The sequence below is a fragment of the Mauremys reevesii genome, linkage group 13, assembly GCF_016161935.1.
Source record: "Mauremys reevesii isolate NIE-2019 linkage group 13, ASM1616193v1, whole genome shotgun sequence".
Taxonomy (NCBI): domain Eukaryota; kingdom Metazoa; phylum Chordata; order Testudines; family Geoemydidae; genus Mauremys; species Mauremys reevesii.
The window spans coordinates 16886959-16957074 of record NC_052635.1 but is presented as its reverse complement, the minus strand read 5'-3'; the positions used below and the strand labels follow the sequence as shown (position 1 = coordinate 16957074).

At 53.6% G+C, this 70116-nt stretch overlaps 2 protein-coding genes across 2 annotated transcripts; both read left to right on the top strand.

Moving 5' to 3' along the window:
* The first annotated feature begins 9689 nt into the window (after positions 1–9689).
* LOC120379699 (von Willebrand factor A domain-containing protein 5A-like) lies at positions 9690–31177 on the top strand. The gene is made up of 10 exons (XM_039497177.1): positions 9690–9735; positions 12268–12329; positions 12440–12642; positions 26239–26461; positions 26912–27084; positions 27572–27686; positions 28346–28518; positions 28620–28708; positions 29807–29951; positions 31094–31177. Exons 2-10 carry the CDS (start codon positions 12290–12292, stop codon positions 31175–31177), a joined length of 1245 nt encoding a protein of 414 aa, XP_039353111.1. The 5' UTR covers positions 9690–9735; positions 12268–12289.
* Positions 31178–34043: 2866 nt separating this feature from the next.
* Positions 34044–37346, top strand: LOC120379700 (von Willebrand factor A domain-containing protein 5A-like). The gene is made up of 4 exons (XM_039497178.1): positions 34044–34385; positions 35120–35256; positions 35866–35992; positions 36496–37346. Exons 1-4 carry the CDS (start codon positions 34148–34150, stop codon positions 36573–36575), a joined length of 582 nt encoding a protein of 193 aa, XP_039353112.1. The 5' UTR covers positions 34044–34147; the 3' UTR covers positions 36576–37346.
* Positions 37347–70116: the final 32770 nt, after the last annotated feature.

Here is a 70116-nt window from a genome sequence, read left to right as displayed (position 1 = left end):
TTGTTTGGTTTTCAAGTAAAAAATTGTGTTATTTATGCTCAAATATATTTTATTTTATAAAACAAAGCAAAAATAAAAATGTAAAATAACTTGAACTAACAATTTCTAACTGGAAAGCATGTATAAAGTAGTACAAAAATCAAGTGCGAGAGTCTTTCAGGGAAAACCTACTCACATCATGTGGAACATCAGTGTTCTGCGGAATACAGTTTGGGAAATGCTGGTCTAACCAAAGGACCCCAGCCCAGTAATGTACACCAGTGTTTATGTCTTTGCGGAGACCTTCCATGCCACCCACAGGTGAACTCGACTGTAAGCACCAGACCCAGGGGATTTCGATATCCTTATGCCCTCTGCCAGCTGGCATCGAGTGGACCTGGGGCACAGGGCTCTGAGGCCTGCTCTGGGGAGCTGACTTCTAGTCACTTCCCAGCTGGTGCCGTCTGGAGATAGTCACAGCTGTGTGGGGCTCGGGCAGGTTGTGTTTCCTACCCGGTTCCCCGCTCGCTGGGGTTGCCGGGAGCCCCATAATCCCTGGGCTGGGACTCGTGCCTGGCACACCACGCAGAAGCCTGACACCATGGGAGGCCCTGGGCAGAGATGTCCCCAGAGAACCGACAGCCCTGGGCCTGAGCCCCCACCGGACGCTGGGAGGCGCTGAGGTAGTGAATGTTCTGGCAGTTCGGAGCAGGCTGGCTGGCTCAGGAGAGAAAGGCTGGAGCAGCCACTTTTCCCTCTAGGTCCCTGGGGCCAAACCCAGCCCCAGGGAGCAGCGGCCCAGTGGTGCCCCTTCTCACCTCTGTCCTGGGGCACACAATGACAGCACCTGCCGAATGCCCCCTCCACCCAGATCCCCTCAGCAAGACTAAGGGCTGGCCAGCTGCGCTCATCAGGAAAGTGCCCCCCCCCAGGCTTCCCCGCACAGGTCGTGCCAGCCTGGGGAGGGGTGGGGAGCCAGAGACTGAGCCCTGGCCCAAGCTGTCTGCATAGCTATGGGGCTGGCCCAAGCCCTGCTGGCACAAGTCTGTGGCCCCAGGCCGGGAGCTGCGCTGCCGGCTGCAGTGTGCAGAATAGAGACAGAAAGCTTCGGGGCACACAGAATGGCTCGCACACCTGTTCTCTCCACAGGCCGGGCCTAGGACTCAGCAGTTCCTGGGCTCCAGCCTGCAGCTCTCCCCACTAGGAACTGCTGTCACTCAACCTTGGGGAACATGCAGAAAGCTCCTGGAGGAGAGATGTTAACTTCTGCCTCTGCGCCTCTGTGCAGGGCTCCGGGGACCAAGCTGCTGAGAGCCCTTGGAGAACAGAGCCGGATAAACCCTTTCCCACAGAGCCAGGAGTGACTGTGAAGGAACTCATCTGCGCAGAGCGATGGGTCGGAGTCTGTTTCTGTCTGGGCCGGAGGAGTGTGAGATGCAGAGGAGCTCTCAAGTTGTTCTGTTTTTGGCCTTGAACTGCTAATATAATGCCAGTGTTCAAGAGAGAGAGAGAGCTGTCTACACAAGACATGCCGGCGGCACAGCTGCAGTGTAGATGCCACTCCGGTGCCTGGCACTGCCAGAAACCCGGATCTCGGTGGCCACAGCGAGGTTAACAGGAGAGTTCATCCCTTGCCCTAGCGGGGCAGAGCTCAGCTTCCTCACAGGGCATGAAGAGCTCCCAGCTTGGCAATGCATACCAGCCTGAGACCGGAGTGAATCTGTGAGAAAGCTCCAGACGGGACCAGGAGCGCTCTGAGGGAGGGGGAAGCCTCATGTAAGCTGCAGGAAGTCACACGTCCCAGCACAGAGAGGTAGCGGGCCAGGGGAGAGAAGGCCAATCCTCTGACGCCAGGAGATCAGTTCCCTCACGAATTTATAAGTGTCATCAAAGCTGCCCAGACATTGGACTTTCCACAGAACAGCAAGCCAAATGCAAAATCCGACGGAATGGCTGAGTGTGTCCTCTACTGCTCCACCATGTCCACACGGGTGTTTGCTGGAGACAGCCAGACAAGTGACCTAAGAACAGACACGTGCACACACTGGGCACTGGGCATGGAGGTAAACGCGAGCTCCCATTCTCACTTTGTAAACGCCCCGTATCTTCTCTGCTCTGTGTTGTGCCTTTGACTCCTCTTTCTCCGATTGCTCTCTATGTCCTTCCCTCAGCACTGGGCAGCCAAGGCAACAAATACCCAACCTAACCACCCTGACCAAATTCCTTCTCCTGGGATTCTCCGACCTCTGGGAGCTGCAGATTCTGCACTTTATGGTGTTTCTAGTCATTTACCCGGCCACCCTGGTGCAGAATCATCTCTGTCCCACAGCTGCAGAAGATTTCTTGCACTGAGACGTGGCCTAATGAAGTTTTGATGCTCACTGTTGGGTCGGTAGTAGACGTGTTCTGCTTTGTTTTTATATTTATTACCTACTTTCATATCTTTGTGGCTGTGCTGAGACTCCCCTCCATGCAGGGAAGGTGTAAAGCCTTCTCCACCTGCCTGCTGCACCTGGTTGTGTTTTCTTCATTTACCTGCACCACCACGTTCTCTTACATGCATCCACGGTCCATGTCTTCCCCGCAGCTTGTATTGTATTCCGTGCTGTCGCCAGTCATTAACACCATCATCTACGGCCTGCAAAACAAGGAGCTAAAGCAGGCTCTGTGGAGAATTGCAAGCAAGACGCTCTTTGCCAAGAGCCTGGATTCCTCACCCTGAGTTTCTGTGTGAAAGAGTTGCACAGGTTTATCTCAAATCGGTTTGTAAATTCATCTAATTGAGCTGATGCAAACCCACGTGGTCACCTTTATTTTGGGTTAAGGATGCCTCATTTCAATTTAGCTTAAACCTCTTCCCAAATGACTTAAGCTCAACCAATACAAGCTGTTCTTAAACCAAATTTAGAGCATCCAGTTGGTTTGTATAAGTGTAACCCAGGAGTCGGGAACCTATGGCATGCGTGCCAAAGGTGCAACGCAAGCTGATTTTCAGTGGCACTCATACTGCCCGGGTCCTAGCCACCGGTCTGGGGGACTCTGCATTTTAATTTAATTTTAAATGAAGCTTCTTAAACATTTTAAAACCCTTATTTACTTTATATGCAACAATAGTTTAATTATATATTATAGACTTATAGAAAGAGACCTTCTAAAAACGTTAAAATGTATGACTGGCACGTGGATCCTTAAATTCGAGTGAATAAATGAAGACTCGGCACAGCACTTCCGAAAGGTTGCTGACCCCTGGTGTAACCAAATCAGTTTGAATTGACACCGTAACTCATATAGCAGGAAGGTCATTGTGTAGACAGATCCTTGGTGCTGGGGGTAGGGGCCATCTCTGTGAGTTTCTTACTGCAGTGTAGTAGTGTGACACTCTACACCCGGGGAAGTGCCCTGTAACCCTCATATTCATCATTTGTATATAGTTGTTATATTGCATATAAAGTAGGCCACGTAAGGTGTGTTGGGAAAGGTTATGATCTGCTGAAACCCACTGTTCCATCTAAATATGTATATTTGTATGAAGTTATGAGAATTGTGTTGCATGGTTGTGACATTCCCCTGGTGTTATCGGGACTGGTGATCTGCTAGGTCACTCCATCCTTGACTCTGGGAGCCAGTCTTAACCTGCTCTGCTGGGAGAATCCCCAGTCCTGGGCTGTTCACGCCTCTGGCATGTAAGCTGCTCCTTGGATTGTGTGACCGAATGACACTAGCCAATATCTCCAGTCCCAGACACAACCCTAGGAGCCTCCGTCTTGCAGTGTCCCGTTATGCCTGCTGGACACTGCAAGCTTATGAGTTCATCGATTTAACAAAGAAATTGATATGTACCAGGCTTGTTATCCCAAGAGGAGTCTCTGACACACTTCAAACCAAACGCACTGCTTCAGGTAGATTAAACTAACAGATGTATTAACTATGAAAGCTAGATTTTAAGTAATTATAAGTCAAAGCACAATGAGTCAGATTTGGCCAAATGAAATAAAAGCAAAACACATTCTAAGCTGATCTTAACACTTTCAGTGCCCTTACAAACTTAGGTGCTTCTCACCACAGCCTGGCTGGCTGCTCTTCCGCCAGGCTGTCCCCTTTGATCAGCACTTCATTCACTTAGTGGTGACGTCTGTAGCTGAAGGTGGAAGAGAGAGAGGAAGAGCATGGCAAATGTCTTTCCCTTTTATGTCATGTTGCACTTCATAACGTTCTATGGAAATATGCTTAAGAGTATGCTTATGAGTGTGACTATAATGTAACTGGAATATGCTTCATACAAAATGTCTCTTGTAAGGTATCATTACAAAGCTTATGATGTACTGAGTATATTCATCCTATTTGTTTGCATGTATTATTTCTATGTCTGGAGTTAGAAGAATAAGATATAAACTTTTATTACTGATGTAAACATATTAAGAGGAAGCCATTAAAGGTGCTTCAGAATCAATAAACTGTGAATGGGTTTGTTTACCGGAAAGCCTTCCTGTATACTGTGTCAGACAGCTCCTAGGTAATGAAGAACGAGGTCTTACAGTGACATGTGATCATGTCACCTGGTACTGGAATCCATCTTAAACCTGGTGCTTTTCCATTTAGAAGGAGGGGTGGGGACTCAGAGAGACAAAAGATTCCCACCTTGGGCCAAACCCATAAAAGAGGGTGGAACAGAACAAAGGGAGTCCCAGTCATGAGAAAGCTCCAGCTCAGGTGGTAACTAGGGGCTAACAGGAACTGTATAGGGGAAAGGATTGGGCCCAGACTAGGAAGGAGTCTAGTCTGTGAAAGAAGTTATTGGAACATCTCTGAGGGTGAGATTTACCTGCATTCAGTTTCTTAAATGTATTAGGCTTAGACTTGCATGTTTTGTTTTATTTTGCTTGGTAACTTACTTTGTTCTGTCTGTTATTACTTGAAAACACTTAAATCCTCCTTTTTATTCTTAAAAAAATCACTTTTGTTTATTATTGAACCCAGAGTAAGTGATTAATACCTGGGGGAGCAAACAGCTGTGCATATCTCTCTATCAGTGTTATAGAGGTTGAACAATTTATGAGTTTACCCTGTCTAAGCTTTATACAGAGTAAAACGGATTTATTTGGGGTTTGGATCCCATTGGGAGCTGGGTACCTGGGTGCTGGAGGCAGGAGTACCTGCTGTGTGGTTTTCAGTTAAAGCCTACAGCTTTGGGGATGTGGTTCAGACTCTGGGTCTGTGTTGCAGCAGGCTAGCGTGTCTGGCTCAACAAGGCAGAGTTCTGGAGTCCCAAGCTGGCAGGGGAAACTGGCTCAGAGGTAATTCCAGCACGTCAGGTGACAGTCCCAAGGGGGTCTCTGTGACCGAACCCATCACAGTTATGTCTGTAGATGGAGGTGGAAGAGAGAGGAAGAGCATGGCAAATGTCTCTCCCTTTTATCATGTTCTTTCTTGCCTCTTGGCTTTACACCCCTCTTCAGAGTCAGGTGAGCATTACCTCATCGTAGTCCCAAACTGACCAAAGGAAGGAGGTTGACTCAGTCGAGAGTCCAACAGATCCTTTGTTCCTGTGAGGCTCAGCTGGGTTTGTCCCATATATGCCCTGATGAGGTGTGAACTGCCCTTCTGCTCTTGGAGAGTTTTGCCTGGGCCTATTTTAAGCCATGAGGACACATTTTCAGCCTCATAACTATATACATGAAATTACAACCTATAACATTACTATAACATCAGTATTACAACAATGCTCGGTGCATCATAAGCCTTCCGAAGACACCCGACATGACAAATTTTGCATTGGATACCACACAATCATATTATAAGGATGATTGTGAGGGTGTAGGGTGTTCCTACGAGGTACAGAATGTCACAATGGTTGTCACTAAAACATGCAGTGGTTTTGGGAAGCGCTCAGATACTAGCTCCCCAAAGACAATAACCAGGGGGATAATCAACACCTGGGCGGGCAGGTATAAAACAACCATCAACAGCCATTGTCCAGCAAGGGAGCTACAATACAATGACTCACTTGCACAAGGCCACACCAGGGGAATTGCTCAACCTTGCCTGGAGACTCAGCAATTCCCACCAGACATGCCTGGACTTGTGCTCTCCAAGCACATGGACTAAGGGTATAACACAGAACATAGTGGTCCCGTGCTTTGTCCTTTCTCTTCTCCTCCACCTACACTTACGGCATCGAGAATGCTGGAGCTGAAGAGACTGGTTCCCAGACTACCAAGGAAAAGCCTGTGCATAAAATACTGTAACCAACCTGAAATATCCAGTGGGGTGAGAAAAACTGCTTACTCTAGATGTTGCCCAATCTAATAGGGTTGAGAGTTTAGACTGGGCACTTATATTTTATTTTATTTTGGTAACTACTCTAACTTTTTGCCTATCACTTATGATCACTTAAAATCCATCTTTTGTAATCAATAAACTTATTCTAATGTTTGTCCTTACCAGGGAGTTGGCCTGAAGTGGTTAGTAAATCTGCTCTGGTTACAAAGGCTGGTGTATGTCCACTTTCCATTGATGAAGTGGTGAACCAATTAATAAATTTGCATTGCTCAAGAAAGGGTCTTGAGAAGTGCAAGATGGTATATTCCTGAGGTACAAGGCTGGGAGTTGAGGGAATCTGGCTGGTGCCTTTCTCTCTGTGATTTGTGAGTGGCTCTGGGGGCATTCATGCAATCTAGCTGGGTGTGGAGCTTCACATGCCATTGTGCTGAGTGATGATAGCACCTGGAGGGGTTGCTGCTTGTCAACAGTAAAGCATTGTGAGGGACAACCCAGATTAGTGAGTGAAGGGAGCACAGAGGTCCCACAGTCCCAGGGTGCACTCTGGGGATCCGGTCACAAGTGATTTCCCTAAGTTTGTCTCAGTGGCTTGTCTGTCTGCCTGGCTCTGGCTGGGGTCCCGGGGCTCCGCGCTCTCCATGGCTGCCCAGGGCACTGGGTTCCCAGCAGGGTCAGGGACCACCAGCCCTGAGCGGGTGGATTAGCGCTCCCAGCTCCGGCTTTCTGGTGGGGCAGAGCAGCTGGACCCAGACGCTGAGGCGGCTGGCTGGGGCCAGGAGGAGCTCCAGAGAGAAGGGAGCATGTGTGGGGCAGGTGGCAGATGCAGGGCAAGGTTTAGCAGGACGTTTTAGATGTAGATTTGTGAGGATCCCTGACAACCCTTCAGTGGTCTCTGCTCCACCAGGAGAATGAGCAGCCAGGCCCAGAAAATCTGCCCCTGCTCACCTGAGGGGCAGCGCAGTGTAACTTGATGCTTGGAAAATCATCTCTGGCTGAGATCTCCAAAGCACCTTCGCCATGTGGACGTATGATTCCCATTCAGATACCTGGGAACTGGGTGTCAGCCCCCTTGAAGCTTGGGAACCTCCAGCCTTCCTGGAACGAGGACACAGCAGTATTGTAATGGGACAGAGAAGCGGCATCTAGGGGCGGGCCAAACCCCCACCTCTGAGCCCAGGAGCTGGGTGGGGGCAGGCAGAATCCAGGCTCTTTGTAGGTCGCCAGGCAGAAAGCTCCATGAGGGTGAAGTTCAAGGTGAGGGAAGGTGCCTATCCCTGCGGGGTAAGAAATATCCCATGGCTGGTGCCGGGATCCCCACAACACGTCTTGAGACTCCCTGTCACTGTGACACTGAAAAGAAATGCAAACCCATTCGGCCAGGAAACGAAGAGCATCCCCCCAAATGCCTTTAACTCTGCCTGGGGCCGGCACAGGATCTTACCATTCAGACAGAGGTGCCCAACTCCCACTTCCAACTCTGATGTCCCATGTTCAGGCTCCCCCGGCATTACCCAAACCCCACTCAGCTGCAGCCGAGCCCTGTGATCTCCCTGTCAGGGTCCCTACAGCACCTCCATTTCTGCCCCAGGCCCTGCACCTCCGGTGGGTGCCCAGGCTCTCAGCCCCACGTCCAGCCCGAGGGGGAGGCTCCAAGCTGCTATTGCGATGCCGGATCCAGTGGCTGCGCTCTGAGCTCCAGCTGTCTCTTTATGGCTTGTACCCCAAGGGTTTGAGCACTCGCCCCGGTTCAGCTCCCTGCCCTGCTGCCTGGGGAGAGAGGCCGGGAGCGTGGGCCTCTCACCTGGCTGCAAAACCCGAACCCAGAGCTCTGGGCTAACCCAGGGAGGCTCCAACCGGAGCTGTTTCACTCTGGATCAATAACTCACTAGTCAGGGGACAGGTTACTGCTCTCCCGTCCCCAGGGAGCTCTGAGGCACCAGGCTCCAGTGTCACTTGCTCACTCTCTGCTGAATGGCTCCTCTTAGCCATTCCCTATGGCAGCTTCCAGGGCGACACCCGCAGCTCAGCGGTTGGCACACTCTCCTGCACTGCAGCTCCCGGGGGACACCCGCAGCTCATTCCCCCACTGTTTCCCCCAGGGCCTTTCTGGCTCCCCACTCTGGATTTGCCAGCTCAGACTCCCTCCTCCCAGGCAGGTAGTAACCACAGACTCCACTCCATAGCCCCAAACATGCCTCCCTTGGCCCCGGCAGTGACTGCAGAACACGTTCCTGCAGCCTCTGTCTGCTTGCAGCTCCTGGGCTTTCCACAGGCCCCTGCTGCTCCCAGCCAGCTGAGCTGTGAGAGCAGAGAGTTGCCCCGAGTGTGATCAACGCTGCCTGAGTTTGCAGAAAGCCTGAGCCCATTGCTTCAGGAGTTGGGTCATGAGTCCCAAAGGGATGGTGAGTCTTACTGGGGGTCGGAAGGGGGGAGGAAAGGGAGCATGTGCCAAAGAGTCTGAAATGAAATGTGTCAGAAATAGCAACAAATAAATAAATAAAAAATACAAATCCATTTTACCCTCCAGAGTTTTGTTTCACCTTGTGTCTGACAAATGACAGCTGAGGGGTAATGAGGCCAGGGTGGCCTGGGGATCAACACTGTGATTTTTAGTGTCATCAAACAGATTTGCTGCCCACCCAGGGCCGGGCTTTGGGTGCACATGAAGGGGGTCGTGCGTGTCTGGCAGGTCGGATCCTCCTTGGGGAAGGCAGCACAGCTGGGATGCACAGCAGGCCTGCCAGTGGAATGGCTCCCAGAGGGCAGCAAGGGTCAGGAAGGAGCGAGGGGCAGTTTGGAGTCACCCCCTAGCCTCAATTCAGTGTGTGTGTGTGTGTGTGTGGGGTGGGCAGTTTGAGACATGCCCTAGCACAGCGATTCTCAACCAGGGGTACATCTACCATGGGGGATACACAGAGATCTTCCAGGGGTTACCTCAATTCATCTAGAGATTTGCCTAATTTTATACAACAGGCGACATAAAAAGCACCAGTGAAGTCAGTACAAACAAACATTTCATACAGCCAGTGCCTTGTTTGTTCTGCTCCATACACTGTACACTGAAATGTCAGTACGAGATTTATATTCCAACTGATTTATTTTCTAATTGTCTGGTAGAAAGGAGCAGGTCAGCCACAGTGTGCTGGGGCACGTTTGCATTTTTATGTCTCATTCTGCAAGCAAGTGGTTTTAAGTGAGGTGAAATTTGCGGGTGCGCCAGACACACCAGACTCCCGAAAGGGGGTACAGCCGTCTGGAAAGGCTGAGTGGCACTGTACCGGCACATGGCGGGCTTTGTGGAGCGAAGGGTTTGCAGACGGTCCCTGGCTCCCAGTGGGTGGGTGGAACTTTGCAGACGGCCCCTGGTTTGCAGTAGCTGAGGGTGGGGAGTTTGCAGATGTTCCCTGGCGGGAGGCAGAGCTGACTTAAGGCTTCCAGCTGACTCAAGGCTTCGCTGCACGGGGATCGAGAGGGAAGGTACCAGGGGTGCAGATTGGGCCCGTGGGATCGGGCCCCCCAGAGCACCATCTCCTGGGGTCCATGGGTGGCCTGTCCTGGTCCTGTCCCCTGGGTCCATGGTCCCCTCCATCCTCTCTGGGTCCATGGGTCTCCCCTTCTCTGGGTCCATGGTCACCTCCATCCTCTCTGGGTCCACGGGTCCCCCCTTCTCTGGGTCCACAGGTCTCCCCTTCTCTGGGTCTAGGGGCCCCTTCCAGCCTCTCTGGGTCCTGTCCTCCTCCCGTGTCTTGGGATCCCCCTTACCCCCAGCCCCCGATGTGGGCCCATCCCCCTGACTTGGGGCTTTGCCCCCACAGAGTCTCCCCTCCCTGGATGTGGGGGCCCTGTGTGCAGGGGCAGGGTTTTTTGGCGGGGCAGGGGTTGGAAGGACGTGACTCCTAAACCTTCCTGTTTCCAACGCACCCTCCCACCTTTCTGTTCCTTTTTGTACTTCTCCCTGCATGGATCTCCTGCTGCCCATCCCCGTGGCACCCGGCTGACTCTGTCCTGCTCCCCACGGGCTCTGGGGGCTGCTAGGGGCCTGTTCCCCGCTCAGACCACACCTCTCAGCACAGTGACTCAGCCTCGGGCACTCTGCCAGAAGCAACTGCAGCAGCGAGAGCTGCAGCCAGTGAATTGCTGTAGCTTTCACGCCGACTCCCTTTCTCTAGCCTGGGAACTAGGCATCAGGGTTAAATCCCAGGGACAAAGAACCAGCTTCCCTTCCCCACCAGAGCCTTTCCTGGGGCCTCTGCCATTTCCTGGTCTGTGGCACTTACCCTGGAGCAGGCGAAGAGGTGCCTGGCCCCCGGCTGTGAATACCTGCTCTGTTGGGATGCGGCAGGTAGCAGTCCCTGCTCTGGCACTGACCTGGGGCTAGGGGTGGCAAGCAGATGAGGTTGCACTGGAAGGAAGGCGCATGTTTCTGCATGTGGGTAACTAGCCATTAGCACAGCTCCCCCGGGGCTGTGGTGGATCCTCCTTGGCAGCCAGCATTTGATGCGGGATGGAGGGGGTTGGGCTTCAGTTTCCCCAAGAGTTCATTCCAGGCCCTCCCGGGCATGTGGGTTACCCGGGTGATCCCAACGTTTCCGTCCGACCTTGGAGCTGGGAATTCTCCAGCTGGCCCAGCGGCGGCGAGGTGACATGAGGCTCCGAGACTGGGGTCTGGAGCAATGTTCCCTCTAATTTTTTACCTGCATGTGTGGAATGAATTTTGTTATGTGCAGCAATATGGAGGTGATGTGTGGTGGGGGTGGGGCCCAGGGGTTCAGAGTGTGGGAGGGGGCCCAGGGCTGGGGCAGAGGGTTGGGGTGTGGGCTCTGGCTGGGGGTGCAGGCTCTGGGGTGGGGCCGGGGATCAGGAGTTGGAGGGAGGGGGCTCAGGGCTGGGGCAGAGGGTTGAGGTGCAGGATGAGATGTGGGCTCTGGCTGGAGGTGCAGGATCTGGGGTGGGGCCTGGGATGAGGGGTTTTGGGTGCAGACTGCTCTGGGAGAAAGGTCTCCCCGCAGCCCTCTCTCCCTGCAGCAGCTTGGGAGTGAGCCAAGGGAGAGGCACCTCTCCGTGGCAGCTCCTGTGCGGCCCTTGGTAGCCAGCTGCATGGCTATGCAGCTTAAGGGAACTTCGGTCTCTGGAGCCCTCTTGGTCATGGCAGCCCTGGTGTGCCTCACCCCCCCGCACCCTGCTGCTGGAGAACCCAGCCTGCTGCCGGCCTTTCACTCCCACCAGGCCCAGGCCAGCCGGCTCTGGGACAGGGAGCAGGAGCCCCCAGCTGTGGCCAGGGCTGGACTTCGCAGCCTCAGCCCGGGGGTTCATGGCAGCCCCAGGTGAAGGTAAATAGCAGCGCCCCCCACTTGGAACGGCCGCTCTGGAAACCTCTTCTGTTCTCTGCAGGGTGATACCCGAGCTGGGTGAACAACCCTCCAGTGACCCACCTGGGTTCCCTGCAGCTTGGCACTGCTCCAGGGGCCCCCACCCAGGGGCTGGGGATAGAACCCAGGAGTCCTGGCTCCATGCCCCCCCGGCTTAACCCACTAGTCCCCACTCCCCACCCAGAGACAGGGATAAAACCCAGGAGTCCTGGCTCCCAGCCTCCCCCCACTCTAACCACTAGCCCCTCCCCTGTGCTCTGACTGAACCCCCACCCTTCCGTCTGTTCGTCCATCCTCAGTCCCCCACGTGCTCTGTCCATCCCCACTTCCCTCCTTCCATCTGTCCGCCCATCCATACATCCCCATACACCACCCTCTACATTTCTCCACCCACCCCCCATCGCTGGCTGGCACCGTGTGCGGGGAGGGGGGCACCGTGTGCGGGGAGGGGGGCCCTGATAGGCGCCATCACTGTGATCTCTGAGCTAGGCCCCATACGTCTGTGGGACTCCCTGCCACAGGACTTGGCTGAGCAGGGGGGTGGGGCTGGGGTCTCGGAGCCATTGCTGGGGGGGGGGGGCACCCTGTGCCTGTCAGTTTTCATAGGAATCCTGTATCTCACCCCGCTTCCCCTGCACAGATCCCCCGACCCCAGAGTTGAAATGACGCAGTGCGGCCTCCTGACTGGCTCCAACAAGCCAGGTGAGTCAGGGCTGGGGTCGGGGTTGGGGCTGCGAGGGGCCCGGTGCCCTTGAGTGACACCCCCCCAGCACCCATGGGGGCCCCCTGGCTGATGACCCGGTTCCCTGCAGTGCCCCTGCGCAGCGTCTCGGTGACGGTGCTGATCCGAGGCTTCGTGGCGGACGTGGGCTGTGAGCTGCTCTACAGGAATGAGGAGCCGGGGCCCGTGGAGGCCGTGTTCGTGTTCCCCGTGGACGCCGAGGCGGCCATCTACGCCTTCCAGGCCCGCCTGGGGGGCGCCTGCATCGAGGCCCAGCTCCACGAGAAGAAACAGGTACCGGGGGGGCAAAGGTCCTGGGGGAGAGGGGTTGTGGGTGGGACTGGGGATCTTGGGGTGACCCATCTCTCCAGCAGGCACAGGAGCTGTATGGGGATGTGCTGGCCAGGAGGCAGGGGGCTGTCGGGGGGGTCGGAGGGATGTTGGGGTGACCCTATCTCTCCCTGCAGGAGCTGTACGGGGGCCAGGGCAGGGGATGTCAAGGGGCAGGGGATGTCGGTATGACCCCATAACTCCCTGAAGGAGCTGTATGGGGGCAGGGCAGGGAGATGTCAGGGGGCAGGGGGATGTCAGGGTGACCCCATATCTCCCCACAGGAGCTGTATGGGGGGCAGGGGAGGGGGATGTCGGGGTGACCCCATATCTCCCCACAGGAGCTGTATGGGGGGCAGGGGAGGGGGATGTCGGGGTGACCCCGTGTCTCCCTGCAGGAGCTGTACAGGGGGCAGGGCAGTGGGATGTCAGGGTGACCCCTTCTCTCCCCACAGGAGCTGTACGGGGGGCAGGGGAGGGGATGTCGGGTGACCCCATATCTCCCCACAGGAGCTGTATGGGGGCAGGGGAGGGGATGTCGGGTGACCCCGTGTCTCCCTGCAGGAGCTGTACGGGGGGCAGGGCAGTGGGATGTCAGGGTGACCCCTTCTCTCCCCACAGGAGCTGTATGGGGGGCAGGGGAGGGGGATGTCGGGGTGACCCCATATCTCCCCACAGGAGCGGTAGGGGGGGCCGGGGAGGGGGATGTCAGGGTGACCCCGTGTCTCCCTGCAGGAGCTGTATGGGGGCAGGGCAGTGGGATGTTGGGGTGACCCCTTCTCTCCCCACAGGAGCTGTACGGGGGGCAGGGGAGGGGGATGTTGGGGTGATCCCTTCTCTCCCCACAGGAGCTGTACGGGGGGCAGGGGAGGGGGATGTCGGGGTGACCCCTTCTCTCCCTGCAGGAGCTGTACGGGGGGCAGGGGAGGGGGATGTCGGGGTGACCCCTTCTCTCCGCACAGGAGCTGTACGGGGGGCAGGGGAGGGGGATGTCAGGGTGACCCCTTCTCTCCCTGCAGGAGCTGTACGGGGGGCAGGGCAGTAGGATGTTGGGGTGTCCCGCTGTCTGGAGCAGCTCACAGCTGAGAGTGCCAGTCTCAGGGCCGAGTATCAGAAAACAGAGCAGATGCCCCTACCTGCTGAACGTCTCTATCCTGGGGTTTCATCTGGCCAGCGCCCGACGTGAGCTCCTGGTTCGCACTGTCAGTCTCCCCACGGAGCCCCGGCTAGCCCCCTCACCAGCCCCTCCATCTCTAGGCCAGGCTGGACGTTGGGGCAGGAGGGTAGTAAAACGCCAGCTCACCTCCCGTCAGGTTTCTTCCAAACCCAAAGGGTGGGTCGCTCTGCCCCGGTATCTGTGGGTGCTCAGGCTCTCCCCAAAGACAGCACTGCAGCCAGGTTCTCTAGTGAACGATGAAAGGTTTGTTAGCCAAGAGGAAGAAATGAGCTGTGGAGAGGTTCAAGCAGGTAAAATACGGGCCAGGTGAGTCGCAGTTTGCAGAGCAAGGGAGAGCAGAGGCGGAGGGATTTGCCAGTGGTCCCTAAGGCTCGCCGGGTTCCTTAGATGGACTCTAAGGAGCTCTGTCCCGTCACTCGGGATTCCCCTGGCAGAAGCCATCCGTGCAGAGATACAGGATTGCTCCCCGGATCCCGGCTTAGGGCTCATTGCCCGCAGGGACGTCCAGCAAGTGTGCCCAGCACAGCCTGGCTCTGGAGGTTTTCCATGGCTGACTCATGCTGAGACGTGAGCGTGTTTCTTTGTGTGCAGTGCCCAGGCTGCAGGCACAGGATGGGTTTAGTTCCTTTGATTCCGTGCAGTTTGCACATCAGACATCTCCTCTTCTTGGCACCCAGACAGTCTTTAGATCTGAGGCTGAGAACAGGGAGGGAAGTCCCAGGAACCACACAGGTAAAACAAAACCACTGGGTTGCTGGGAACTGGTCTCCTGTATGAGTGAGCCAGTACCTTCCTTCTCTGACATTCACACCCAAGCAAATGCTACAGAGACTGTAAAAGCAGCAAAGAATCCTGTGGCACCTTATAGACTAACAGACGTTTTGCAGCATGAGCTTTCGTGGGTGAATACCCACTTCGTCGGATGCAAGTAGTGGAAATTTCCAGGGGCAGGTATATATAAGCAAGCAAGAAGCAAGCTAGAGATAACGAGGTTAGATCAATCAGGGAGGATGAGGCCCTGTTCTAGCAGTTGAGGTGTGAAAACCAAGGGAAGAGAAACTGGTTCTGTAGTTGGCAAGCCATTCACAGTCTTTGTTTAACCTGGTGTCAAATTTGCAGATGAACTGAAGTGTGGGAATAGAATGTGAAATGCTGAGATTGTTTAGGCTTCTGGGACGAGCCGATTACGCTGGGAACTGTGTGTAAGGGCTGGCCTTGGGCCCGTTCTCATCGGCCAGCTAACTGTAAATAGGATGATAAGTCAAACAGGTGTGTAGGATGATAATTACCCTATGGGGTTACAGCTGCGGCTGTGTAAATTTAATTAACCAATTAGCAACTGTCTGATTGCTTGCCATAATTGTATATAAGAGCATGCTGGAAATGAATAAAGAACTCTCTGCTTATGATCACATGGGTTGTCAGACTCTGTCCATGCTCTCCTGCGATGCAACAAATGGTGACCCCGACGTGATGCGAAATTGAATGAGGATAGTGTCGGTGGCCTGACCCGGCAGGAAGAAAAGGAGACGCACCTGAGCTCAGTGTCGAGCGGCTAGGAGCCGCAGGGCGTCCGAAAAGAAGGGCGCACCTGAGCTCAGTGTCGAGCGGCGGCCGCAGGGCGTCCGAAAAGAAGGGCGCACCTGAGTTCAGTGTCGAGCGGCTAGGAGCCGCAGGGTGTCCGAAAAGAAGGGCGCACCTGAGCTCAGTGTCGAGCGGCCAGCCGCAGGGCGTCTGAAAAGGGAGGTGCACCCGAGCCCAGAGGTGAGCAGCTAACATGGGAACCGCTGCATCAGCAGAAGAAAGAACGGTGCATGAATATCTGATACGCATCGCGGAGCGGCAGGGAGAAAAGCTCCCCTCTGATATGTTATCCCGTCTGCTGCGGTGGGGACAGAGAAGGGGACTTTTCGTTAAACCAAATACAATATTTGATAAAACTGTTTGGGAGCGGTTAGGCTCCGAGCTTTGGAAGTCGGTGGCTCAGGGCGATAAGGAGGCCTTCTCCCTGAGTCCGGTATGGAATAAGACGAAGGAGATAGTAGAAACTCTCGCGGCCGAGGCAGGAGTGCAGGCGGCCCTTTCTGAGCTCTGCCGCCCAACGCCCGGAATGCCTTCTGTGTTGCCGGTTGGAGCCAGAGAGTTTTTCGGTGGTGAGGACACGGTGATACCTTTGGCTTCCGACCCCTTCTCCATGGATGATGTTGCCCCTGCTGCGGTTCCACTGCCCTCCAATGTGGCCCTTGGCCCTGACATGATTGATCCTGTTACGGTCCCGTTACCCCCCGATACGCCCGAGCCTATGGAGACAGCCTTGCCGTATGCACCCCCTCCAAAGCCATGCCATGTCCACGGGACCTGGGGGTGTCACGAATGCGGGGAAGCAGAGAAGGCTCGGGTGGAACATGTGCCATCTAAGCCATATCCCGATTTGACTACGTTTACTCAGTTTACTCAGTCTGATGCCTTCTATAAGGAGATGGAGCGCCAGGGTCGACAGCTGCAGCATATGTGTGACAAGTTGGACCAGTTGCACGGTTTTCCACCTGGATCATCGCGGTCGCATCTTCACGAGCGCTTTTATCCGACTCGCCCTTTCGCCCCGTCTGGCCCCGGGGACCCTCCAATTGGGGACCCTCCGGACCCTGTACAGCGCTGGCATGGGGTCATAAGGGAAGCCATCCTTGAAGGTTTGACACCTGAGGCCTTTCCGGTAATTACGCCAGACCCTCAACATCCTAACCATAGGCGGTGGGCTCCTTTGGACTGGAAGTTGATCCGTGAGGCGCAGAAATCGATTATGGCTTATGGACTAGATAATCCGTATGTACAGTCTATCATTGAACAGGTGTTTGCTGGACAAGCAATGTGTCCATACGATGCGATTAAGCTAGCTGATATGCTTCTTACACCTACACAGAAACTGTTGTGGAAAGATGATTGGGCTAAGAGGGTCGACTTGGCTCTTGTCCGCAATTTGGATTTGTCGGACGATGATCCTCGGCGCGTGGCCACTACTGATATGCTTTTGGGAGCCGGCCGCTTTGTTGACCCGCATTTGCAAGCCCGCCTCGATCCCCGGATCCTGCAGCAGTCGCAGGAACTGGCTTTGGCTGCCTTTAAAGCGGTGCCCCAGATGGGAAAGCCGGTCCCTCCCTACGCTAAAATTATGCAAGGCCCGTCGGAACCTTATTCCACCTTCTTGGATCGCCTTCGCGAGGCTATTGATAGATCTCCTAATCTGATGTCAGAGGCCAGAACTGCAGTTGGACTTGATCTTGCCACCCAGAATGCAAATCCCACTTGCCGCCGTATATTAGCCACCTTGCCCAAGACCGCGACCTTGATGGAGATGATTGAGGCATGTGGTAGGGCCGCTATGTTTGAGGAGACGGATAAGGCAACAATCCATGCTGAGGCCCCCATGCAGAATGATGTAGGAGATGCGCCATCTAACCTAGTATCAGAATGCCCAGGGGCAGTTGTAAATGGGGCCCCTCTACAGAGCGACATGTGTCCTCAGGAACTGCCTGTGTGTGGAAAGGGAGACGAAGAGGAGCCTATGGAAGCAAAACAAACATTTCTACTGACTGCGACAAGTTCAAATGACAATCAGCGAGAGGAAACCAAGTTTGAGCTAAGGACGGAAGTGGAAAAGGATTTGTTTGAATCTGGAAAATTGGAACTTGCAAGCGGTGATAAATTTTATTCAACTACAGTGCAGCAAGAGAGTTTAGCTGTGCAGCTGGCAGATACTGGCTCACCCATTTTTAGTATTGAAAGCTTTGGGGCTCAAAAAACATTTGTGCCTGTTACAGCTGCAGCAATTGAAGAACAAATCATTGCAGAAACTGTAACGCCTATGGAAACCTCGGCTGAAATTTTAAAGCCTTTAGAAGCAGTGCCTGAAATATTATTTCCTGAACTAGTCCACGATATTACCGCTGCTCATTCGGGATTTGAGGCTGCAAGCAGTAGGAGTGAAGCAATTGCAACTGTGTCAGTATCAGAGATGTCTGCTGCAATGGTGGATGGAATGTCTGAAAGAGCCACAAGATGTACACAACCTGGGCCCCTGGAGGATAGTTGCTTGTTTGCTATGCCAGGATTCTTTTTGTTTGATCCTCCCTGAATGATTTATTAATTGAGATAAATTTTTGCTTTGCCTGAATGTATAGGGTATTGGTGTGTTTTAAGTAATGATTGATTGCCCCCCCATTACTTGCCCCGGCTCTCTGGAGCTTGGTTACCTTTGTTTTTGAAGTTTGAGAACACTCAGCCAAAAGGCTTATTGAGTATTCTCAAAGGGGGGAGTTGTAGGTTATTAGATATAAATTTAGGTAATTTGGAAGTATGGTTTTGGGTTGTTAGCCTTATTAGATTTTTGTATGTTTTGTGTTATGTGTAGTTGTAGGATTGTTTGATATTAGTTGTAGCCTATATTAAAATAGATAGATGGAAAGTAAATGTTGTTATTAAAGTTATATGCATGAGAATGTGGCCCCCACGGTGGGAAAGTATAGATAATTGTTCACAGAAGACTAGAGAAGGGTGGGGGCTAGTTAAAAGGTACACCCTCCTAGCTAATTGATCGTGGAATAAGTTAGTGTCCATGAAAGGATCGGGCCCAGGCAGGCAGGCAACAGACAGAGAATTTGGAAAGGAAGTAAGGATCGGGCCCAAGCGGACAGGCAACAGATAAGGCTTGGAAAGCGGGCTGGACACTCTTGAGGGTGTAGTAGATAGCCAAGGTAATTAAGCATAAATTTGGGAGTTTCAAATATTCGGGAGAATATTTGATATGGTGATTTGCCAAGATATTAGTTTGTAATTGTTTGATTATGCATAATTTTATTGTATTAGCAATTGATTCTATTGATACATGTTTGATTTATAGAGGTATTTGTATGTTTTTAGTAATTATTGATTGCCCAGTAGCGGTAGACATGTTTTTTGTTTTTTAGATAATTGAGGAATATGGATGTTAGCTGCTTAGTACTTGATATACCATGCATTTATTTACAGAGTTAAATTTATGTTATGTGTTTTATGTTTTGTTTTGTGTTGTTTGTTTGTTTGTTTTCTGGCCAGAATTGTTTTTTGCGTTTTATGTGGTTTATGTTGTGTTTTTTCTAGGACCCCCCCCCCCTCAGTGTCAGTTTGATCACCTGACATCTGAGGGATGATTTGGTAATAGAAGTTTGCCACAGGTTGGTGTGGTATAGAGAAGGGGGGAATCCTGTAGAATTTACACCATTTATTTGTTGTGCTTTGTTTTTGTTTGTTGTTGTTGGGGTTATGTTAAGAATTGCATGGTTATATAGGTTGGCTTTATAAAGTTTTAATTTTGGCTTGTGATAGATTGTGGTGTTATGTTGTTATAAGTTGGAAATGTTTTGCTAATGTTTTTATCCCTTTTTTCTTTCCCTTCTTTTTTGATTTTGAGTAGAGCGGGGAGGTGTGGGAATAGAATGTGAAATGCTGAGATTGTTTAGGCTTCTGGGACGAGCCGATTACGCTGGGAACTGTGTGTAAGGGCTGGCCTTGGGCCCGTTCTCATCGGCCAGCTAACTGTAAATAGGATGATAAGTCAAACAGGTGTGTAGGATGATAATTACCCTATGGGGTTACAGCTGCGGCTGTGTAAATTTAATTAACCAATTAGCAACTGTCTGATTGCTTGCCATAATTGTATATAAGAGCATGCTGGAAATGAATAAAGAACTCTCTGCTTATGATCACATGGGTTGTCAGACTCTGTCCATGCTCTCCTGCGATGCAACACTGAAGCTCAGCAGTTTCTCTTTGAAGTCTGGTCCTGAAGTTTTTTTGCTGCAGGATGGCCACCTTAAGATCTGCTATTGTGTGGCCAGGGAGGTTGAAGTGTTCTCCTACAGGTTTTTGTATATTGCCATTCCTAATGTCTGATTTGTGTCCATTTATCCTTTTCCTTAGAGACTGTCCAGTTTGGCCGATGTACATAGCAGAGGGGCATTGCTGGCATATAATGGCATATATTACATTGGTGGACATGCAGGTAAATGAACTGGTGATGGTGTGGCTGATCTGGTTAGGTCCTGTGATGCTGTTGCTGGTGTAGATATGTAGGCAGAGTTGGCATCGAGGTTTGTTGCATGGATTGGTTCCTGAGCTAGAGTTACTATGGTGCGGTGTGCAGTTACTGGTGAGAATATGCTTCAGGTTGGCAGGTTGTCTGTGGGCGAGGACTGGCCTGCCACCCAAGGCCCGTGAAAGTGTGGGATCATTGTTCAGGATGGGTTGTAGATCCCTGATGATGCGTTGGAGGGGTTTTAGCTGGGGGCTGTATGTGATGGCCAGTGGAGTCCTGTTGGTTTCTTTCTTGGGTTTGTCTTGCAGTAGGAGGCTTCTGGGTACACGTCTGGCTCTGTTGATCTGTTTCCTTATTTCCTCGTGCGGGTACTGTAGTCTTGAGAATGCTTGGTGGAGATTTTCTAGGTGTTGGTCTCTGTCTGCGGGGTTAGAGCAGATACGGTTTACCTCAGTGCTTGGCTGTAGACAATGGATCTTGTGGTGTGTCCGGGATGGAAGCTGGAGGCATGAAGGTAGGCATAGCGGTCGGTTGGTTTAGGACCAGACTTCAAAGAGAAACTGCTGAGCTTCAGTTCATCTGCAAATTTGACACCACCAGCTCAGGATTAAACAAAGACTGTGAATGGCTTGCCAACTACAGAGCCAGTTTCTCTTCCCTTGGTTTTCACACCTCAACTGCTAGAACAGGGCCTCATCCTCCCTGATTGATCTAACCTTGTTATCTCTAGCCTGCTTCTTGCTTGCTTATATATACCTGCCCCTGGAAATTTCCACTACTTGCATCCGACGAAGTGGGTATTCACCCACGAAAGCTCATGCTCCAATACGTCTGTTAGTCTATAAGGTGCCACAGGATTCTTTGCTGCTTCTACAGAACCAGACTAACACGGCGACCCCTCTGATACTTGACACCATGCAAAGCACTGCATTCAGCCGTATGGAGTGGAAATCCATCAACCTCATGAAGAAACCTGCACAAATACAGATGGATATCATCTTCCTTTCCAAATGCAAACGGATGGACATCATACCTAATGGACTAAAGGTAAAAAATCCACTGGTATCTACATACTACACAGACCAGAGTGAGAGATTATGCCATACTCTATCAAAGAAACTGAGGAGCCACCTGATCAGCATCCTATACAGCAAACAGGAAAACATCAAAAAAGAGCTCTCCAACCTGGAGACTCTCATCAATAACCAAACTTCCATACAAACGGACTTCATTAAAATAAGACAGGAGATCTACATCACTCACTTCACCTCTCTACAAAGGAAAAAGGACTGTAAGCTGTCTAAACTCCTACCTGCCACATGGGGCCACAACCGTGGTACCCCTAACCCACCCAGCAATATCGTCAATCTATCCAACCACACACTCAGCCCAGAAGAACAATCTGTCCTATCTTGGGGACTCTCTTTCTGCCCTGCCACCCCCACCAACATGATGCAGTTCTGCGGCGATCTGGAAGCCTACTTTCGCCGTCTCCGACTCAAAGAATACTTTCAGGACAACACTGAACAGCGCACTGATACACAGTTACCCTCCCACCAACAGCACAAGAAGAAGAACTCCACATGGACTCCTCCCGAGGGTCAAAATGACAGTCTGGACCTATACATTGAATGCTTCCGCCGACGTGCACAGACAGAAATTGTGGAAAAACAACATCGCTTGCCTCACAACCTGTCGTGCAGAACGCAATGCCATCCACAGCCTCAGAAACCATCCTGATATTATAATCAAAGAGGCTGATAAAGGAGGTGCTGTTGTCATCATGAACAGGTCTGACTACCAAAAGGAGGCCGCCAGACAACTCTCCAATATCAAATTTTACAGGCTACTTCCCTCAGATCCCACTGAGGAATACACTAAGAAACTGCACCATCTACTCAGGACACTCCCTACACTAACACCAGAACAAATCAACATACCCTTAGAGCCCCGACCAGGGTTATTCTATCTACTACCCAAGATCCACAAACCCGGAAATCCTGGACGCCCTATCATCTCGGGCATTGGAACTCTCACTGAAGGACTGTCTGGATATGTGGACTCTCTACTCAGACCCCATGCTACCAGCACTCCCAGCTACCTCCGTGACGCCACTGATTTCCTGAGGAAACTACAATGCATTGGTGACCTTCAAGAAAACACCATCCTAGCCACCATGGATGTAGAGGCTCTCTACACAAACATCCCACACACTGATGGAATACAAGCTGTCAGGAACAGTATCCCTGATGATGCCACAGCACAACTGGTTGCTGAGCTCTGTGCCTTTATCCTCACACACAACTATTTCAAATTTGATGACAATATATATCTCCAGATCAGTGTCACCGCTATGGGCACCCGCATGGCCCCACAATATGCCAATATTTTTATGGCCGACCTGGAACAACGGTTCCTCAGCTCCCATCCACTCACACCCCTTCTCTACCTACGCTACATTGATGACATCTTCATCATCTGGACCCATGGGAAGGAGACTCTGGAAAAATTCCACCACGATTTCAACAGCTTCCACCCCTCCATCAACCTCAGCCTGGACCAATCTACACAGGAGGTCCACTTCCTAGATACCACGGTGCAATAAGTGATGGTCTCATTAACGCCACCCTATACCGAAAACCTACCGATCGCTATGCCTACCTTCATGCCTCCAGCTTCCATCCCGGACACACCACAAGATCCATTGTCTACAGCCAAGCACTGAGGTACAACCGTATCTGCTCTAACCCCGCAGACAGAGACCAACACCTAGAAAATCTCCACCAAGCATTCTCAAGACTACAGTACCTGTACGAGGAAATAAGGAAACAGATCAACAGAGCCAGACGTGTACCCAGAAGCCTCTTACTACAAGACAAACCCAAGAAAGAAACCAACAGGACTCCACTGGCCATCACATACAGCCCCCAGCTAAAACCCCTCCAGCGCATCATCAGGGATCTACAACCCATCCTGAACAATGGTCACACACTTTCACAGGCCTTGGGTGGCAGGCCAGTCCTCGCCCACAGACAACCTGCCAACCTGAAGCATATTCTCACCAGTAACTGCACACCGCACCATAGTAACTCTAGCTCAGGAACCAATCCATGCAATAAACCTTGATGCCAACTCTGCCTACATATCTACACCAGCAACACCATCACAGGACCTAACCAGATCAGCCACACCATCACTGGTTCATTCACCTGCACATCCACCAATGTTATATATGCCATCATATGCCAGCAATGCCCCTCTGCTATGTACATCGGCCAAACTGGACAGTCTCTAAGGAAAAGGATAAATGGACACAAATCAGATATTAGGAATGGCAATATACAAAAACCTGGCTTTTGTAGGTGACAAATCTGAGGAACTGTCACAGATTGAGGTGTCACTAGAGGAGGTTTTGGAATTAATTGATAAACTCAACATTAACAAGTCACCGGGACCAGATGGCATTCACCCAAGAGTTCTGAAAGAACTCAAATGTGAAGTTGCGGAACTATTAACTAAGGTTTGTAACCTGTCCTTTAAATCGGCTTCAGTACCCAATGACTGGAGGTTAGCTAATGTAACGCCAATATTTAAAAAGGGCTCTAGAGGTGATCCCGGCAATTACAGACCGGTAAGTCTAACGTCGGTACTGGGCAAATTAGTTGAAACAATAGTTAAAAATAAAATTGTCAGACACATAGAAAAACATAAATTATTGAGCAGTAGTCAACATGGTTTCTGTAAAGGGAAATCATGTCTTACTAATCTATTAGAGTTCTTTGAAGGGGTCAACAAACATGTGAACAAGGGGGATCCGGTGGACATAGTGTACTTAAATTTCCAGAAAGCCTTTGACAAGGTCCCTCATCAAAGGCTCTTATGTAAATTAAGTTGTCATGGGATAAAGGGGAAGGTCCTTTCATGGATTGAGAACTGGTTAAAAGACAGGGAACAAAGGGTAGGAATTAATGGTAAATTCTCAGAATGGAGAGGGGTAACTAGTGGTGTTCCCCAAGGGTCAGTCCTAGGACCAATCCTATTCAATTTATTCATAAATGATCTGGAGAAAGGGGTAAACAGTAAGGTGGCAAAGTTTGCAGATGATACTAAACTGCTCAAGATAGTTAAGACCAAAGCAGATTGTGAAGAACGTCAAAAAGATCTCACAAAACTAAGTGATTGGGCAACAAAATGGCAAATGAAATGTAATGTGGATAAATGTAAAGTAATGCACATTGGAAAAAATAACCCCAACTATACATACAATATGATGGGGGCTAATATAGCTACAACGAGACAGGAAAAAGATCTTGGAGTCATTGTGGATAGTTCTCTGAAGATGTCCACGCAGTGTGCAGAGGCAATCAAAAAAGCAAACAGGATGTTAGGAATCATTAAAAAGGGGATAGAGAACAAGACGGAGAATATAGTATTGCCCTTATATAAATCCATGGTACACCCACATCTCGAATACTGTGTACAGATGTGGTCTCCTCACCTCAAAAAAGATATTCTAGCACTAGAAAAGGTTCAGAAAAGGGCAACTAAAATGATTAGGGGTTTGGAGAGGGTCCCATACAAGGAAAGATTAAAGAGGCTAGGACTCTTCAGCTTGGAAAAGAGGAGACTAAGGGGGGATATGATACAGGTATATAAAATCATGAGTGATGTTGAGAAAGTGGATAAGGAGAAGTTATTTACTTATTCCCATAGTACGAGAACTAGGGGTCACCAAATGAAATTAATATGCAGCAGGTTTAAAACAAATAAAAGGAAGTTATTTTTCATGCAGCGCACAGTCAACTAGTGGAACTCCTTACCTGAGGAGATTGTGAAGGCTAGGACTATAACAATGTTTAAAAGGGAACTGGATAAATTCATGGTGGCTAAGTCCATAAATGGCTATTAGCCAGGATGGGTAAGAATGGTGTCCCTAGCCTCTGTTCGTCAGAGGATGGAGATGGATGGCAGGAGGAAGATCACTTGATCATTGCCTGTTAGGTTCACTTCCTCTGAGCCACCTGGCATTGGCCACTGTCGGTAGACAGATACTGGGCTAAATGGACCTTTGGTCTGACCCGTTACGGCCGTTCTTATGTTTATGTTCTTCTTATGAGAACACTTCAACCTCCCTGGCCACACAATAGCAGATCTTAAGGTGGCCATCCTGCAGCAAAAAAACTTTAGGACCAGACTTCAAAGAGAAACTGCTGAGCTTCAGTTCATCTGCAAATTTGACACCATCAGCTCAGGATTAAACAAAGACTGTGAATGGCTTGCCAATTACAGAACCAGTTTCTCTTCCCTTGGTTTTCACACCTCAATTGCTAGAACAGGGCCTCATCCTCCCTGATTGATCTAACCTCGTTATCTCTAGCTTGCTTCTTGCTTGCTTATATATACCTGCCCCTGGAAATTTCCACTACTTGCATCCGACGAAGTGGGTATTCACCCACAAAAGCTCATGCTGCAAAACGTCTGTTAGTCTATAAGGTGCCACAGGATTCTTTGCTGCTTTTACAGAACCAGACTAACACGGCTACCCCTCTGATACGCCAGAGAGGCTGTGATCTGAGCTGGCCTGTCAGTGACACAGGGGGCATGAGGATCTCGATGGGCAGGGAGATTTGGGGATGCAGGGGGATCTTGAGGTGACCCTGTATCCCCGGGCAAGCGCAGGAGCTGTATGGGGACATGCTGGCTGGGGGAAAGGGAAAGGGAGCAGGGGGATCTTGGGGTGACCCCGTCTCTCCGGCAGGCACAGGACCTGTTAGTCCTGGGGGAATTCTGTGCCAAAAAATAAAAAATTCAGTGCACAATATTTTAAAATTCTATAAAATCTGCGTATTTTATTTGTCAAAATAACACAATATAATCACGTCAGCGATGGTGTCTGTAAGTAGGCATACTCATACATAACTTTGAGTAATAATTCATTTACATTTCAATGCAGACCTGTATTTCCTGAACCTGTGAGAAGCAGTGCAAAGGCTTGGGGCGGGGAGGGTCAGGGGTAACTGCAGCACTTCCGGGCTAGAATGTATTTTCTGTGGTGGAAAAGAATTCCGCGCCAGACATGAATTCTGCGCTTGAGCAGTGGTGTAGAATTCCCCCAGGAGTAACCTGTACGGGGATGCACTGGCTGGGGGTTAGGGCAGGGGGATGGCAGAGGGATCTCAGGGTGACCTTGTCTATCCGGCAGGCCCAGGAGCTGTATTGGAACATGCTGGCCAGGGGGCAGGGCAGGGGGCTGTCAGGGGCAGGAGGCTGTTGGGGACAGTAGGATCTCAGGGTGACCCTGTCTCTCCGGCAGGCGCAGGAGCTGTATGGGGATGCGTTGGCCGGGGGGCAGAGCTCATTCCTGCTGCAGCAGGAGGGGACCGGGGGCGACGTGTTCAGCTGCTCCCTAGGGAACCTGCCCCCCGGGGAGGAGGCGGCGCTGACCCTGCGCTACGTCTGTGAGCTGCCGCTGGGACCTGATGGAGCCGCCCGCTACATGCTGCCAGCCGTGCTGCGACCCCGCTACACGCCCCATGGTGAGACCCACAGATCCCCCTTGTGTCCCCCATTTGCCTCACAGTGAGACCCACAGATCCCCTGCTCTTCTCCCTGCACCCCACAGTGGGACCCATAGTCCGCAACTCCCCACTACATACCCCACAGTCAGTGACCCCAGAGCCCGTAGCCCCCCTGAGACTCCCTAGCCCCTGCTACGTATCCCACAAGGACCCTCAGCCCCATAACACCCCCCTAGGCTACTACTATGTGCCCCACAGTAAGTGCCCCCCCAGCCCCACAATCCCGGCTCCAGGGTATGTGACCCCCCCAGCCACTCCCAAATCCCCCACTATCCCAGCCCCTCAGGTGCTCCCAGATATCCCCCCATGCCTCCCAATATCCCATACCCCCATCTTCCCCTGCTATGCCAGCCCCCAATACCCTCCCGCTCTCTCAGCCCCCAGCCCACACCCCATGTCTCTCTTCAGGGTGGGACGGGGAGGACGTCACCCAGGGGGTCCCGCGAGTCCCCCAGGGGGAGCTGCCCTACACCCTGAGCCTGAGCGCCACGCTGCAGTCACCCCACGGCATCGACCGCGTGCTCTCCAACTGCTCCCTCACGCCCCTGAGCTACACGGCCGGGAACCGGACCACCGCCCAGGTAGGCTCACCCGGACACCTGGGTCCCAGCCATCCCCGCTGGGAGGGTCAGCGTGGGGGAGTTGCTGGGAGTTTGGGCTGAGGCTGGGGGGCGGGCAGGTCCCAGGGGACCATCTGGCCATGGGTCCTGGGGGCAGTATGGAGGGGGATGGGAGCTCTGGGGCAGGGCAGGGAGGTTGGTCCCAGAATGTGTGTATGCGGGTCAGTCTGGGGAATTGCCTGAGTTCTCTGGGGAAGAACTTGGTGGGGCTGAAACCAGCCTGTGGAGGTGAAATCCCGGGCGTTCGATGGGCCTGTGGTTCTCTTCACTTTCTGGGAGTTTCCCACTCCTTGATTTTCAGTGGCGAAAATGCGGGGGGGGGGGGGAATGTGACCCCCAAATTGGAAAGATTTAGCCAAACAAAAGTCAGAAGTTTGCAGTGTTTCCTCCAGGAAGAGCCAAGTCCCACAGGAGCTGAGGGGAGGTGACGGTGTCTGTCTCCCCCCAGGTGTCACTAGCTGAGACCCCCCCGTGGGGCCAGGACGTGGAGCTGCTGGTGTATTACGCAGAGCCGCACAAACCCAGCGCGGTGCTGGAGGCCGGGCTGCCCGGAGTGGAGCCAGGTGGGAACCCCTGCACCCTGCTGCCCCGGGCAGAGGGGTGTCTATGGGGTGGGGGAGGGGTGTGCTGGGCTGCGATGGGGGATCGGGGGGCATGGGGCAATAAGGGGATAGTAGGGGAATGGGGGTTCTAGGGCTAGATTCTCAGAGTGGTGCTGGGGGAATCAGGGCAAGTGAGGGTTGGGGACAGGATTGGGGGCCTTGGCGGAGCTGGAGATGGGAAGGTGGGGGGTCAACAGGTGGACACTGGGACTCACTGCAGGTTTGGGAGGGCAGGGACTTGGGGGGTGAGGAACATAAGAGGAGGGCAGGGGGAGGGACAGAGGAGTGGGGAGGTACTCAGGGAAGATGGGGTTGCTGGGGGCTGGGGTTGGTTGGGGATCTGGGGAGGGACAGGGGTGGGGTGGGGCTCTGGGGCACTCAGGGGCGCTGAGGACTGCGGCGGGTGGGGGATCTATGGGGAGGGCAGAGTTGGGGGAGGGTCAGAGGAGTGGGGGTGGGGCTCTGGGAGAGTCGGGGGACGCTGCGGAGCTGGGGCTGGGGGCGGTGGGGGATCTATGGGGAGGGCAGGGTGGGGCTCTGGGGCAGTCGGGGGCTCTCACCAGCTCACAGGGCTCAACCCCATGTCTGCCCCATTTGGGGCTGGCCCCATCTCCCCGCAGGCTCCCTGATGGGCGACCCGGCCGTGATGGTGACCTTGCTGCCCAGCCTGCCTGAGGCGGTGCCGGGCCAGAGCTCAGCCGGGGAGTTCATCTTCCTGCTGGACCGCTCCGGCAGCATGCAGTGCCCCATGGACGGCCGAGACCGCTCATCCCAGCGCATCGACAGCGCCAAGGTACGGCCAGGCGGGAGGCCGCGCTAGATGGGCCCGTGGAGGGGAGCAGCTCAGGCTGGCTGGGCCTGTGGGGGTGACTCCGTCTGTCTGTCCGTCCCCAGGAGACCCTGGTCCTGCTGTTGAAGAGTTTGCCCCTGGGCTGTTATTTCAACATCTACGGCTTTGGGTCTTGGTTCGAGTCCTTCTACCCGTGAGTCTGCGGCGGAAGCGCGTGTTTGCTGGCTGGGTTAGGGAGCAGGGCAGGCTGGGATCAGGGTGTCTGTGGGTTGGGGGCAGGGCAGGCTGGGGTCGGGGTGTCTGTGGGTTGGGGGCAGGGCAGGCTGGGGTCGGGGTGTCTGTGGGTTGGGGGCAGGGCAGGCTGGGGTGGGGGTGGGTGTGGTTTGCGGGCAGGGCAGCCTGGGGTGGGGGTGTATGTGGTTTGGGGGCAGGGCAGCCTGGGGTCGGGGTGTCTGTGGGTTGGGGCAGGGCAGGCTGGGGTGGGGGGGTCTGTGGGTGGGGGGCAGGGCAGGCTGGGGTCGGGGTGTCTGTGGGTTGCGGGCAGGGCTGGATGGGGTCGGGTGTCTGTGGGTTGGGGGCAGGGCAGGCTGGGGTCGGGGTGTCTGTGGGTTGGGGGCAGGGCAGGCTGGGGTGGGGGGGTCTGGGGGTGGGGGGCAGGGCAGGCTGGGGTTGGGGTGTCTGTGGTTTGCGGGCAGGGCAGCCTGGGGTCGGGGTGTCTGTGGGTTGGGGGCAGGGCTGGCTGGGGTGGGGGTGTCTGGGGGTGGGGGGCAGGGCAGCCTGGGGTCGGGGTGTCTGTGGGTTGGGGCAGGGCTGGCTGGGGTCGGGTGTCTGTGGGTTGCGGGCAGGGCAGGCTGGGGTCGGGGTGTCTGTGGGTTGGGGCAGGGCAGCCTGGGGTCGGGGTGTCTGTGGGTTGGGGCAGGGCCGCCTGGGGTGGGGGTGTCTGTGGTTTGGGGGCAGGGCAGGCTGGGGTCGGGGTGTCTGTGGGTTGGGGCAGGGCAGGCTGGGGTCGGGGTGTCTGTGGGTTGGGGGCAGGGCTGGATGGGGTCGGGGTGTCTGTGGGTTGGGGGCAGGGCAGGCTGGGGTCGGGGTGTCTGTGGGTTGGGGGCAGGGCAGGCTGGGGTCGGGGTGTCTGTGGGTTGGGGGCAGGGCAGGCTGGGGTCGGGGTGTCTGTGGGTTGGGGGCAGGGCAGGCTGGGGTCGAGGTGTCTGTGGGTTGGGGGCAGGGCAGGCTGGGGTTGGGGTGTCCTTGGCTCCAGCTGTCCTGGCCCCTGACCCCTTTGCGCCCCCCGCAGGCAGAGCGTGGCATACACCCAACAGACCATGGCCAAGTCCCTGCAGCGCGTCCAGCAGCTCCAGGCTGACCTGGGGGGCACCGAGATCTTGGCGCCGCTACAAGCCATTTACCGCAGCCCCTGCCGGGACGGGCACCCGCGCCAGGTGCTGAGGGCAGCTGCAGGGCGTCCCAGGGAGTCGGAGAGGGGCTGGGGGAGCTGAGGAGGGTTGAGGGGTGTCAGAAGGAAATGGGGTTGGGGAGGGACTAAACTCAGAGACTTTCAGGCCAGAAGGGACCATCCTGATGATCTTGGCTGGCCCCAGCCCCTCGCTCCCCCCGTGACAGCCCCTTGACAGGCCCAGCCCCTGAGGCTGAGTCACCAACCCCCCAAGCCCTGAGGTACAGACGTCGGGTCACAGAGCCCCCCCCATTTACTCCAGGGCCCTGGCTGCTGAGGGTGACGATCCCCCCAGGGTCTCTGCCCATCTGATGCAGGAAAGTCCCTTCCCCAGCCTCCACCCCACACATGGGGGTCAGTGAGCCCCAAGCGTGGGGACGAGACCCTAGCCAGCCCCTGGGAAGGATCTTTGCAGTAACTCTGAGCCCCCCCACACCTAGTGCCCTGTCCGCAGCTGGGGGGTGTTTGCCCCCCAGCTGTCGCCATGGGCTGTGTACCATCGCAGGCCCCTCCGCACCTGTCTCCCTGCCATGGCTCACGCCCCCTGCTGCCCTCAGGAGGCTGTTCCTGAACTTCCTGGACTTGGAGAGGGGCTGGGAGCCCTGGGGGCAGCTGATGGGGGCTTTGAGGGTGTGGGGGGCTCGGAGTGGGATGGGGGATGATGCCCTGGGGGTGTAAGCAGGGCATGTTGGGCAAGAGTTGGGGCAGGGGCATCTCTGTATAGAGCTGGGGGGCAGCTCTGGGTGTTGCGCCCAGCTCTGGGGGGCGCCCTGCAGCCAGGGGGCAGGGAGGGCACGTGGGGGAGGTGTCGGGAGGGAGCTCCCAGAAAGATGCCCACAGCAGTTGGGGGGGTTAGTGTCTCCAGGGGCTGGGGAAGAGGTGACAGGTGGGGGTTGGGGTCACAGTTAGAGATGGGGAGAAGGTTGGGGTCCCCATCTGTCAGCCCCCCCAGGGGAGAGCTCTGGGAGAGGAGGAAGAGGGCTATGCAGGGAGTCTCATGGGGTCAGGGGTCTCTGGGAGAGGGGTCAGTGGGGCAGGCTTTCTGGGGGCTGCCCCCGTTCCCATGGGGAGGGGGTGTCTGCAGGGGATTTGGGGTCCCCGGCTCTGACAGGGTCTCTCCCCCGCCAGCTGTTCGTGTTCACGGACGGGGAGGTGGGGAACACCCAGGACGTCATCACTGAGGTGCAGCGTCACCAGGGGACCCACAGGTAACAGGGCACCTGCTCCCCCACCTGTGCTCTTCTAACCCTGCCCCCCAGCAACCCCCAAGTGAACCCCAACTCTGCCCCCTCTTCAACTGCTTTCACCCCCCTGGACTCTGCCCCCCTGCAGGTGCTTCTCCTTCGGCATTGGGGAAGGGGCCTCCACGGCTCTGATCAAAGGCATCGCCCGGGCAGCAGGGGGCAGCGCCGAGTTCATCACGGGCCAGGACCGCATGCAGCCCAAGGTGAGAACTCAGGAGTCCGGGCTCCTCCATCCCCCTCCTGCTCTAACCCACCAGCCCCCACTCCTCTCCTAGACCAAGGATAGGAGCCTCCTGGTCCCAGGGTGCTGGTCTCTCCCCCAGGCGCTGCAGTCTCTGAAGCGGGCCCTGCAGCCGGCCGTGACTGGGATCTCGCTGAGCTGGGATCTGCCCCCTGGGATGGAGGCGGCGCTGCTGGGCCGGGGCCCTGAGGTGATCTTCTTTGGGGAGCGGTGCCTCATCTATGCCCAGCTCCGCGGGCAGCCCCAGGTGAGAGAGCAACCCCCCCCCCCCGGGACACCCCCAGGGCTCGGGGTCAGTGACTGAGCCGGGAAACTCCCACCCACCCCGGGTGATGACTCTGACTCCTAACAATGGCCTTTGGGCTGGGGGTCTCTGTGCTACCCCAACTGAGTTGATCTCAGTCAGGATCATTAACTCTGGACCCTACTGATGGCCATTAGGCTAACTGGGCAGCCCCTCAACTGCTGTTAATCAGGTGTATTTACCCCCTTTGTTCTGTAACCTGGGTCTGGGGGGGTCCCCGGTCATCTTCTCCCCCCTCGCACTCCACCTCTGACCCCCTTTCTCTGCCCGCAGCCCCCAGACACTGCCATGGGGGGCGTCACCCTGCAGTACCGCATCCAGGACCAGACCTACAAGGAGATGCTGCAGTTCCCCCTGCAGCCACAGGATGGAGACAGGTGACAGCAACGCTCCTGTGGCCCCCATTACCCCCAGGTATCTGGGTCCTCCCCCACTCATCCCCACCCCCAACAGGACAGGAATGGGAGGGGACCTGCCTCAGCTCACTGAGGGAAGCAGAAGTCCTGGCTCCCAGCCCCCCTGCTGTAACCACTAGAACCCAGGAGTCCTGGCTCCCCGCAATACACTATCCTACTAGCCCCTGCTCCCCTCCCTGCACGGCTGGAACCCAGGCATCCGGGGCTCACCCCATGACTCTCTGTCCCCGGCACAGGCTGCCCGTTCACCGGCTGGCAGCCAAGTCGCTGCTGCTGGAGCTGGAGGGGGCCAGGTCGGAGGAGGACCAGCGCCAGGCGCTGGAGACCAGCCTGAGCTCGGGGGTCATCTGCTCCCTCACGGCCTACGTGGGGGTGGACACAGAGCGGATGCAGCCGGTGCAGGGGCCGCTGGTGAGACGGGACATCCCGCTGGCAGGTAACCCTGGAGAGGTTGCGGGGGGCCCTCGGATGGGAGGGGGATCCTGGGGTGGGGGCAGCATGTGGTGGGGGCTGGTGGGAGGGGGAACCTGGGGCCTGGGGGCAGCATGTGGATGGGGGCTTGGGTGGGAGGGGACCTGGGGCCGGGGGTGGCAGCATGTGGACGGGGGACTCAGGTGTGAGGGGGAACCTGGGGCCGGGGGGGGCAGCATGGGGGTGGAGGGCTCGGGTGGGAGGGGGAACCTGGGGCCTTGGGGGGCAGCATGTGGATGGGGGCTCGGGTGGGAGGGGGAACCTGGGTCTGGGGGCAGCATGGGGTGGAGGGCTCGGGTGGGAGGGGGAACCTGGGGCCGGGGTGGCAGCATGTGGATGGGGGCTCAGGTGGGAGGGGGAACCTGGGGCCGGGGGTGGCAGCATGTGGACGGGGGACTCAGGTGTGAGGGGAACCTGGGGCCGGGGGGCAGCATGGGGTGGAGGGCTCGGGTGGGAGGGGAACCTGGGGCCTTGGGGGGCAGCATGTGGATGGGGGCTCGGGTGGGAGGGGGAACCTGGGTCTGGGGGGGCAGCATGGGGGTGGAGGGCTCAGGTGGGAGGGGGAACCTGGGGCCGGGGGTGGCAGCATGGGCTTGGAGGGCTCGGGTGGGATGGGGAACCTGGGGCTGGGCGGGGTGAGGTGGGGGTGGAACCTGCCACTAGCAGAGGAATTCCAGGAGGGATCCCAGCACGGGGAATCCCAGTTGTCGAGGGGGCACCTGGACGCATGGGGAGGCATCATGGATATGGGCTAATGTCCCTTTGCCCCTCTCCTTGCCCCAGCTATCATGTGGCTTGGCTGACCCCACCCTTCCCCCCAGGGTGACCCCACCCTTCCCCCCAGGGTGACCCCAGTCTCCCTGGCGCTGGCCAGGTGAGACGGGGGAGCAGCCTTTGGGGCCTGGCCATTCCAAGCTGAGAGAGTGGGGCCTGTGGGGTGGACAGGTGGCCATACGGACGGACCCAGAACCGGAGACCCAAACAGATGGGGGCAGAGACCAAGAATCAGCCAAATGGACCCAGACGGGGAGATGGAGACAGAGAAACAGACCCCGTGAGACAGGCAGACCGACCCAGACAAAGGCAGGGACCAGAGCAGCAGGCGCATCACTGGCATGAGCAGGCTTGGCTAGCGGGGGCCTCTCGTCCCCCAGTGTCCTGACCTCATCCATGGGGCACAGCACCCCCCTCCCCCGCCGCATCCCTTGGGGCTGGAAGAGGGGTCCCAGCTAGGGGGAAGTTGCAAGGGAGGGGCTGGATCCGGGGGGGTCCCAGCCCAGAGGCTGGGAGGGGATCCTGACTCTGAGGGAGCTAAGGGGAGAGGAGAATGGGGCTGGCTGTGTGTGGGGGTCCCAGCTGGGGGGCAGGGAGGAGGGGTCTTACCGGCGTGTTGGCTCTGGGTGCCGGGCGAGGGAGGATTTTGCTTCCATCCCTTAGCTTGTCTCTGCCTGCGTGTCCATCTGTCTGTCCCTCTCTCTGACCATCTGCTCCCTAGGGTTCGATTTGATGGCAGGCCATTCGCAGTACAGTGCACCGCACACCTTTGCGGTAGTCACTTGCAGTAGTCACTTCTCCACCAGGATGGTGGCTGTGGAGCACACAAACCACTTATACAAGCAGCTCCCCCCTCCGAAGTGTCTGTCCTGGCTCTATCGCCTCTCAGAGTTCATCTGGCGGAGCTCCCAACATGAGGGCAGCGAGTCCTGCAAACACAGCACCCCTCCAGGGACTGCGCCCCAGGAAGGTGAGGGGAGCAGGGGCTGGGAGTCAGGACTCAAGGCGGGCGGCAAACGCCAGGATGCGCTTTCTTGGGTCAGAGACAGACATGTCCTGACGGTCCCAGAGCTGGGCAAGTGTTTAACAGTCACATAGAAAGTGAAGGAACTTCCTGGGCAAAACAGCAGTGTGATGCTGGGGGAGGGGGAATCCTCAGCTGTTTTTTTTTTTTTTAAGTGTCGTGATGCAAATTATCTTGCAACAAAATAAATAAAAAATAAGGAAACTCACAGGCAAAAAACTCTGCCTCATAACCCTGGAACAGGCATAGCTATAATATCGTTTCGCCTCTGTAACATCCCATTTCCCCTACACTCTTAGATGACTGTGTGTTTCCCCAGACATAGGTTTGTATCACAGATTGTAGTGTGGGATGGTCCTGGGATCAGATTGTGTTTGAGAAACACCCTGGAGTTGTGGGATTAATGGCAGGGGCTGGGACATTCACAGGGGCCCAAGAGAGTTGGGTGCCTAACTAAAGTTAATTGTCATCCCATGGGTGCAGGAAGGGGCAGAGGTTAGGGTGCCTATGGAGGGGTTAACGGTGCTGAGAAGCAAGTAAAGGACACCCATGGATGGGGCAGGGTTAAGGACACTCATGGAGGGGCACAGTTAAGGTTGTAGGCTGTCCCTTAGCCTGGACAGGCCATGTTACTGTTGTGTAACCATGTCCCAGCCCCATCTCCCCACATCTCTCCCTAGAGCGGGCACGGGAGGAGTATCTCCTGCTGAGGCTGGTGTCTCTTCAGAATGCTGATGGCTCATGGGACCTGGACTCCCAGCTGGCTGCCGCACTGGGAGTGAGCAAGACCGATGCCAGGGGGAGGATGCCCAGTAAGGTGAGTGCAGGAGGTGACAGGGACAAAGGAGAGGTGGGGAGAGATGGGGCTCAGGTGCCATGAGTTGAGCCTGTTCGCTGCTCCCAGAGAAGACTGGGGGTGACCCAGTCTGAGGGCAGCTGGATCAAAAGACCCTTGAACCTGGCTGGAGCCCAGTGGGTGAGACGGGCCCAGAGCAGGGGACTGAGAACCCCCAAACGGGTTGGAGCATTGGATCAAGAGGTCCTAGGGCTTGGGGAGGAGGGGACACGGGGAGGCCCAGGCCGGGCCCCCTCTGAGGCTGTCTCCCATCCCCTGGGCATGGCACTGGGTATCTGGGTAGGGGGTCCACGGTGCTAGAGCTGGGAACCCTCTGAGTCTGAGGAGGGGGCTCTGGATTGGGGGGTTCCCAGGGCAGGGGGATAGGGGCAGCGCTGGTGGGGTTCCCACCAGCACCTGTCCAGGGTCTCCTTGCCCAGCCCCCCAGTGGTGGGGGGATGGGGTTCACCACTCAGGGATATGGGGGGGGGTCCACAGGGCAGGGGGAGGGGGCAGCGCCCGGGGCGCCAGGAGGGGTCCTCAGGGCAGGTGCTGTCTCAGGCTCTCTCTCTCTCTCCACCCCCACCCCAGGACGTGCCCCCCAGTGTCTGGGCCACGGTGCTGGCCGTGGTCTGGCTGCACGGCCGGGCTGCGGGTCTGCGCGACGAGTGGGAGCTGCTGGAGGCCAAGGCTGTGGGCTGGGTGCGGGGCCAAGCAGGTGAGACGGGAGTGGGGGGTTGGGGGCAGGGCCCAGGGCCTCGACCGGAAAACCCTGGGCCCCATGGAAACCCCACAGCCCAGAGCCCCAGCCCTGCCCCCCAGGGCCCCATATCCCAGCCCTCAAGAGCCCCTATCCCCAGCGACTCCCTGTCCCGATCTCAGCACCTGTCCAGGGTCTCCTTGCCCAGCCCCACAGTGCCTTTACTTCCCTGCCCCCCCATGCCAGTCCCCCACACTCTGTGAGCTCTCTGCCCGTTGTTCTTAGGCCCGCCCCTGTTTCTCTGGCTGGTGTCTCCCCCCACCCCCGACCCTCACTACCCCATTTCCCAGGCTGGTGTCTCCCCTCCAACCACCTGAAATGCCCCCCTCCCCACTTCCCAGGCTGGTGTCTCCCCGCTCCCACCCCTGGCCCTCGCTACCCCATTCCTCGACTGGTGTCCGTTCCCCCGCCCCCGTTTTCCTGGCTGATGTTCCCCCCCTGACGCCCCCTTCTTGTTTCAGGGCCCCGGCTGAGCGAATGCCTGGAAGCTGCCAACACCCTGCTGGGGTGCACCGTTGGCCCTGCCGTCTTCAGGCTCTGAGCCCCCCTGCAGGATCCCCATTCCCACCCCCTAAGCTACCCCAACTGGGAAGCCCCAAAGGTCAGCAGGGGGCACTGGGTGTAGACCCACCTTGCTGGCCTGTGCCCAGCCTGGAGCTAACCCCCCACTGAGATCCCATCACTGCCACCAATTTGGATGCATCCGGCTCCTGCTGGCTGAAGAGGCGCCATGGCTGCCCCCCGGCTCCATCCCACGCTGACCCAGCGTTCAGTAACCCCCACGCAGCTCACAGCTGCCACCTCCTCTCAGGATTGTGTGGGGGAGTCCTCTGGATTGCCCGTGTCAATGGCGCACATTTATTCGCTTTTTCCAAATGACCCTCCATAGGTGGCTGCACTGACCTTGCCCTGCATGAGCCATCGAGTGTAAACCTAGTCCCATCCGCACGGAGTTCAGCTGTTTGACAGACAGACTGACAGGATCTTTGCGTGTCCAACACAACTTCATTTGGTCATAATGGCAGATATCTCTTCGATAGACCGTCCGGAACGTGAACCGTAGCCCACGGATTTGCACACATTATTGATTTGCTCTATGTCCAAAGTAGAGCTGGTCAGACGTGTTCCAGCTGAACACCGTTCGGTTGGCAGCTGGGATTCAGTGGGGAAGGCTGACAGGTGGAAGTGGGCAGCAGAGAGAGGACGCTGTGTGTTGTGAATCTGTCCCCATTCACCAGCTGCTGAATTCTCTACCGAAGGAAGAAATGCTTAAAACCTGGCCATCCATCCCGATGGCCCACCTTGCGCAGCGGCAGGCTCTTCTCAGGACGTCCTGGGGCTCCAGCAAACACTGGAAGAGCTCAGCTCTTTAATTCCCCAGGGAGAAAGTGTTACGTTTATCAAGGACTGCCCGAAAATAGCAAAGACGCAAACAGTTTTCCCTCTTCGCGTTAACCAGCGTCGACCCCCCTCAAACCGCTCTCACCATGTGCCTCTGTGCTGGGTCGTGTCCCTAGTTCAGGCTTTCCGTGTCTGAGAAGGCAGCTAAGCCGATGTAATGCACAGCCCCCAGATCCCATCACCGCCCCGTGCCTCTCATTGCACGGAGGCTCTGGGGAAGGATCAGGAGACCAGGTATTTGATCGATTGCCTTGAGCCAGCACTGGGAAGGAACGCAGCCCTTTGGCTGAGATTCCCCGCAAGGGGCAGATGGAACTCAGAGATCCTAGTTCTCACGGCCCGCTATGAACAGTGGGACTTAGATGCCATTGGTGACATCCTGGCCCTATTGAAACCAAATGGCCTTTTGCCTTCCACTCCAGCAGGTGCAGAATTTCAGCCCGAGTCTTTTCAGTGGCCTTCAGATAAACTCCGTCGGCAGAAGCTGGTTGCCTAGTTCCCGTAGGCTCCTTTGGAAAGCCCCGTTAGCAGTGGGCTTCGAGGCAGGCCCTGTCTATATACCTGAGCCTTTAGAGAGAAAGAGAGAGAAAATCCACATGCAGGATAACACCATCAAGTCATACAACCGTCTGTACTCACACGTCCGTGGCCTCATGTAGTGTAGCACAGCCAGTAATGTCTGAACAGTCCAGCATGTAACGCTCTGTCTGTGCCCATCTGGTGCCCAGTTCCTAGCTGCTCTGCTTGGCCCTGGGTTGGCTTTGGGTGGTAGTGACTAGAGCAGGGGCCTGGCCCATGGCGTTCCTGGGTTCTGCTCTGGTTCCTGGAGGCAGAGATGGCCTAGTGGGTCGAGCTGCGGGGGCTGGGACTCAGGACTCCTGGCTTCTCCTGTGGTAAAAGCATCACAGACACTAAACAGATGTAAACACACTGAGCAGAGCAGGAGTCACCCTCAGTCTCACGGGGCCTTAGTGGGCCAGAGTCTTTCCCACCCTTCCACCAGGATGCAGGCCCCATGGCGAGAAGGTCCTGGCCATGTGATGGGTCTGAGCGAGTTCCTGCTCATCCTTTCAGAACCAAAGGTCTTTCTTGGGTTCCTCGGTTCTGGAAAGTCAGCCTGGCCCAGTCTGTGTGACCCCCCTCCCCCACTGAAGGCGTGGAACTTCTCTGGAGCCCTGTCTCCGGCAGCGGGTCTGGATGGCATCAGAAACCCAGACTTGGAGACAAGGGGTTTCCCATGCGTCTGCACTGCATGGGAAGCCTGGGTGTGTGCTTGCTGGACCTGGCTCTCATGGCTGTGCTAATACATCCACACTGCACTGCGCAGACTCTGGAAACAACAGGGCTCTGCCCCAGCCCCCTTCGCTGCAGCCTAGGGCTCTGAGTGCTGGCGGCGCTGAGTCAATTACTGACCCAGAAATGGTTCTGAAGAAGAAACGCCACATATCAAATAGCTAGTTTACATCTCCTCTTGCTGTGAGTCGGGCAGGGGGAACCTAGGCTAGCCCGAGAGGTGTTTCTCCAGCCTGTTCTTAAAACCCTCCAGTGACAGGGACTCCACCGCCTCCTTGGCAGCCTGTTGCAGAGCTTCACTTCCCTGAGAGTTAGAAAGTGTTTCCTGATATCTCGCCTCAATCTGCCTTGCTGCAGATAAGCTCATTACAGCTTGTCCTACCTTCAGGGGACATGGGGAAAAACTGATTCCCGTCCTCTTTAGAACTGGCCATAAGGTATTTGCAGACTATCATGTCGCCCCTAAGTCTTCTATTCTCAAGACTAAACAGGCCCTGTTTTGTTTATTTAATCTTTCTTCCTAGGTCAGGTTTTCTAAATGTTTGCTCACTTTTTCTGCTCTCCTCTAGACTCCTCCAATTTATCCACGTCTTGCCTAAAATGCGGCACCCAGAACTGCAGCTGGGGCCTCACCAGTGCTGAGTGGAGCAGGACAGTTCCCTCTGGTGTCCTACCTACGACCCTCCCGTTAATACAGCCCAGAGTGAGATTAGTGCTGCTGGGCCTGTGCTACACAGGAGGGGCAGAGGAGATGGTCACATTGATCAAGGCCCAGTGAGTCATCCCCTCCCATCCAGTACCTATAATGCAGCTTCCGTCTCATTTGTTAGCCGTTGCTGCCCTCTGGCGACCACATGAAGGAACCAGAATTCCACCACCATCAGCCTTGTTCTCTGGTTCGCTTCCAAATGCTTCTCTCCCATTTGTCAGTCCAAACGGCTACACACCAAGGGCTGGTTGGATCGGTTCGTAGGGTGCCAGGCACCCGCACAGATTTGCCTTTGTATTGTTAATTCACCAGCAGGTAATGCACGTAGGTGCCAGTCCTAGTGAGACGGGGGACCATGGGAGTTTGGCCTTTGATCTCAGCGGGGACAGGTTTTGCACCCACTGTCTGTCTAGGAAGGTGAATGCTTCTGATCACTGCAGGAGTTGAGCAGGGATGATGTGACTCCAATGGATCTACAACCAAGTCCTGCCAACTGGGGATCTGGCCCAGTGACCCCAATGGCACGACGGCTGATGGACACCAGCTGAGGATCTGTCCCACAGAGCTTAAGCTGAGATTATCCAGTTCTGACTAGGGGATTTGGACACACAATTCCCATTAAATTTAGTCTGAAAACCTCAACCTAAGTGACCCGCTCAGGGGCACCCAGGGAGCAGGGGCGGCTCCAGCCCAGCACGCCAAGCGCGTGCTTGGGGTGGCAAGCTGCGGGGGGCGCTCTGCCGGTGTCGTGAGGGCGGAAGGCAGGCTGCCTCCGGTGGTTTACCTGCGGAGGGTCCGCTGGTCCCGCAGCTTCGGAGGACCTCCCGCCGAAGCCACGGGACCAGCGGACCCTCTGCAGGCAAACTGCCAGAGGCAGCCTGCCTGCCGTGCTTGGGGCGGCAAAATCCTTAGAGCTGCCCCTGCCAGGGAGCCTGCAGCAAGGCCAGGAACAGAGCTCTAAGTTCCAAGGGCCGGTCTGATGCCTCAAACACATGCCCAGCCGTCATCTCCCCGCTGCAGTCTCTGGCATGCGCCATGCACAGACCAGGCTACGTAGCAATGCTCCCTTCTGGCCTTAGAGCAGCTGGGAACCTGTGACTTTCCTAGTGAAACTGATGCAGGGCTGTTCAAAGTGATCGTTTAGCAAGTGGCTTTCTGCTCCTCTGGCCTATCTCCCCTAGAGAGGAATAGAACCTGGGCATCTAAACCCCTTAGGCAGTTTGGAAACCTTTGCCTTAATGTCTTGGTTTTAGCCAGTGTTTTTCAGGCTTGCTGGGCAGGCCTGAGACGTCTGGCCAGGGATTTTTTTTCCTGGCTACCTTGAGGCACCTGAGTTTGAAAACTTTTGCCGAAGGGATTGGGCTGAGGGCGCAAAGGAAGCCTGGGCAGCTCTGGGATCACAGTGAAGGTCTCTGGATCCCCATCAGGTGCTCCAAGCTGTCGTTATTATAAATTCTTCTCCTTTGCCAAACTTACACCAGTGAGATCAAGGTTAGAAACTGACCTCTGGAGACAAAGCTGGTCTCACGTGCCCTGATGTATAGCAGCATCAGCCCCGGTTAAGTCTGATTTATACTGTGAAGATAGAAGTGTAAATGTTTCTGATGCTATATAACTGTGTGTGTATGGGAGGAAGGGGGGATTTTGGGGTGTTGTTATGACCCTGCTGTGTGCCTCAGTTTCCCCATATGCAGTATGGTTGCCCAGCAGGGGCAAAGGACTCTGTGTTTTCAGGAAAGGCTAAAAGACACAGACATTGGTGACACTTCCCTGCCCGTGGGAAATGAAGAGTTGTTAAGGAACCAGCTAGAACCAACCCATGTGAACAAGGTGCCCAGCGACCCGATGCTAGGGCCACTGCCACTGGATCTCCCCCGCTGTCTCAGCAGGGAAGCAGAGCAAAGACCCCAGCTGGAGAAGGAAGGACTGGGGATCCGGGAGCTGAGGGGAAGAGGTGGCTTCTGGGATCTCTCTCTCCTGGGAATGGACTATGGAGGTCAGACAGACACAGCCAGAACCCAGGGTGCTACTCCAGCTGGCGTGGGCCCCGGGCTGACCCGAACCCACACTGCTTTCACTTTCATTTCTCTGTGCCAACGTGCAAAGTGCCAACACTGTGTCCGAGTGACTAATAAACCCGGCTGTTTCGTGTGCGCTGCTTGAGTGTCGCTGCAAATCACGGGGGAGGCGCTTCGGTCCCTGCCGAATGGCCATGGCTCTCCCTGGGGTCCGGCTCCGCTGGCCTCACCTCATGGAGCTTACGGGGGCGGGCAGGAGGGCTGGAGCCCCTGAGGGTCAGTCCAAGAGGCAGTGAGGCTGTGTGGCCTCCCCTGAAGGGAGAGTTGGACACCCTGGGGGATCAGCCCATCCAAGGGGGTCCTGCAAGGGGCTGCTTCAAAGCTGGGGGTGTAGCACTGATCCTGGGGATCCCGGACAGTATGTGAGGCTGTTCCCCCTGCTGGAGGCTATTGGATCTGGGGTGTGTGTGTTGGGGGGGTCCTCGGCGGGAGGGAACGAGACCTGCTTAGTGTGTGGGTGCATCCCTGTGTCCTCGGCTGCTGCTCGGTGTGTGGGTGTGTGTGTGTATTTCCCTTTGAAAAGAAGGGTGCCTGTTCTTTGTGTTTGCAGCGGTGGGGGGGGGGGGGTAATGCATGGGGACCACTCAGTTCTGCCTGGGACTGGCCAGCCAGGGGCTGCTGGAGCGCAGAACTCAGCAGAAATACCAGCACGCTCAGGACGCTCTCGGGTGGGGGTGGGGGTGGGGGTGGGGCAGAGGGTCGGGTGCAGGGGGTGTGGGCTCTGGCTGGAGGTGCAGGCTCTGGGGTGGGTCAGGGATGAGGGGTTTGGGGTGCAGAAGGGAGCTCCGGGCCTGTGGCGGTGAGAGAGGACTCCCCCCAGTGCTCTCTCCCTGCAGCAGCACCTGGACTGGGGCCGGGGAGGATGCCACAGGAGCTCTGGGGCTGGGGCTACACGATAAGCAGGTCCTGGCCCAGGGAGGGCTGCCCCGGCTGTGCCTGGGTCCAGGCCAAGGGAGGGCCATGCCTGGGTCTGGGCTGCTCCGGCCTTGTCGCCCTGGATACAGCAGGTCCGGGCCACAGGCTGAGTTGGGCCTGGGGGAGTGAGGACCAGGCTAGGTGGGGCAGGTTCCCTGAGGTGGGAACCTCCACCAACCCTTTAAAAACCAGTCCCTGGACATGGCTAAATAGGCGGCCGCGCAGCTTACAGGAACTTAGGGCAGGACTGAGGGGCAGCAGCAGAGCTGTGAGCGTGTGTGAGCTCTGGGATGGAAGGGGGTGGGGGAGAAGGGGGCTGTGGGTTAGGACCAAGGACAGGGGCAGGGCTGGGGGCTGTGGGCAGGATAGCAATGCCCATCAGTCACTGCAGCCCAGAAACCCAGAATTGCCTTTTGCTCACTGGGCCGTGCTGCCTTTTCTGACTGCATGGGAAACTGAGGCTTGTTCATGTGTCTGTTTCACTGCATCCTCTGCTGCTAACGTTCCCTTGCTCCCTGGGAGCCTGCTGGAATGTACAAAGGGCCAGATCACCTGTCCCAGGCGCTGGCAGTGAATGGCTTGACCCCTGGCACTTTACACATCAGGTCTGTTTGCATAGAAACAGACCCGTCCCGTCCTCTGTCTAACTTGATTAGTGCCCCTGACTTTCTCTTCTAATCAGCCCCCACGAGACCGCCCCTGAGCCCAGCATTTCCCGGTGGCATCTCCAGGCTAATGGCCCTCGGCGGGGCCCATTAAAATGACACCTATCTTGGTGTAAGCCTTGGCGAGCTCTCGCGGCAGGGCCCAGCTCCGGGCTGGGCTGAACCCCTGGAGTGCTCATTAAGGCATGTGAAGCTCTAATGACCCACTTGTCTCCTCCTGTAGGTCTCTGTACAGCCACAGGTGCCGCTAGGCTAATTGGAGAGAGTTCTTTGTAGAAGGTGCTTGGCTAACAGAAGCTTAGGAGTGTCGGGCTGGAAGGGACGGCGAGAGAGGTCATCTAGTCTAGTTCCCTGCACTCAGGCAGGACTAAGTATTATCTAGACCATCCCTGCCAGGCCTGTCTAACCTGCTCTTAACAGGGATGGTTTTAACAAGCACCGACTGAAGCAGGCTTTTTTGGGGTTCTTTATGAATGATTATTTTTGTCTTAACCAGAGCATTATTGAAATTAACGGGTTTCAAATGCAATTGATCCAGGGTGTGTAGAAGGGCACTATCATCTCCAGGAGCACCCCATTGCAGCCGAGTGTGGCTCTGCTGTGGGCTGCCTCAGTTTCCCCCCTCAATCAGAGAATAATGAGGTCACTTAGACTATGAGGCCAGAAGGGTCACAGGTCACAGACCCTCACCCGCCCACTCCTGTAACTGACCCTGAACCTCCAGCTGAGTTACTGACATCCTCAGCTCCTGATTTAAAGACTTCAGATTACAGAGAATCCACCATTTATCCTAGTTCAAACCTGCAAGTGACCCATGCCCCATGCTGCAGAGAAAGGGGAAAACGGCCCAGGGTCTCTGCAAATCTCACCAGGGGAAAATTCCTTCCTGACCCCAAATATGGTGATCAAGTAGACCCTGAGTATGTGGGCGAGACCCACTAGCCAGATCCTGGGAAAGAATTTTGGTAGTAACTCAGAGCCCTCCCCAGCTAGTGCCCTGTCGCCAGCTGTTGGGAGATATTTGCTGATTAGCAGGCACAGATTGGCTACATGCCATTGTAGGCAGTCCCATCATCCCAGCCCCTCCAGACACTTACCACACCCAAGCTGGAAGTCAGTTTGGTTTTTTGCCCCCACCAATGAAAATTGCACTGGGGGTGTGTGATGGGGTGTCCCCCCTGCACAAGCCCTGAGGGGCTTAATGTGGGCTGGGAGGGGCCAGTTACCTTTAGATGCTACCCTGGAGGGAACCCAGGGCTTGATGGGGACCTACTGGCAGATGGAGCCCAGCTGTGGGAGGAGCGGCCACAGCATTACAAAGCCAGGAAGCCTGAGCAGCCATGGGCTGCTGGGAGGCAAGATGTCAGCAGCTGCTCCCTAGAGAGACAAGGAGTTGGCCTGGGACAAGGAAGAGATCCAGTGGTTCTTCCCTAGACTTAGGGGGGTCTCACAAGAGGGGTGAAGTGAGAGTGGGTGAAGCTGCAGGGGTAAAAGCAGAGGTAGGCAAGGAGATAGAGAGCTGGGGGACAGCCACAGGGTCTAAGACGAAGCAGATCTAGTGTGCTAGTCATAGGGTCCCTGGGCTGGGAGCTGGAGGAGTGGGGGGAGCTGAGTTCCGCCACCAGCCGCTGGCAGAGTGGCCCAGGAGCTGGCGGTGGGACAGAAGGCTGCCTGAGAAGGCAGATGGATGGCTCTGCTGGGACATCATTATATGGCTTGTCTGCAGGGGCCATATAGGGACCTGGCTGGAGGGCTGAGTCACAAAGAGGGAGCATCCCGAGTCAGCTGACAGAAGAGGACACCCCATGGGGTGAGAGCTAATCACCAGGCCTAGCTGTGTGGCAGTGCACTGGCAATGAGGCTAAGATTTAACAAAGGACCGAGTGGAGGAGGATGGCCACAGCCAGCCACATGGCAGTGAAAGATGGTCTGTGCCAGCACTACGGTCAGGGCTTGCTAATGTGCACTCACAGCCATGTCCTGTTCACTCCAATTTATGGTCCCCACACCATTCCGCAGATATCATTCCAGGACGCCTCAAGGAGCAACTCCTGAAGTGTTAATGGGAAGGGGAGGGGCACTGGAAATGTTGTGGGCAGGGAGGTATTACATGTTAAGGGGAGGCAGAGCAGAAGGAGGGAGACATTCCAGTTGTCCATAAACCACCATGTAACAAAGCTGCTGAGGTTTGGGGATCTAGACCGTGGATGAGGTTTCTCTCCCCAGCCCCGTTAGCAACTGCGCACAGCAAACACTGCACAGCATGGCCATTATCTACATTGCACTGCAACTGTGGTTTTCAACCTGTGGTTTGTGGACCCCTGCAGGAGCTGCAGACTAAGTCAAAGATTTCCAAAGGGGTCTGTGCCTCCATTTGAAAGTTTTTAGGGGTTCACAAAGGAGAAAAGGCTGAAAACCACTGATCTGTAACGAATGTATGGGGTGCAGGGAGAAACACCAAGGAATCACAGCACCACCGTGTGTCCTAGGGTAGAGCCTGTGCCCTTCTGTACTAGCGGGTTCAGCAAAATTCAAACTTCTGGTAAGGTAAAGGCTTGTCTCACCTTAACTCTGCTCTTAGTACGTGATTCCCTCCCCCCATGCCCATAATGCACACACTGCCTCTCTGCCCTGTCCCGGTGATGGACAGGTGCTACCTGCAGCTGCCTGGCCCTTTCTGCTGAGCCCGTACCTGTAAAATGTAACACTCTTACAATAGTGATGTTGCTTGGGGCACCCAGGGCTGGCAGCCGCCTTGTTATCTTCCACCTCTGGAATGTGGGAGTCCTGTCTGTGCCGGCTGGGTGACAGCTCCCTGACACAACCAGCCCGTCAGCTGCTCTCCTTTGGGCTCCACCAGCCCTGCAGGCCAATTGCTGCATCCCAGCTGGAGTCCCTTCAAAGTGCCCCCTTCAGCCCTCCACCCCGATAGCAGGGTTTCCAAAGACCCATGTCCACCAGTTTCACCTTAACCCACTGCTCCTGTATCACACAGCACCTGCATTCAGTTACAGTAAAACAAAAGGGAATTTATTTAAGACATATCAGAAAAGAGATTCACACAGAAACAAGAGCACATGATGGGGAGGAGGGATAGCTCAGTGGTTTGAGCATTGCCTTGCTAAACCCAGGGTTGTGAGTTCAATCTTTAAGGGGGCCATTTAGGAAACTGGGGTAAAAATCTGGGGATTGGTCCTGCTTTGAGCAGGGGGTTGGACTAGGTGACCTCCTGAGGTCCCTTCTAGCCCTAATATTCTATGATGGAAACAAATAACTATATACAGCACAAACCATAAAATGTGAGCTAGGGCCTATGTTCATTACTGGTCACCTTCCCTAGCTAATAAAGTCAATTCTCACCCCAAAGTTCAGGCTGTTGCAGCACTTGCTGGCCCCCAGGAGCTAGCACCATTTTTCATGAAGCACCCCTGCTCAGTAAGGTACCTCCTCAGTGAATGGGTATTGAATGTCTTTCTCCTGTGATACACGGAATCAGTCTTTTGTCCCTATTTCCAGATGGGGCTGTCCTCTTGCTGTTATATCATCCTTTTCACTTCCATGGGGTTATGATGTTTTTTTGTCTTTCTGTTGGCTATTCCAGGTTGGTGCAAAGGTAGACAATTGAACAATACACTATGTAATAGGCAAGCCAGAGAGAGGTGACAATTCTTTCCCACTTATATGGGCCATCACCAAGACATAGGATTCCCAACTCTTACTCCAAGACCATAAAGGCAAAATTTGTAGCATAGTTATATTCTTCCCTAAGAATTAACCAGATATGCATCTCGTAATGATTATGAGCATTGATAAGTTACAAGCTTTCAGTAGTGACCTTGGACCCTGTCCTTGATGGATAAACACCTAGAATGTGGTGCATTAGGTGTAGTGAGTTTGTCAGGCATGAGATAGGAATTAATTGTAAACAGGGAACTCCTTGCCAGCTGGCACCAGTGGGCCCCTGTGTCACAACAACCCTTTCACCATTGCATGCTATACTTTCCCTGCCCATTGCTAAAGCCGCAGACCGCTCTCCCAGCTCAGCTCACTGCGGTCAGTACCTATTCCAATACAGAATCAGTTAGGGTGGTGGTTTTCAACCTTTTTTCATTTGTGGACCCCTACAAATTTTTGACTGAAGGTGTGGACCCCTTTGGAAATCTTAGACATAGGCTGATGACCACTGGTTGAAAAGCACTGTTCTAGGGTAACAACAACCTTTCACAGACCCCTTAGTTACAGTCTGTGGACCCCCAGGTTGAAAACCACTGGTTTAGGATGTGTCAATAGCAGGGCACTCGCAACATCTTGCTATGGGTAGTGAGAACCTCTCAAGTTCCTTCCCATCCTATGTTTCTGTGATTCACACAGGAACTTAAGAGTGTAGCACCTCCTCACTTGTCAGCAGCTAGGAGATCACTGCAGCTCACAGTGTCTGAGAGAGGCACTCAGGCTCCCTAAACTCCCTCTCCTAACACAAGAACTAGGGATCACCAAATGAAATTAACAGGCAGCAGGTTTAAAACAAACAAAATGAAGTATTTCTTCACACAATGCACTGTCAACCATGTGGAACTACTTGCCAGAGGATGTTGTGAAGGATGGGCAGGGATGGTGTCCCTAGCCTCTGTTTGCCAGAGGCTAGGAATGGGTGACAGGGGATGGGTTAAGGACCATCAGCTTTACAATTTACCCATTGAGAGAAGCAGGGGTGGCTCTAGCTTTTTGGCTGCCCCAAGCATGGCAGGCAGGCTGCCTTTGGCGGTGTGACAATGCAGTGCTGGCGGTACCCAACTGAGAGTGCCAATTCAGGACAAATTGCTTAAAACAGGGCAGTTACAGCCCAAGGCTGGGGTTTTCCCACCTCTAATGCAAACCAAACCAGCCAGACAAAGAGGACTTTGGTCTCACCCCACTGGCTAACCACAAGTCACACAAGCAATTCCCTTAGACACTCCAGTTTCCCAGTATCACCACCAGTGCCACTCGTTATGGGGACAAATGGTTATGAAAACCAACACCCGAATAAAAGAAAAAGGTTCTCTCGATCCCAAAGAATCAAGCCCCAGGCCCAGGTCAATATACAAATCAGATCTTACCCACAAATCACGCTGTTGCCAATCCTTTAGAATCTAAAATCTAAAGGTTTATTCATAAAAGGAAAAAGATAGAGATGAGAGCTAGAATTGGTTAAATGGAATCAATTACATACAGTAATGGCAAAGTTCTTAGTTCAAGCTTGTAGCAGTGATAGAATAAACTGCAGGTTCAAATCAAGTCTCTGGAGTACATCCCCAGCTGGGATGGGTCATTCAGTCCTTCGTGTAGAGCTTCCATTTGTAGCAAAGTCCCTCCAGAGGTAAGAAGCAGGATTGAAGACAAGATGGAGATGAGGCATCAGCCTTTTATAGTCTTTTCCAGGTGTAAGAACACCTCTTTGTTCTTACTGTGGAAAATTACAGCAAAATGGAGTCTGGAGTCACATGGGCATGTCCCTGCATACTTTGCTGAATTACAAGGCGTATCTACCTTCTCTCAATGGGTCAGTTTTATAGCTGATGGTCCTTAATGGGCCATCAAACAGGCTAGGCAGAGCTAACACCAACTTGTCTGGGATGTCACCCAGAAGTACAGCACAAGTTTGAAATACAGACAGTACAGAGCCAATATTCATAACTTCAACTACAAAATGATACATACACACAGACAGCATAATCATAACCAGCAACCCATAACTTGGTCTTAGACACCTCATTTGAACCCCTTTATGCAAGATTCGGTGCCACTACAGGACTTTGGTTGCAGCCATGTTCTATATGATCCCAGATTATATCAATAACGTCACAGGTGGCTTGCCTGCGGGAGGTCTGCTGGTCCCGCGCCTTCGGCATGCCCACCGCCGAATTGCCGCTGAATCAGTCACACCGAAGGCTGCCTGACTGCCATCCTCGCAGGGACCGGCAGGGTGCCTCCCACGGCTTGCTGCCCCAGGCATGCGCTTGAAGTGCTGGTGCCCGGAGCCACCGCTGGAGAGAAGGCAGGTACACCTTGTGACTCAGCAAGGCTGCAGGGACATGCCTATGGAGAGAACTCTAAGGCTTCCAAGCCATGGGTGAGTGCTTGTGTTTGGAACAAAGGAAGCACAGGCTGCATAGTGAGACTATAAAAGGCAGCTGCATCTTCTCCATTTTGTCTTCAATCCTGCTTCTTACCTCTGGAGGAACTTTGCTACAAACTGAAGCTCTAAACAATGGACTGAATGACCCATCCCAGCTGTGGATGTACTCCAGAGACTTGACTTAAGCCAGCAGTTTATTCCATCACTGCTACAAGCCTGAACCATGAACGTTGCCATTACTGTATGTAATTAATTCCTTTACCCAATTTTAACTCTCCCCTTATTATGAATGGATTTAGATTTTAGATACTAAGGCCTGGTCTACACTAGGACTTTAATTCGAATTTATCAGCGTTAATTCGAACTAACCGCTCAACCGTCCACACCAGGAAGCCATTTAATTCGAACTAGAGGGCTCTTTAGTTCGAATTTGGTACTCCACCCCGGCAGGTGGAGTAACGCTAAATTCGCACTTGCTAGCTCGAATTAGGCTTGGTGTGGATGCTAATCGAACTTAGCAGCTCCGGGAGCTATCCCACAGTTCACCACTCTGTTGACGCTCTGGACAGCATTCCGAGCTTGGATTCTCTGGCCAGCCACACAGGAAATGACCCGCGAAAATTTGAATTCATTTTCCTGTCTGGGCGGTTTGAATCTGACGTTCTGGTTGCACATCGGGGCGAGCTCCGCAGCACCTGCAACGATGCAGAGCTCTCCAGCAGAGGAGTCCGGGCAATCCCAGAATAGAAAGAGGTCCCCAGCATGGAGTGACCGGGAAGTCCAGGATCTGATCGCTGTGTGGGGCGAGGAGTCTGTGCTCTCTGAGCTGCGCTCCAACAAGCGAACGCCAAGACCTTCGAGAAGGTCTCTAAAGCCATGAAAGACAAAGGATACAGCCGGGATGCGATGCAGTGCCGCGTGAAAGTGAAGGACCTAAGACAAGGGTATCAAAAGTCAGAGCGGCAACGGACGCCCGGAGCCCAGCCCCAGACATGCCGCTTCTACGAGGCACTGCATGCCATTCTAGGTGGGTCTGCCACCAGTGCCCCACCAGTGACGGTGGACTCCGAGGACGGAATAGTGTACGGGACAGTTCCCCTCCCTGTTCGCGGATGGGGAAGATGAGGAAGGGTCTTTAGAGGACGGCGCAGGCGACATCGAACCCACTCCCGCTTTCCCTGACAGCCAGGATCTCTTCATCACCCTCACAGAGATCCCCTACCAACCGCCCCCGTGCTAACCAGGACTCGGAATCAGGGAAGGATCAGGCGGTAAGTGCTACAAACAGGGAAACATTTATTTTTTAAGAAACAGGGATTTATATAAAAATAGAAATACTATATAAACATTTTTAAATATGAAACTAAACAAACAGCAGGTCTACACAAACAGCAATGGAGCAATAGTCCTCTGGGGATATTTCAAAAAGCTCTCAGAGAGCAGCTGGAAAAGCCTCAGCAAGAGGTTTCTTGGGAGAGGTGCTTTATTGGGTGCTCCGTTGAAGCACACTCTTCCGCGCCATGCCATCCTCAGGTAGAGGGGACCATCGCCTCTACGAGCATGGCAGCGTAGGGTCCTGGTCTGTGCAGGGCTTCTATTAACATCCGCTCTCTCTGTGTGCGCCTGACACGCCTCAGGGTGATGTAGTTGTGGAAGTGCTGCATCTAATTAGTGGAATTAGTGTACTGTTACTATTGTGCATGGTAGACTTTTACTTTGCATAAGAATGACCTCGCTTAACAGAGTTTTACTTTGCATAAGAATGACCTCGCTTAACAGAGTTTTACTTTGCATAAGAATGACCCTCGCTTAACAGCCACGTGTTGCAGGCCTCAGAGGAAAAGCATACAGGGGTCTTTCGCGGTCACTGGCGGAGATGCCGATAACGCTCATCTTTTCTGCTTTGCACATTGCCTCCAGCAGGAGAGCACAGCTAAGCACTATCTGATAAGCAGTCTGTACTGTAAGGCTTACCAGGACTTTGTGCAAGAGGATGCAGCTGTCTCTCCTCGCTTGTGCGCTATCCAGTGCAATCGCGCCAATGAGAGCGTATTCAAATCTCGGACTAGTTCCGAGATCTCCTGAGACTTGGTTCCCTGTTTGGTCTTCTTAACTGAAAATGACTAGACTGTGTTTACTGTTGGCAAACATGTATTTGTTCAAGGAAATCACCTACTTTTTCGCATCACACAGCTTCGGCTCCTTCACGGACTGCCCCGCCATCCCCCACGCAGAGGCTGGCTCAGATTAGACGCCGAAAGAAAAAGACAAGGGACGACATGTTCCAGGAACTGATGGCCAGCTCCAGAGCGGAGGCGGCAGAGCAGAGACAGTCGAGGGAGAGCCTGTGTCAGCAGCATCGCACACACCTGGAACGGGAGGATAGGTGGCGGCAGGAAGACCAGCAGGCGACTCAAACGCTGCTTGGTCTAATGAGGGAGCAAACGGACACGCTCCGGCGCCTTGTAGATGTTCTGCAAGACCACAGGCAGGAGGAGAGAGCCCCCCTGCAGTGCATCTGCAACCGCCCTCCAACGCCAAGAAGTCCTGTCCCCCCCTCACCCAAAGTGACAAGAAGGAGGGGCGGTAGGGGCCGTGAGAACTGTCACTGCACCGCAGCAGAGCGCTAATGTACAAGACACCTCTCGCGCTGTAAATTTGTAGAAGTTCTTCCCTTACAGGATCACCCAGTCCCAAATCCAAGTTTCAACCCCCCACTGTGTATAACATTATTAAAAGCGGTTTGCTGTTACTCTCTGTTTCCGTCACGTTTCTCGTGTCAGAAGACTTTGTGGGGGGGGGGGATTTTTAATTACAGTGCATAGCCCACATTACCAGGGTACAGACGTGGGGGCACGGGCAACTGCCGGGCACACCCAGACTGCAGTCAAAAGGCACCAGGGACAGTCTGTGTGGTGAATGCTGCCCGGGTCTTTCCTTGATGTGTAGGGTCCTGGTGCCTGACATCCCCGAATGTAAAGGCAGGCTTCCTTCACATGCATTTGGACCGTAGTCACGATCCTCCCCGGTGCCCCGAGCCCCAAAAAGAGACCTCATCCAGGGGCAGATACTCACCCTTCCCCCACACCCCTCACCCCTTCCAACGCCCAAACCCACAGCCGTCATGGTAACCCCTATCCAAGGACGGCACCCCTCGCCCCTTCCTGCAAACCCACCCATCAGTGCACACCTTAACCAGCACAGAATGCTTCCATGTTTCAACGAAGAAACAGAAATGCAAAGTCAACGAAAGATTTATTATTAATTACTAAAACATGTCCTTAGTTTTAAAACGTCCTTGGGAAGTGGGGAAAACTTGGTTTATGATCAGGCTCTCTTAAAATCAAGTGGACAGTCACAGGTTACCCTGCTCTGCGAGGAAACTCGCTTTCAAAGCCTCCCTGATGCATATCGCTTCCTGCTGGGATATTCTCTCAGCACGGGTGTCTGGCTGATCATAAACAGCAGCCAGGCGATTTGCCTCAACCTCCCAAGCGGCCAAAAAGGTCTCGCCCTTGCTCTCACAGAGATTGTGGAGCACACAGCAAGCAGCAATAACTACGGGGATATTCTTTTCGCTGATGTCCGAGCGAGTCAGTAAGGTCCGCCATCTCCCCTTGAGACGTCCGAAAGCACACTCCACCACCATTCTGCACTTGCTCAGCCGGTAGTTGAAGAGTTCCTTTTCAGTGTCCAAGGCGCCTGTATAGGGCTTCATGAGCCAGGGCATTAGCGGGTAGGCCGGGTCCCCGAGGATCACTGTAGGCATCTGCACATCCCCAACCGTTATTTTGTGGTCCGGGAAGAAAGTGCCTGCCTGGAGGCGTCTAAACAGACCAGAGTTCCTGAACACACGCGGCCATGAACCTTGCCCGCCCACCCGACGCGTTGATGTTGGTAAAACGTCCCCTATGGTCCACCACAGCTTGCAGCACCATTGAAAAGTAGCCCTTTCGGTTAATGTACTCGCTGGCCTGGTGGGCTGGTGCCAGGATAGGGATGTGAGTCCCATCTATAGCCCCACCGCAGTTTGGGAATCCCATCGCTGCGAAGCCATCTATGATGACCTGGACATTTCCGACAGTCACTACCTTTGAGAGCAGTTGCTCAACGATTGCGTGGGCTACTTGAATGACAGCAATCCCCACGGTAGATTTGCCCACGCCAAAGTGGTTCGCTACTGACCGGTAGCTGTCTGGCGTGGCAAGTTTCCAGAGGGCTATGGCCACTCGCTTCTGCACAGTCAGGGCTGCTCGCATCCTTGTGTCCTGGCGCTTCAGGGCAGGGGACAGCAAGTCACACAGTTCAAGGAAAGTGTCCTTACGCATCCTGAAGTTTCGCAGCCACTCTGTGTCATCCCAGACCTGCAGCACTATGCGGTCCCACCAGTCTGTGCTTGTTTCCCGGGCCCAGAATCGCCGTTCCACACCATGAACTTGACCCATTGCCACCATGATCTCCACTGCCCGGCGTACCCTGCTTTCTGAGAGGTCTGCGCCACTCTCCTCACCGTGCTGCCGGAGCCTCCTCGCCCGGTTTCTCAGCATCTGACTGTGGAAGAGGTGGACGATAACGTGCGAGGAGTTGACAACGGCCATAAGTGCAGCGATGATCGCAGCGGGCTCCATGCTCGCAGTGCTGTGGCGTCCGCGCTGTAACCGACCAGAGAAGGGCGCGAACAGATTTCCCGCCGGCGCTTTCAAGGAAGAGAGGGAGGGCGGGATTGACGGTTCAATGACGACACATTTTCCCCCCCAGCATGCATTGGGGGGAAATCCCACAATTCCAATGGGCAGCGGGGAGTGCGGGAACTGTGGGATAGCTTCCCACAGTGCACCGCTTCCAAAGTCGAAGCTGGCCCCGTGAATGTGGACTCAGAAGTTCGAATTTGTGTATTTAGTATGGATACACAAATTCGACTTATTAAGGTCGAATCCACAAATTCGACTTAAGTAGATTCGAAATAGTCCTGTAGTGTAGACAAGCCCTAAGGGATTAACATCAGCATGATTTTTGGGTAAGATCTAAGTTGTATATTGACCTGGGTGGGTGACTGATCCTTTGGGATCAGAAGAACCTATTATTAGATGAGACTCATTGTAAAGAACCCCTCATCTCTGAATCCAATGTTTTTGGTGGTGATGTAAGAACTGGAATGCCTGAGGAAACTGCCTTTATGTTTTCTTGTTAGCCCGTGTGGTGAAACCGGAGTTTAATTCTGTGGCTGGTTTTGTATATCTTATAAAAGAATAACAACCAGTTTTGGGTTGTTTGCCCTATTTCCCAGCAGTTCGTCCTGAATTTGGCATTCTCAGTTCTGACCCACTAAGGCATGGTTACATCCAGTACGGACATTCTTATGTTCCCTTCTTCCATCATTCCTGTCCCCTGGGGCTCACCCAGGAACCCCTCCCCAGGGCCCCTCACCCCTTTACCCTGGCACCAGCATCCCACCTTCACTGTATGTGGGCCGGGGGACCTTTCCCTTCCTTAGCCCTCCCTTTCCTTGTCCCCTTGTGGTCGTTGGACAGCTCAGTCCCCACTCACTCAGAGGAGCCCCCACTGCAAATCTCTGCTTGATGAGAGCCAACGGGCCAGATCAGGGAGCTGGGCCCAGCCCCACAGGATGCTGCTGTGGGGTGAGCAGGGGGCAGGCTTCCTCTCCAACCCCCTTTCCTCTCGCTGAGGCCTCATAGCCCCACCAGGCTGGGGTAGACAGTCAAGGGGGCCTGGCAGTTTTACTGATCTCCCCCAAAGGAGATCTGCCCCAGGGCATGGGTGCTGAGGGAGTGATCCCTGACTGGCCTGCTCTGTGCTCTGCTGGACAGGAGATGGGACTAACATGATCAGAATGGACTTTTCCACTGAGTTTATCACAATGGTGCAAGTAGAAATAATTTCTTGCCAGTACTGCACTCACGGGAGGGACATAAAGGGGGAGAGGGCACGTAACCTTCCCAAGTAACCCTCTATTTGACTCCTCCCCATCCTGCCCTCAGCCCAGGGCCCCCGCCTTCTGCAAAGTGAAGGGAAATCTGTTCTCACTGTGAAAGATGGTGTTTGGAGTCACATGGGTAAGTTATATGTCCATCACCCCCACCCATATTCTAGTTAGAACATTCACAACAAGTCCATTAAGTGTAGACGGGTGTTTTCCAGGGTCCATTGAGAGCTAAGTTTCCTTAATGGGCCATTCGACTTGATTTGTCCATTCACGTGCTGGCTAAATACCTTGTGGGCGTTACCACAGGAGCAAACATGTAATAAGCATAGCTAATATTCATAACTTCAGATACCAAGATGATCCATGCATAGAAATAGCATAATCATAAGTACCAGCTATTTCGCATACATGACTATTCCCAAAAGAGAGTCTGAAAAATCATATACCACATACCTGAGCCCTTATGTGCCAGCACCATGCCCCACTGGAGTTTTGTTTTGTTATGTAATAACAGAGATGGAGCCAGTGACATGACTTTGTTTAGCCTAAAAGAGCCAGGCTAATTTTTAGCTGTGCAGGTGTGACTGCACCTTTAGTCATTGAGGGCATCCTGGCTGGCACACATTCCAGTTAATGGGCTTCAGTGTTCCTTTGCAGTTAACTTTTTAATGTTCATAAACCTGGTATGTTCTGAGGTGGTTTAAAGCATAACACATGTTTTTAGGTTTGCAAATCTGTGAACCCCTCTCTCTCTGGGATATTATTATTTATTTATTTTTTTTGCTGGTCATAATGTGGGAGAGTATCCTGTCTGATCTCTTCTCATCTGATCTCTTATGTGTTTTGTAGCACTCTTTTGAACACCAGTTGGAAGCATTTTTTTTTTTAGTAAGTGTGGACTGATTCTTTTCTCTTAGAAGGCACACAGTTTTTTCAGGTACACACGGATTAACACAGAAAACAACGAGGGCTGTTAAACTTTCTTTAAATTCCATAGAAAATTAAGTTGAGTTATATTTTCCAGTACAGTGATGAAATGGGTGTTTGTACATACAAACATCAACATGCTTAATTATTCACTTTCCCCCCAAAATATGTAGTATTTCAGTCTGTGTGTATGGAATATTGGAATTGGGTGAGGAGCTATTTCATCATATATGTGACTTATTAAAAGACAAATTTTAAGCAGAAATATATCTTAAACTGCATTATGGTATTGTACCCAAATATTGCATTTCAATGGGAGATTCAACTTCCTTTATAGGAACAGAACAGATTTCTGAAACTCTTACCACAAAAGTGGTCCATAGTCATTCAAAGAGTCCCATTGTCCTCAATGGCATTGATCAAATGATTAAGGGTTTACAGGATTAGGTTCCAAGTTTGTAAATTGTTCTGGATGAAACTGACAATGCCTGAGCTGTCAGATCAGAAGGAGCTTCATTCGAAGAAAGGTGGGCAGATGTGTGATAAGTCTTACCTCCATTGCTAAGATGAGGAACATATTTTCAGCAAAGTTCTTGGCAGATTCCAATTCTGAGGTAGCTAGTTTAAGGCAGTCAGTGTCCAGCATTATAATCTTCACTTTATATTTCTCTTACTCACAAAGCTGGAAAATGAGGCATTTGGTTTTTTTTTGTTTTGATGCTCCAATTCCAGTTAACAAAATGCATGTTTGACAAGTTTGGCTGCAAAGAAGAATTCTATATTTACACTCGGGACAACACCACTGATTCCTGTCAGGCTACAGAACTGGACTGACATCAGAATCCAAACATCCTCTGATCAGTGCAAGCAGAGGCATTCCTCTAATGATTTGGACTTGATGTGATACAGTATTAATGACATGGATAATTCAGACCAATGGCGAGAAACAGAACCAAAAACACTGTTTTAAAACACCTTCTGTCCCTCCCCTCTTGAGGACTCCGGTCCTCACCAATGTAAAACAGCACAATATATATGCCAACAAACTTAAACAAAGCCTTTGTTTAAGTTTGTTAGCATATGTATTGTGCTGTTAAAGCCATATAAACAATTAATGCCCCCTTGCTGTGGAGCAGAACACAGCCCCATCCCACCTCCGGGGGGGAGAGGGGTCATGGAGACTAGCCCAATGTCTTTCCAGTACCCTGTACTGGCTAGAAATCTCTTGCAGGTACTGTGTACCGGACGGTACTCCCCTACTTGCACTCCTGGTTTATCATAAGCAATTAACACATATTTGAAGGGACCATTCAAGATGAAGTGGCCCGTTACCACCCTTCTAGTCATGGGAGGGATGGGGAGGAGAAGGCAGCTGGTGGGGGTTGTTCATTGGCTATAGTTTGTGTAATAAGCCATAAAGCTAGTGTCTCTGTTCAGTCCATGCCTTTTAGTGTCTAGCAGAGTTATAACTTTACATTCCCAGGCACATCTTTGAACAGAGTTGTGCAGGTTTCCTTTGAGGCTGAGGACTGGGAGGTCAGATGTGGAGCAATCATTTTGTGACAAGTGCCATTTAAAAAATTGCAATCTACAGTCGATGGGGATCACAACCTGAAAGAAATCTTTCCTGAATCCCCACTTCTGGCTTTCAAGCAACCCCTTCACTTCTCCAACCTCATCAGCAGGGCCAGTTCTCCACAGACCGGAACCTACCAACTCAAAGCCACGCCAGCCCTGGCCAGAGCATCAGCTGCAACAGCAGCAGCCATATCTGCAGTGCTACAATGATCAACACCCACCACAACACACCTGTCAGGTTCTATGGATTCTACACATGCTTATCACAACACGTGCTGTACCTCATCCCGTGCACTAAATGCTCAATAACAATGATGTGGGTCAAACCAGACAATCACTGCGCTCTCAAATGAACTCACTGAAAAATGATAAAAGACAAAAACACCCAGTCACCTGATGTGAACACTTTATTGACAAAGTGATCATTTGATATCATCCCTTTCAATATGTTCTAACTACTTAATCTAAACAATCTGTTCCACCTTGTATTTAGCTGTGACACTGAGTGTTTCCGAGACCTGAACAAGAGCGCTTCTGTATAAGTTTGAAAGTGAAGGGTTAAAATCAATGTGCACTTTAAATGGATTGTGCCAGCTCTTTTTCAGACCCAAAGTCCAGAGTTTGCTCAAGAGACCAGAGGCCTAGCAAATAGCGATTAGCTAAGAGAAAGCGGGGTAAACAAGATAACTGCCTTTGCTAAGATATGCTTGGTCAGTAGAAATGCCAGATGCTGAAGCAATAACTGAATAATTATGTTTCTTCTAATATTTCAGATTGAACAAAGGATCCCTGTTCCTATTGTGTCAGTCTCTTCTGTAGGGAATGTTCTTCCCACAGATCCAACCTTGAGTTTATGAAAATTGGCACATGTCAGTATAAGATATGGCATCCTTCCACCTCCCTTCCCAGGGAATGCCTGCCTTAAGACATAAAGGGGACGCTCTTTATTACCATATACTTTCACTGTTTCTTTGCTTTAACCCCTAGGAATGTACCTGTTGGACAATCAAAGGAGTTGCTCCATTCCTATGGACTCCAAATCAGAATTCAACATATATATATTTTATACTAATAACATTTTATCAAAGTATTAATTAAATGTTAACTTGCTAACTTGAGACCATGGGCGAAGACATTATGTAACCTTTTAACCATTGGCTAATGTGCTATCTTGTCTTGCTGAAAAACCTATCCCGGGGTGTGGAACTGCCTACCCCGTCATTTCCCCCCGCCCATGGAAAATCTATATATTCTATTGCAATCAATTGATTGACAGTGTCTCTGAGCCTAATAAGCAAGGTGACACTCCGCCAGCGCTGTGTGTAATATACTCCTATGCTTGACCTCTACACAATGTGGATTTATGTCCTTCAGAAAGCTTGTGTCTTTCACCAGTAGAAGATGGTCCAATAAAAGATATTACCTCACCTGTCTTGGTTTTCAGATGTCAGTTGCCAAAAAGCAAAACGTTTCCATTTTTCAGGTTTCAGTTGTTTTGATAGAATGTCAAAATCTTCTCTTCCCTCCCTGCCCCCTGCAAAATTGCAATCATCTGTCTCTCTCTTATTTGTGTGTGTGTGCGTGTGCGTGTGCGTGTGTGTGTGTGTATAGATAGATAGATAGATAGATATTGGGGGCAGGGATAGCTCAGTGGTTTGAGCATTGGCTTGCTAAACCCAGGGTTGTGAGTTCAATCCTTGAGGGGGCCATTTAGGGAACTGGGGTAAAAAGCTGCCTGGGGATTGGCCTTGCTTTGAGCAGGGGTTTGGACTAGATGATCTCCTGAGGTCCCTTCCAACTCTGATAGTCTGTGAACTCTGTGTGTGTGTATATATATGTATTGTAATGGGTTGGATCACAGAAAACCCCTTGGAAACTGCCAACTGATGTGCTGAGACTACTTCTAACCAGTGGCATAGTTCTAAGTGTAGGGGGAGCAAACATAAAAAAGGCACTCCTCCTCTGGTCTCGCCCCCTCCTTCCCCCATTGGATCCCTGACCCCAGCCCCACCCCCTCACTGCCCCATTGGATCCCAAGCCGGGCCTGGGGAGGAGACGCCCCTGTGCAGCAGCCTGGGCACACGGGCCACGGCCAGCTGGGACTGGGAGCGCTGCAGTGCAGTGTGGAGGCTGGTCCAGCCCTGTAGCACAGTGGGTCCAGGGGCAGGGCCTGGGTGGGCAGCATGGCCTGGGGGCATGGGCAGCCTGCCGGAGACATGAGGCGGAGAGGGGATGCAGGGGTGAGACTTGTCCCAGGCGGGGCAGCTGGCAGACAGGGGCGAGGAGCCAGTTGAGGTCCCCCAAATGGATAAACTTCCCGAGCGCTGCCGGGGAGCCCCGTGCCTCTCCTGCTTGGCTGCGCTCCAGCGGCTCCTTTCCGGTGGGGTGGTGGCTGCCCGGCCGGGAAGGAGCCAGTGGAGCACAGCTGAGGGGGAGAGGTGCGGGGCTCCCCACCGGTGGCGGGACACACCACATGTGCCCAGGGCGGGAGGCTCTGTGGGGAGGGCTGCACGCGCATGGCCAGGGCGCTGTGTGCGATCCCGCGGCGTGGCCAGGGTCTGATAATGGTGGCTATGGCAATGTTGGGGCCACGCTGGGAGTGGTGGTTGAGGAGCCGGCCGCGCCTGCCGCCCCCGCTCCTCTGGCCGTGCTGCTGCCGGCCCAGCAGGTGCCACTTTTGGAAAATGTGCTGAGGGGAAGCAGCTGCTTCCCCTGCACCCCGCTGGCTATGCTACCGCGTCTAGCCCATTTTCCATGACAGCTTGGCACTCCAGAATCTTGCCTTGCTTGAATCAGACATGCTTGCCTGCTGCAAACACAGACCCAACTCTGAACCACCTCCCCTAAACATTTCAGGCTTAACTGAAAACAGCTTGTAGCACGGTGCTGGTGCAAAGGCACCTAATTAGCCCCTGCTCAGCCAGCCCCAATCAGGCTGGTGCCTGGCCTCTGGAACTGGCTGCACCTGTGGGCCTGCTAGTAGAAGAGCTATAAAGGCTGGCTGGCAGCTAGTGCAAAGGGGAGAATGGCCAGGGAAGGGGCAGTCTCCAGGCTGAAGGGAGACTCCCTGTAACAGAGGAGAGAGGGAGACCTGTGTGTTTGTAAATAGTATCGCTGGTGGTGGGAACTGTATGTAAATAAAAACCACGGGTGCTGCAGCAAGAAAAGCCTCACAGTGCTTTATTGGTGGAGAGAAGGAGCTCAGCAGGGGGCGGCCCAGGAAAGGACCTGGTTACACATGGGGGCTTGTCCGGGATCTCTTGCCATAGACGCAGTGTGGCGGCCTGGGCATGGAGAGCACCCTGCAATGGCTCACCGAGCAGCACACCGAAATGCAAAAGACGCTACAGTCTTTCCAGGAGTCCCACCAGGTGCAGTGGCAGGCTCTCCTCGTCTGGCAAACCGAGCAACAGAAAGCCCTCCAGGACTTCATCAAAGAGCAGTCGACTGTACAGCAACAGGTCCTGCAAAGATTGGTGAGTCCTGTGGTGGGGGATGGTGCCTGGACTCCAGGCCTCAGCCTTTGTAAGATGGCCCCCGCGGATGACCCCGATGCTTTTTGGGGACCTGTGAGCGGGTGGCCCTGGGAGCCGGTTGGGATCGTACCACTTGGGCCCTACGGCTGGGCCCTTATCTCACCGGGGAGGCGCAGGCCGTGTATATGGCCCTGACGGAGACCCAAGCCAGGGATGACGATACGGTGAAGGCGGCAATCTTAGACCGCCTCGGGTTGTCAGCCGAGAAATACCGCCAGAAGCTTCGGGCAGCCCGATGGACAGGGTGTGTGCGGCCCTGGGCCTTTGCGCAAAAGTTAACGGACTGGGCAACCCGGTGGTTGAGGCCCGATGCCCACACGGTGGGCCAGATAATGGACCAAGTGGTCCTTGAGCAGTTTCTACAGGGCCTCCCTGACAGCGTGCGGGTTTGGGTGCGGCGACATCAGCCGGCCACTCTGGAAGCGGCCGAGCAACGGACCGAGGAATATGCGGAGGCTGACTTCCCAGTGAGGGAGCATCGAGTCCTGAGAGACCCAGAGCGGGGCAGGAAACCTCGTGAGCACAGCGGGGTGAAGCTGCTGGACAAGCGATGAGAGGAGCCCAAGGCAGTTCATATGTTGGCGGTGTGGTCAGCTGAGACACAAGTCGGGACTGCCCGGTGATGGAGCGTGGAGCAGCGGACTTTTGTGGATGGACTAGGACTGGGGTGGGGGAAAGGAGGCGTGGGTTGACCACCATCCCGGTGCGGGTAGGGAGAAGACCCCAGAGGGGTCTGGTGGGGACGGCCTCCGTCCGCTCCTTTGTACAGCGGCACTTGGTGAATCCGCCCTGGCTTATCCCCGGTGGACGGATGTGGGTGGAATGCATCCACGGGGATAGGAAATGTTGTCCCGGGGCCCAGGTACCTCTCGAAGTAGACGGGCGGTTTACCTGGAAGCGGGTGGGGGTAATTGAAGGGTTAGCTTACCCCGTGGTCCTAGGGCAAGACTGGCGCTTTCCCCTGAGGGGAAAGGCGGCCGGGGGGAAGCAACCGAGAACGAGGGGAAAAAGAACCCTGGAAAGGGAGAGCAAGGCCCCGGGGGAGGCGGATCGGGAGCAAGGGAAGGCCCCACAATCTCCGGGGGGAGAATTAGAACAGCCTAGACAACAGAGCCAAGATAGTAGACAGGAGGGAATGACTGAGGAGCCCAGGGAGCTCCTGGGGCAGGACCACCTGGGGGAGGGAGCCCTCGGGGAGGTAGAAGGCGTTCAGCAGAGGGAGGCCCAACAGCAAAGGGACAGAGGGGCTAGACCAGAAACAGGGGGCCGACTCGGGGCAGTGGGCTCTGAGCCATCACCCCCACTAGAAAGGAAAGAGGAGCCTCTGGAGTGGCCGGCCCAGCCGTGTGAATGGTGTAAGGACCTCTGGGTAAAGGTGGACTTGTGGGGTGCCTCACCCCCTACCCAATGCACCTTTTCTGGGTGGGGGGTGCCAAAGCCCCATGGGGTTGTTTCAGGGGACCCCTTTTCTGGGTAGGGGGCCCAGCCTCAGAAGAAAATCCCTGGCCGCGGAAGGCGAGGCCGAGGAAGACCAGGCCCGGCACCAGCTTAAGGGGGGAGGTGTGTAGCAGGGTGCTGGTGCAAAGGCACCTAATTAGCCCCTGCTCAGCCAGCCCCAATCAGGAGAAATAGATTGGGGCTGGGAGAAAGGCTGGTGCCTGGCCTCTGGAACTGGCTGCACCTGTGGGCCTGCTAGTAGAAGAGCTATAAAGGCTGGCTGGCAGCCGGTGCAAAGGGGAGAATGGCTAGCGAAGGGGCAGTCTCCAGGCTGAAGGGAGACTCCCTGTAACAGAGGAGATAGGAAGACCTGTGTGTTTGTAAATAGTATCGCTGGATGCTGCTGTGGGGTGAGTGGGGGGCAGGCTTGCTCTCCAACCCCCTTTCCTCTCGCTGGGGCCTCATAGCCCCACCAGGCTGGGGTAGACAGTCAAGGGGGCCTGGCAGTTTTACTGATCTCCCCCAAAGGAGATCTGCCCCACGGCATGGGTGCTGAGGGAGTGATCCCTGACTGGCCTGCTCTGTGCTCTTCTGGACAGGAGATGGGACTAACATGATCCCCTTAAGAAGTGTTCCTGTCTCCAGCACTCAGATGCCCTGCTCCCAATGGGGTCCAAGCCCCAAATAAATCCGTTTTATTCTGTATAAAGCTTACACAGGGTAAACTCATAAATTGTTCACTCTCTATAGCACTGATAGAGAGAGATGCACCGCTGTTTGCCCCTCCCTTCCCCAGCTATTAATACATACTCTGGGCTAATTAATAAGTAAAAAGTGATTTTATTAAATACAAAAAGTAGGATTTAAGTGGTTACCAGTAATAGACAGAACAAAGTGAATTACCAAGCAAAATAAAATAAAACACAGAAGTCTATGCCTAATACAGTAAGAAAGTGATTACAGATGAAATCTCACCCTCAGAGATGTTCCAGTAAGCTTCTTTTACAGACTAGCCTTCTTCTAGTTTGGGTCCAGCAATCACTCACATCCTTATGGTTACTGTCCTTTGTTCCAGTTTCTGTCAGGTATCCTTTGGAGGTGGAGAGGCTCTCTCTTTAGCCAGCTGAAGACAAAATGGAAGGGTCTTCTAGGGGCTTAAATAGACTTTCTCTTGTGGGTGGAGACCCCCGTCCTTTCTCCTATCTGGAATTCAGCTCCAAGATGGAGTTTTTGAATCACATGGGCAAGTCACATGTCCATGCATAACTGAGTTCCTTACCAGCCAGGCCACATTCCTGGGAAAACTCAGACGTGGATTGGTGTCTCCAAGTTCATTGTTAGGTTAAGTGTTTCTTGATTGGGCACTTACTGAGAATAGTCTTTTCTCAGGAAGCTGACGAACTGCTTCACTCAGGCTACTTAAAATTAAACAAATACATAACCAATATTCATGACTTAGAATACAAAAATGATACATGCATACAAATAGGACGAATATATTCAATAGATCATAACCTTTACAGAGATATGTTACATGGCATAAAACATATTCTAGTTATCTCATATATATCAATAAGCATATTCCCATAAAACATTACGGAGTGCAACGTCACATATATATATTGATATAGATAAGTATGATAAAGGGGTGTCGGTGGGCACACACATCTTTTGTATACTGCATTTCTGTATTCACAATCACTTAGACCCTCCTCCTTTCACAATAGGACCCACACTGGCTGATCCTCATTTCATTCAACTACCTTGGATTCTTTGTAAGGGTCACAGATCTCCTCACAGTATTTCTCAGGGCCTCCTTGACCTCTCTGTTTCTCAGGCTGTAGATGAGTGGATTGGCCAGGGGAGTCAGGACTGTGTAGCAGACAGAGAACACTTTGTTCAGGGTGCCGGATTTCGGCAGCATGTAGACAATCATGATGGTCCCATAGAAAAGTGCCACCACAATGAGGTGAGAGGAGCAGGTGGAAAAGGCCTTTTGCCTCCCGGCGGTGGACGGGATTCGCAGGATGGTTGCAATGATACAAATGTACGATGTCAGGGTTAATAGAAAAGGGGAAACTGCATCTAGGAAGGAAAATATATAAATAACTGGTGTGATCTGGCTGGTGTCGCTGCAGGAGAGTTGAATCAATGAGGTGAAATCACAAAAGAAATGGTCAATTTCATTGGGGCCACAGAAAATTAGCTGTGACATAACACATGTGACTATTGTACAAATTAGAAATCCACTAATCCAAGACCCAGCTGCTAGCTGAATGCACAGCCTGCCGTTCATACAGGTTCCATAGTGCAGCGGTTTGCATATGGCTAAATACCGATCATAGGACATGGCTGCCAGGAGATAACACTCTGTTGTTACCAGAGACCCAAAGAAATGAAATTGTGTGATGCAGCTGGGAACAGAAATGGTTCTGTCCCCAGTCAGGAGACTGGCCAGCATCCTGGGCAGGATGGTGGAGGTGTACCAGGTCTCCAAGCAGGACAAGTTCCCTAGGAAGCAGTACATGGGGGTGTGAAGGTGCTGATGAGTCACAACTAGCGCAACGATGAGGATGTTCCCAGCCATGGTCGCAATGTAGATCACTAGGAAACCCAGGAAGAGAAGGGTCTGCAGTTCAGGGAGATCCCCGAACCCCAAGAGGATGAATTCCATGACGGCCGTTTGATTTTCCCCTTTTCCTCTCTCCATGAGCTGCATCCTGTGATAGTGAAAATGTAATGAGCATCGAAAGTTTTGGCTGTACTCCAAGGCACGACCACCCAGTTAATTTGCCACTCTTCTGCCCCATACCCCAATGGTTTTCATTCACAGAGTCTTAGATTTAAGACCAATAGGGACCATTGGATCATCCAGGCTGAGCCCCTACGTAAGAAAAGCCACAGAATTTCCCCACTTACCCTGCGCTGAGCTCAATAACTTGTGTTTGGCTGAGACAGACCTTCCAGAAAGGCAGCCAATCCTGATCTGGAGATAGCAGGAGATGAAAATCCACCTCTTCCCTTGACAGTTTTTTCCAATGGATAATCACCCTCACTGGGAAAAATAAACAAAACCTGCGACTTATTTCCCATTGAAACGTGCCTGGCTTCAGCTTCCAGCCCTTGGCTATGGCTAGGCCTGTATCTGGGCGATGAAAGAGCCCTTTGGTAACGAGGGTTTTCTCCCCATGAAGGCATCAAGATGCTGTAATCAAGTCACTTCTCCTTGATACACCAAAAAACCTGAGCTCTTTAAGTCTCTCACTGGAGGGTATTTCCTCCAGCCCTCACATCACTTGTGTGGCTTTTTTCTGCACCCTCCAAAATCTTTCAAAGTCCGTTTTATACCGTGCCCCCAGCCCTGCACACTGTATTCCAGCATTGGTGTCACCAGGGATCTCTTCAGAGGTGAAACGCCCTCCCTGCTCCTGTTCTCTGCTCCTCTGTTTATACAGCCAAGGACGGTATCAACCCGTGCCCCACCACAACACGCGGGGAGCTGATGTTGGGTTTCTCACCCTCTGTAGCCTCTACCCATGCTGTGATGGGAGCCAGGGTCAGACAAACGAGCTACCCTCCGGGTATTCACCCACGAAAGCTCATGCTGCAAAACGTCTGTTAGTCTATAAGGTGCCACAGGATTCTTTGTTGCTTTTACAGATCCAGACTAACACGGCTACCCCTCTGATACCCTCCGGGAAGGGCAGGAGGGAGGTGGCACCGTGACAGTGCTTGCGATGAGGGAGTGATGCTGACCCACTGCACAGACGGGAAAGTGACTCTGCCCCTGGCCATGACCAAGGCAGTACCTGGGTCTGGAGTGGGAGATACAGGGGGAGAATGGAAAGTCTGCTTGTGCCCAGTACTCATCTACCCCTGTTACTGCAGTGTCCAAGCTTCTCACAATCTCTAATGTGTTGATCTTCACACCACTCCTGTGACATAACATTGGGAGCTTGGGTGCTTCTGAAAATCCCATGAGGTGAGTAAATACCTTTCAAAATATCATCCGAAGTGACTTATCCAAGGTCACCCAGCAAGGCGACAGCTGAGCAGAGAAGAGACACCAGATCTGTCACAGGCTGGAGCTCTAACTGCCCACGGTCTGGAGAAAATGAAGGGAGAGCAGTCAGTGCTCGGGAAAAGGCTGTGACACAGACATGGCTCACTGCGTCCTGATCTGTAAGGATTTTTGTCTCCATGCAGTGCGTTTCTAACGTACACCCCTTTCCTGGGGGGAGCTCAGTACCACCCACAAAATGCTGATTGTCTCTCCGCTCCCACGGAAAGCCATGGAGGAGGCACTCACGAAGCATCTCAGCTGTGGGCCAGGAAGGTGTATTGGAATCTGCCCCCCAGAAAAGGCTGGAGATGCAGCTGAGAACCCAAGGTGCAGAGTCCATGAGCAAACAACAAGCTGCCAGGGAGACAGAGAGGGAATAGCCAGCCAGAGGGCATGAGGGTGCGGGGAGGACAGACAGAAGGATATATAAGGGCTGACATGAGATGTGAGTCTCCCTTCTGATCCATCAGTGTCTGTAGCTGCAAACTACAAAGCAACCCACTCTGAAGTCCTTCCTCTAGCAGAGCTCCCAGCGTGTGAGGACACTGCCCGAGAGGGTGTCTCAGACCAAGGGCTGCATAGGCGTAAGGACCTGAAGATCTGCCCCGAGGCTAGTGACACTCACCTTCAATCCTCAGCATGCAGCAGCGTGCTCTCCATGGCCAGGGACTGGGGCTGGTGTCAGTCGGCCTTCGTGTCTCAGTCCCTGGGCAGACCCCTGCCTGTGGCTGCTGGGACTAGAGTGACCAGACAGCAAATGTGAAAAATTGGGACAGGGATGGGGTATAATAGGAGCCTATATAAGAAAAAGACCCCAAAATTGGGACTGTCCCTATAAAATCGGGACATCTGGTCACCCTAGCTGGGACGGGCGCCTCTTGCTGCCAGGGTGATTGCTGGCATCACACAGACCCTTAGTACCTTCTGCTCTGGCTTTTTGCTGGGTTTATCAATGAAAGCAGCTGCCCCCAGGGCCTTCTGCTGCTGTTGAGATCTTGCTTGGGACTGCTGCCGGTGATGCTCTGGGTTCCCGGCAGAGGGGAGCTGATGCAGAGTTACTTGTTAAAACAGTGTTACAGCAAAGCGGGTGCAGTTGGCATCCTAATCCCCAAGGAAAGCTCCTCTGTTCCCATGTGCTGTATGTGCATGAAGGGCCCAAGAGAAGGGGGAATTAGCTTCAATCCCTTTAATGATCAGATTGAACTCCTACATACCAGTTTCCAGCCGTGGATCTCAAAGCACGTGGCAAAGGGTGGCAAGTGTCCTCATCCCCATTTCACAGGTGAGACAACTGGGCACCGAGAAGGGTGGCAATTCCCAAAGGTAACCCAGCCTTGGTGTAGCTAGAAATACTGTCAGCCAGCCACCAACTTGAGCATCAGGGCAACAATCCCATAGGGGGCATGCAGATTCCTTGCACATTGAGCGCCACCCAGCTCCATCTCTAGCTAGGCCCTGATGTTCTCTGGCCGCCCGGATCCATCCCTAGCTAGGCCCTGACGTGCTCTGGCTGCCTGGATCCATCCCTAGCTAGGCCCTGATGTTCTCTGGCCGCCCGGATCCATCCCTAGCTAGGCCCTGACGTGCTCTGGCTGCCTGGATCCAACCCTAGCTAGGCCCTGACGTGCTCTGGCCGCCCGGATCCATCCCTAGCTAGGCCCTGATGTGCTCTGGCTGCCCGGATCCAACCCTAGCTAGGCCCTGACATCTGGCTGGAGGTTCAGTCTATGTCTATCACTGGAGAGCTTATCATGCCATCAAAGCTTTCAGTGACCATGTGACTGCCGACCATACAGCGGCATTGCTTGGTAAACCCCCTTCGGCATTTGTTGATCATCCATCCTAACAATATGTCTGTACCAAGAAAGCCGCCAGAACCGAACGAGTGCTGATGGAGACAGTTTCTGGGTTTGGGTACAAACATTCTCATTGCTGATTTTGTCCTGCCACTTACTATGGAGCAGCTGACAGAGACAACGAGAATCAAAACCCATCACTCCGCCACTCCTCAGCCTGCCCTCGGAGCCCAGGTTTCATGGTCGTACAGCAGAGTTGGTGTAAGTGCGACTCTATAGATCTGGAGCTACGCCAGAACCTGGATGTCATAACGTCCCCACATTGTCACTGAATCGCCCGGAACACGGCAGCAGCTGCTGATGTATGAGAGAGTGTCCACATCTTTCAAGCATCCTCCCGCCCCCATCTCTGATGACAGCTGCTCCCTGCTCAATGTCCGGTCCACACAGGTTAATAGTGAGCTGCTTGTGAGCTGGAGCTGGAGGCTGCTTGGTGGTAACAGTGATGGAGTTTACTTTTATCCAGACACCCTGCGGCAGCTCCACCCTGTCCCTGGCATGGGGCTTATTGGCCCCCTCTGGCTGGCTCAGAATGGCCTGAACTGAAAGCTCAAAGCAGAACCTCAGCCCCCCTGAAATTGGTGCTATGAAGTGAGATGGAAAACGCTTCCACTGGCAATGATCTGAGCCGCTCTGCTGTAGATGATATTGGGGCCAGACTCTGAGTTCAGCTACCCAGCCACCCCCGTGTCATTCTGCGGTTAACCCATCGTCACTTGGATTGACACTTTCATCACGTTCATTAACCCAGGTTAAAATCAGCCGGTCAAATTTCAACACAGCCCAACCAATCCAGCATGTCTGGACAGACCCACATGTAGACAATAAGGCTGTATGGGAGGGGGTCTCAAGGTACCTTGAGAGCCCACATCCCCCATTAACTTTCAATAGGGCTGGGATTTTAATGGGATTTGAGTGTCTAACTCCCTTAGCCTGGAGGGTCTCACAGTTCATTGATAATGGGGCTGCGGTGGCCACAGGGCCGGGGTGAGACTGCTATCTAGAGCTGTCCTTGAGGGGCAGGGCATGTGGTGCTCAGACACCCGTGAAGTGTGAGGAGAGCAGCACATGTCCCATTGTCTCTCACCCAGCAGGTTTGGGTTCAATTTGCGAGGTTTTTTAAAATGTAAAAGTATCATGATTTTTTTTTATTTTATGCTCTCAAATGATGTTTTATATTATTTTAATTGATTTTTAATTAATATTTATTTTATACTCTGCCCAGCTCCCTCCAGCCAGGGCCTCTCACCCCCACCCTCCTCTGGCCAGCTCCCTCCAGCCAAAGCGAGTGTCAATCGAAGTGATGGGAGTGACCTCAGAAGGACACCGGGGGCGGCTGGCTGGCCCCAGTGACTGTACAGCAAGCAGAGTTGCTCAGAAAATTGTCACCAGAACAAATGTTCATCTGACTTCTCTTCCCAGTTTCAGAGGTGACAGGGCCCAGTTCAGTCCATTCTGGGCCAGATGGACGGTGCCAAGCAGGGCCCATGTTGGGGACGGTGTGAAGCTGCCAAACTGTGTCTAGACTGCAGCATCGGACCCACCTGGCCTGTGCGCTGGAG

Excerpts from the sequence above, each read along its gene's own strand:
- LOC120379700 (XM_039497178.1), top strand. The coding sequence starts at position 34,148 with ATGGCAGGCCATTCGCAGTACAGTGCACCGCACACCTTTGCGGTAGTC. Across the intron at positions 34,386-35,119 it reads AGGGACTGCGCCCCAGGAAG|AGCGGGCACGGGAGGAGTAT; the intron begins GTGAGGGGAGCA and ends ATCTCTCCCTAG. Across the intron at positions 35,993-36,495 it reads CTGGGTGCGGGGCCAAGCAG|GGCCCCGGCTGAGCGAATGC; the intron begins GTGAGACGGGAG and ends TTCTTGTTTCAG.
- LOC120379699 (XM_039497177.1), top strand. The coding sequence starts at position 12,290 with ATGACGCAGTGCGGCCTCCTGACTGGCTCCAACAAGCCAG. Across the intron at positions 12,643-26,238 it reads AGCTCCACGAGAAGAAACAG|GCGCAGGAGCTGTATGGGGA; the intron begins GTACCGGGGGGG and ends TCTCTCCGGCAG. Across the intron at positions 28,709-29,806 it reads TGGTTCGAGTCCTTCTACCC|GCAGAGCGTGGCATACACCC; the intron begins GTGAGTCTGCGG and ends CGCCCCCCGCAG.